The 60,948-nt window shown below is 39.6% G+C and overlaps 4 protein-coding genes and 1 pseudogene across 7 annotated transcripts; 2 read left to right on the top strand and 3 right to left on the bottom strand.

Annotated features, from left to right (window-relative positions):
• Positions 1 to 2,631: 2,631 nt before the first annotated feature.
• On the bottom strand, positions 2,632 to 9,968 carry LOC103451261 (protein CYPRO4-like; annotated as a pseudogene).
• An 890-nt stretch (positions 9,969 to 10,858) lies between these two features.
• Positions 10,859 to 15,802, bottom strand: LOC103450800 (uncharacterized). 2 transcript variants are annotated; one of them, XM_070807095.1, is made up of 7 exons: positions 15,649 to 15,802; positions 12,395 to 12,452; positions 11,904 to 11,969; positions 11,669 to 11,791; positions 11,477 to 11,588; positions 11,304 to 11,396; positions 10,859 to 11,209 (listed from the first exon to the last, which is right to left on the bottom strand). In XM_070807095.1, the coding sequence occupies exons 2-6, from the start codon at positions 12,407 to 12,409 to the stop codon at positions 11,350 to 11,352; spliced, it is 363 nt and encodes a 120-aa protein (XP_070663196.1). In that variant the 5' UTR covers positions 12,410 to 12,452; positions 15,649 to 15,802; the 3' UTR covers positions 10,859 to 11,209; positions 11,304 to 11,349. The 2 variants fall into 2 exon arrangements, 1 of the variants encoding a protein (XP_070663196.1); XR_003776678.2 differs by having other exon boundaries at positions 11,304 to 11,588.
• A 19,347-nt stretch (positions 15,803 to 35,149) lies between these two features.
• On the top strand, positions 35,150 to 38,746 carry LOC103441874 (protein disulfide-isomerase SCO2). Of its 2 annotated transcripts, none has more exons than XM_070806064.1 (3): positions 35,150 to 35,657; positions 35,763 to 35,889; positions 38,442 to 38,746. In XM_070806064.1, the coding sequence occupies exons 1-3, from the start codon at positions 35,298 to 35,300 to the stop codon at positions 38,513 to 38,515; spliced, it is 561 nt and encodes a 186-aa protein (XP_070662165.1). In that variant the 5' UTR covers positions 35,150 to 35,297; the 3' UTR covers positions 38,516 to 38,746. The 2 variants fall into 2 exon arrangements, with proteins under 2 accessions (XP_070662165.1, XP_028965469.1); XM_029109636.2 differs by lacking the exon at positions 38,442 to 38,746 and adding an exon at positions 36,554 to 36,864.
• Positions 35,763 to 39,685, top strand: LOC103441875 (calmodulin-like protein 30). Of its 2 annotated transcripts, none has more exons than XM_070806065.1 (2): positions 35,763 to 35,889; positions 38,812 to 39,685. In XM_070806065.1, the coding sequence occupies exon 2, from the start codon at positions 38,914 to 38,916 to the stop codon at positions 39,469 to 39,471; it is 558 nt and encodes a 185-aa protein (XP_070662166.1). In that variant the 5' UTR covers positions 35,763 to 35,889; positions 38,812 to 38,913; the 3' UTR covers positions 39,472 to 39,685. The 2 variants fall into 2 exon arrangements, with proteins under 2 accessions (XP_070662166.1, XP_028965468.1); XM_029109635.2 differs by lacking the exon at positions 35,763 to 35,889 and adding an exon at positions 38,444 to 38,578.
• Positions 39,686 to 40,266: 581 nt separating this feature from the next.
• LOC103441909 (pentatricopeptide repeat-containing protein At2g15690, mitochondrial) lies at positions 40,267 to 40,641 on the bottom strand. The gene has a single exon (XM_008380624.2). The coding sequence runs from the start codon at positions 40,639 to 40,641 to the stop codon at positions 40,267 to 40,269; it is 375 nt and encodes a 124-aa protein (XP_008378846.1).
• Positions 40,642 to 60,948: the final 20,307 nt, after the last annotated feature.

Raw genomic sequence — 60,948 nt, 5'->3', positions numbered from 1 at the left:
CCTGTCTGCGTACCAAACGGTACCTGAATGCAAGCATGCAAAAAACAAGAAAACGAAAACAAGTAAACTTAAATACCATTTTGAGTTGGTATTCAAATGATTTAGTATTCGGAACCGTAAATAGACATAGACCGAACCGAAAATAGTGTGAATCGAACCATACGGTTTCAATAATAAATTTAAGCGAAAACCGCATTGAACCGTTGATATTTCCTGGTTCTAGTTTTGATTTGAGGGTGAAACTGCACCGAATTACATATTTTTATTTAATTTATCAAAAGAAAAGGAACATATGAAAAAAATAACTATAATAATTTCATATCAAATATTTCTTACTGCACCATTTATGTGTATGTTGTGAGCTTAGTGGTTAGAGGATAAATATTTCGTACGCCACAGCTGGACTTGTCATCAACATCTTCCTCCCCTCTCCCCCCAAACAACCTGTCCATTCTCTAGACTCTACTCTTCTCGGCAAATTTAATAGTATCAATGCCCTCACCTATGACTGTACGAGACATCCACTTCCCCACGGATTAACATCAGCCCGTGAGGATCCTCTATCCATTGAACCTACCAACAACACTCAAGCATCTAAATTCTCGCATTGGTAGCAAGCGATGAAGGAGGAATATGATGCACTTCTCCAGAATCAAACCTTGTTTCTCTTCTCTGCTACTCCTCATATGAATATTGTAGCATGCAAATGGTTATTTCGTGTTAAACGAAAAGCCAATGGCTCTATTGACAGCCACAAAGCTCGTCTCGTCACGAAAGGGTTCAATCAACAAGTTAGGCTTGACTACGACGAAACCCTTAGCCCTACTGTTAAACTAGGTACTATCCTACCATTCTTGCCTTAGTGGTTTCAAAAAATTGGCCATTGCAGTAACTTGACGTCCAGAATGCTTTCCTGAATGGAATTCTTCACGAGAAAGTTTATATGAAACAACCGCCTGGCTTTGTTGATTCCAAACACTCTTAGTATGTTTGTCACCTTCACAAGGCTCATTATGGCCTCAAACAAGCACCCCGCGATTGGTTTCAGTTTTTAGCCCCATTCCTGCACACTCAAGGCTTTTTCCATAGCAAATCGGATGCATCTTTGTTTGTTTACCACTCATCTACATACCTACTATATGTTTTGGTATACGTTGATGATCTCATTGTCACATGTTCAAACAATGATGCTATTCACAGGTTCATTGATATCTTTCATGGAGCATGTCAACTTTAGTGTTGCATTAATCCAAGGGATAAATGTAAATTGTACAACAATAGGGTAGAATGGCCATTAGGGGTCACATGGTAAGTTACATTTGATGAAGGATGTAATGAACAAGTAAAAGGATGATGTGATATGGAATTGTGTGGCTAAATCTTTGATTTTATTATCATATTTTCTAGCGTGTGTAAAATGGCGCTCCTTAACTGGCATAATACAATTCTACTCTGGGCAACGGTGGTTGTTGCTCACCCCTCACCCTTTTATTTTACAAATGAGTTATTTGGCAAGAGAGGTGCTAAATGAGCTGAGGTTGTGTTAGGCGAGGAATGTATGGGTTTTATTTATTTTTGTACACTTGTAAGTTTTTCTGGATTATTGGAATAAGAGAAGTTTGTTTTTCATTATTTTTTTTACTTTTACTCACACGTCGGGCATGGGGTTAATTTTTCCACTGACACGGGGTCCGGGGTGTGACAAAGATGCTCTTAGACCATCTCTAAAGAGATGTCAAATTTTAAATTTTAAAGCTTATGCAGCCTCTGATTTTTTTATTATTTTATTCTCCACTTTAGACTATTATTTACTTTTCATAATTGTAATAAATATCTTTAAAACCAAAAATAGATTTGAAGTTACTGTCAAATTTGACAACAACTATCTTTGCTATCAATTCATATCATGCCACATAGGAATTGGCATTTCAGTTGCAAAACACTAATGCTGTTTTTTTTTACCATTATTGTTGATGTGGACTTTTTGACTCTTTCTTTACAAATGCTCTTAGCTCACTATTTTTTTAATTACATATCTCACAATATTCTACTCTAAGCAGAGGCGTGAAGTGGGCCAAGCCACACTTATGGGTCTACAACAAGGTAGAAAATTCCACACATAATTATACCACATCCACCTCGCCATCTATGAAAGAAAAATATTCTCTCACATTTTAGTCAATACGTGGTTATTTAATAACGTTCATTAAATTTAAGGTTGTTGTAGTTCTAACTTCGTTAGGAGTGTGATTGTGTAAACCTTAGTAGATTATGTGTCGGATTATGTGAGATTTCTTAGATCTTTCTTTGTTGTACTTATATTACTTGGAGAGCAAGATTTCTCTTCCTTATCATTGTAAATAAAGGCCCAAAGGGTTGAGAAATCACACTACAGACCAATCATTAATCTTCAAGAATAAAGGCAAAGCTCAAACCAATCAAGATTCTACTGATCTTGGTATGGGTTGCCATTATGGTTCCAAAGATTATAGGTCCCACATTTGCCCAACTTCTCCTCAAGCCATTGCTGATATCTTTCACGTCGTAAGAAGAGTGAGACAAATTTTGCTTGAGGGGATAACCCCGAAGATACCACCATGGAGATTTCTGACTTCCAAGAGGCATCTGTTCCTATGGAAGATTATTGTCCGTGCCAGCCAAATGTGAGTCCAAAGGGGTGAGCTTCAAAAGCCTGGGGGTCAGTATCTTGTTTCCAGACCAACTGCTAAATCCAATCTTGGTATTTCCATCTTTCTCAGTGAACAGAGTGCAAATTAGTACCAAATACGTGTTAGTGGTGCCTAACACCAACTTCCCATCATAAGTTACATCAATAAGCGTAATGGGAGGACTGAGACCAGGAAAATCATTTTTTGCATGCCTTATGGAGGTCTTGGAATATAACCTTATCTTTCTTTCCAGAGCCCCTAACAACAATGGAGCCATCTCTACTGGTAGAAAATTATTGAAAATTGATCCCTCGAGAAAACTGATGCCATTGGGTCCAATACAGGACTGGGGAATTCACATTAGCAATGTTCTGAACCATTCCAGCACTGTCGCGCATATCACACTGACAAAGCTTGTTATCATCCAAACCCAAAAAGGTCGATTCTGAAAGATCTAATTATGACCCTTTAGTGTCATTAGTGATATCTCTCATTGTAATATATGTTCCATCCTTTTGAAACTTCCATTCTGAGACAGTCTTGCCCGTCTCAATGTCAAGCTATTGAAGCCCATTAGATTGAGGCTTACCTTCCTTTGATGGACACATAAGTAGCTTATTAATCTTAGCCATCATTACAAAGCCTTATTTGGTGTCGATTTCCCCAAACTCGAACCTCCAGTATCGAATTTCCATACACTCCCTTCCCATGAATGTTATGGTTGAAATTCTGGTAGACTTGAACACCATTCTCATTGACCAAAAAGCTATTGTCCAATGTGCGAAAGAGTTAAGCTCTGGACACCTCCACTGGTAGCCTCCTCGAACTCCTCCATCTAGTCGTGGCCGGGCCGCCCCAGCGTGGCTGACTTTGGGCTTTTCTTGTAATCCTCATAGTCCCATGCTGAATCATCAATCGCCTCCAACTTAAACTACCCAAGAAAATCCTTACCATAAACCTTGGCATTGTTTTCATCCATGGCCTCGAGTCTGTACACATTCTCGAACAAGTAGTCCTAAAACTCCATCACGAACCTTTGGTACTGCTCGTCGATGTAAAATTTAATAAGAGCCCAAACGCCATTGGACACAAAGTCGATAGATACCCTAGCTCGGACTTTTAAGCCAACTTTCGGAAACCACTCCTCCTCGCGGTCTATTTTTTTGTCATCGTCGTATTCAGGGTCGTCGTCAACATTAGAGGTCTTGAAAAAGGAGTAGGCAATCTTCTCAGAGACGATCCACTTGGCCTTAAGAGTGGTACCGCCGACGTGGAGGTAAAGCTTGATAGCGTTCAAGCCTTGCGCGATGGAGGCAACTAAAAAGAAGAAGGAAGGAGAGGCGTACTTGAGTTTAAGGGCTTTGAGCCTGGCGTCGACGTCATCGATAGTGGAGTTTAGGATTTTGGATTTGGGTTTCAAAGTAGCAATTTGTTATGGCTTGTAGTCGGCCTTTACGTCGTCGTATTAGTCATCCTCCTTCGATTGATGTTCTTCCTCATCCGACTCATAGTCGTCGATGTGATCCTCATGGCTCTGAGCGGTTCCCATGAATTTTTGGAAATTCAAAATCTGACTGATCGCGGAGAGATGAGTAAGAGTGAATTTTTGGATAATTTGGGAAATAAAAGCAATTGGCAGAGAATTTTAAGAAATGCGAAGTATGAAAGTTGTGAAATGGTAGGAGTGATGACACAGTTGGGTTGTGAATTGGGTTGGTTTTGCCCTTCTGTTATATTTGTTTTTCTTTCCACGTGTAGCGTTGATTTGATGTGGTGGTTGCTTCTTGGCTAAGGAAGTGATTTAGTGTAGTGGGAAAATACTTCTCGCGGTAAAAAAAAAATTGATAGAAGTGTTCTAGTCTTAATTATTTAGTAATGTGATCGTGTAAACTCTTGTCAAAATTTTAAGAAATTGTTATGGAATTCTACTATCTTTTTTGTTTATATTGTCTTATTTAAGTTGTAAAATATTAGGGTAAGGAATTTACCTTCTCACCATCATAAATAAAGGCAAAATGAGATGAGATCAAACATTCCTCAAAATTACGTCAACTCTCTCTTGTCGTCTCTCTTGCCACTACTCCCCTTCTCCTTGCCCTATAATTCCTCAATTAAATAGGCCTACTGTGGATGGAAATCTTCGTCATTTCTTGCCTTGACGAAAATGAATCTGCAAAACAATCAACACCTTTGATCAAAGACCTAAGTCTCATGTGCCCACAAGGTGGGGGGTTAGGCCAATGTTGTGTTCTTTTTTTAGTGCAAATATAAGGATAGTATAATGGCACAAGTAAGGGTGTCGAACCACAGGGACTGATTAGACCTCTACAAATTACTAGCTTTATGTGAACCCTATCTAAACAATGAAACTAACAAATTGAGTTTGGATTTTGATTTGAAGAGTAAAGTAACTTAAAATGCAAGAGAATGTAAATATGAATAATAGAATAATTCAGAAACGATAGGAATGGAACTATGGATACTGATTTCACCATTACAAGTCAAGTCCATGAAAATTAAATCAAAACGCATTCAGCTCTCCAATCTGCAACTAGAGTTCGTTTTACTCATTTATGATCATCCATTTGATGTGTGGTTGTGATCAAGTACTCCTAATCTGCAACCTAGTTGTGATGCTCAACTTAGATTACCAAATAAGAATGCATTAAGAAAAAGAAAACTTCAAAGAACTAGAGAAATCACATGGCAGGATGTGTGCATGGCAGTTTCTTCATTCATTGACTTGTCCACCATGATTAAGTGATGTGAAATATTCTAACACTCAAATTAAACCCTATTGTTGACAATTGTAGTAAAGATGAAGGTAGGGATCATTTTATACTGGGGATTAACTAGGGATGCTAATCTATTAAAAACTGACTTAAAAACACAAAATTAAACTTAAAAACATAAAACTAGACTCTAAGATTCTTAACTAGACTTATATGACTCAAAACAAACTAAACTAACTCAAAACAGCACAAAACAATAAAAAAGACTCAAAACTAACTCTAAAGAGTTATTTGGACGAATTTAAGACTTACTTAACTCAAAACACTGAATTGGACAGATTCAAACACTCTTCTAACTAATCTAACACACTTAATTAAAGGGGGGATTGACTTGGACGAAATTAACTAAAACAAATAACTTGTAGAAACAAAGCAAGGTAAAAACGAATTTAGGTGAATTCAAGGGTGAAAAGCTAGCTAGAGGATTCTTCTCCACACATGAAACATATGCAACATAAATTGATTTCCAGTATTGTTTCTTTAAATCACGAACGACAATGCCCCAAATTAATCATGAAAAGCACAAATTAATTTTCAGATTTTCCTAAGTTCATTGAATTGGATGGAATATGCATCGGCAACCAAATTATTCTTCTCAAGTTCCCTATATGAACAGCATGATAGAGATACAATCAAAGATCATTAAGTTCTATGAAAATCATAAGCATTGACATGACATTTGTAACTATGAACTGCATGATACTCCTGCCATGGATTTACCTAACACGATTGTGACTAGCAACCTCCACTACTTGTAAATATAAGTTCATAACGACTAAGTGAAACTCCCTTATACTTTAGCATTAGATTCATGCATGCAAATTAAGTGTGCACCCCTAAATAAGTTCTCAATCAATCAGATAAGTAAACCACATTCATGTTTTACGAAACAAAAAATGAAGGTAATCAATTCATATCAAACATATGTCCATGGCTTCGAATTCACCTCTAACTAATAAGAAAATTAGTTACACATGTTCATAACAATTGAAAAGCAATATGAAATAAACATGGAAACAAAACAAGGGAAGAAAGAACTCTAGAAACTCCAAAGGATGCAGGTAGGCTTGCGCACACTCCTCCTTTTCCAATGGAAGCCACGACAAGGTCTTGTCCTTTCTCCTCTGCGGCAAAATATGGATTTCTGAATGGGTGGTGGTGTAGAACGAATTATGGTGTGGTGGGTGGTGTTTTTGCGGCTGAAAGGGGTGTAGAATTATATGGGGGGTGGTGGTGCAAATTTATGGCTGAAAACACATATTTATAGCCTAGGGTTTTGACAAATTCTAATGGGAAAAGGCTTAGGATTTTCGGCAAAGGCTTGGGCCTCAATCCAAGGGGGAAAAGAACTAGGGTTTGTGCAGATTTTAGGGTTTCTAGAAGGGTTTGGGGCGCCGCTTTTGTAAGGAATTCTAGAAACAATGTTATGTGGCTGATTTCTAGAAGAACAAGGCCTAAAAACATGCAACACCAATGTAGGAACATATAAGGCCTTCTAGAAAGGTTTCTAGGTGATTTAAATCAGAAATTACCTCCCCCTTGCAGCAGGAATTAAGTTAGGAAAAGATTAGGATAGGATAGGATAAGATAAGGTTAGTTACAGTTTGGATAAGATAAGGCAGTTTGAATAAGGTTTGGATAATGTTCCTTCTTTCTTGCTGATTCCTTATCTTCCAAGTTTTGAAATAATTTCTCTAGATTTGTAGCACATTCCTAGCCTCATTTAAGCACAAAGAATGTCCATCCAACTTGGTCCACATGCATGCAATCCAATTCAGCCCAAAACTACACCAAAATGCACTTTCTTGCCAACTTTGCCATTAGGACCTACAAACACACGAAAATAGCTTAAAACATTATAATAAACACAAACTCGCTTTGAAAATGCAAGAAAACAAGCTAACTAAGTCGCATAAATATGCTCCTATCATTAAGCATGATGTGTGCTATAACCATGATCAAATAATATGTAAGAAACCCTAATGGTGATCAAACATTAAGATTAACAAACAAATTAAACTATAAAATCAATGAATGAAACAAGAATACATATTGGTAATTTGAATACTTTAACTTAATAACAACGAGTAGTTTTGCAAGGTTACATTGAAATCCCCAGCTATGAGCTTAATTACACAACATGATTACATACTATATAAATATCAAGAACAACATGAGTAAAACTAAAGTTCATAGAAGAAACCCCCTTGAAGCAATTTTGATGTTGAACTTCTCCAAGAATAGCACGGTTGCATGGTTTCTTCGGTGGCAGTGGATGGTGGAGGGAAATAGGGTTTTGTTTATGAAAGAAAGGCCAAAGAAAGGGTAGAGAGTAAGCTCTGGGAGACCCCAAGGGGGGGCTTGTGTAAAAGTGATTTGAAACCCTAGTATTTATATGCTAAATGAGGCTGCAAGATATTCCAAAGTGATCCCAGCAACTTAGCCTTTATTTTGCACGTTTTTGCCTTATTTGGCATCTCCAAATCAGGTTAGATATCCCAATTCCTTTCCCATTTTGTTCCTGGTCTTCTAACATGCCAGATTTGTCTTGGATTCTTTATTTGGGCTTCAAAACAAGCCACTAAACTTCTTTCCACCTTTGAATAAGGGTCAACCCCAAAAATGACATGTTTTCATTTCTTTTGCCTTCAAATTGATCCTAAAGTACATGTAACTTCACATTGACACAAAATAAGGTAAAATGCAACCCGTTTAACTCAAAAACATAAGAAAGAGACTAGAAATGGATGGTATAAATGCATGAAATATATGAGTTATCAGCCAAAGATCTTTGATGCCTAAGTTAGTTTCTCCGAAAATAGTATGTGTTTAGGGCTTTTAGGGGTAGCAAAAGCTTACCAAAATTTGGTAGAGATGGAGGTATTTATAGGAGGAGGGGCCGACCATGGTGTTAGGGTTTTACCCTACACATGGCATCATCCTATTGGCTAAGGTTTATGGAAAGAATATTCTCAAGATATTAAATAGGAAATAATATCTTGAGATAATAGTGTAAATATCCCTAATTGATTTAAGTAGGGATTACTTACTTGAACGGAGTCAATTTTCAATTGGGAATGAATTAAAGATAGGATTTGGTAATTAAACCTTATCTTTAATGCCTTGAGTTTTCCTTGTCATGGGCAGGTGAGCAATGACAGTCGTATTCAGCTGCTTGGACCTTCAAAGGTGCTAAGCTGCGTGTGAGAGTATTTGAGAAGCCCACCCATTTAATGAGGGCAATCTTGTCTTTCTTGAACAAAAGTCCATGTGTCACCTCTAGGATTTTTGAGTTTATTTTAGGCTCCACACCTACAACAACACGTTATCAACACGCTCTAGCTTAACGCCAAGGAAACTGACGTTAAGGAACTTAAGGTTCGTGGATAAGTTCTTCTACAAATTCAAAGGCTCAATTTTGTTTTCTGCCAATCAGGTTCACCTAAAATCTATGTTTGATATTTTCAACTACTATGATGCATGAAAACATTCCTCATGATGCAGGCATGAGTGTCTGGGCCTTTCGTACACAGTGTGTAGCCTCAGCCCGCGCCTCGCACTGCCTTCCAAAAGCCAGCTATCATTGGGCTTCTCGCACCTCTGCCCACCCCTCCAGCAAGCCTAATACTTAGGGCTATTTTTCCCTTAGACCCTCAAGCCTAAAGCTTGCACCTGCAAGCTGGATTGCTTTGCAGCCTACCCCAAGCCCAATCCAAGGCTTGCAACTTTGCTGCAGGGTCGTGTACCAGCAACCAACAATTCTATGCTAGGCCACAACCTTTTTTCGACCCAGCGCCAATTTTTGACACCCCCTACTTCTTAGCCACACCCAAATATTTTTTTTTGGGGGGGGGGTCCTAGGCTATATTTTCACAAGTGCTTGACCTGAAGCCAACCAAAGCTAATATTACACAAACGTTATCATTATTTGCTTCCACAATTGACCCTAAATGGTCTCGATCTATTCAATTAATTTAAGTGACTAATAGTCCATTAATTTGACAAAAATTCAAAATTATTGGCCTAAAGTCCATTTTTTGGCATTAATGATTCAATATTTTATTTCTTTTCTTTGAACCGTTGGCATCCTTTCGCAGTCTCAAAGCTACTCACACTTGGGTTCCTGAAGCAAACCCCAAACTCACTACACTTTAGTTGTATATTGTATTATGTGTTCTTGCATGTGCCCCTTTTATGAACCGGAAGTTCATGCTAAACTCGAGCGTGTAGTTTTGAATTTAGTTCCTTTGAAACCCCAAAGTTTTCAATTCAAAATATATACCAGGAAACCTGAAATTTTCATGTTAAAATTAAGACAATATGTGTCCACATAACCCCGAATGTTGTAAAAGTATGTCTATGCCTTTTTTTATATTTTCCATATGACTAACCACATTCTTGCTCTCTCCATTGCAGGGACATGTTGAACTTGAATAAACTCAACTTTACCGCTCTGGAAGTATCCGGAAGAAACCACCTGAACTGGGTTCAAGATGTGAAGCTTCATCTCACCACCAAAAATCTTAAAGTTACCATTGAAGAGGCTGTGAATGTTTCAATTGGTGAAGCTGACAAAGCTACCACCATGATTTCCATCTCTTCCTACTATTAATTAATATGAAATCGTTACATAATATTCAAACTTACGAAATTGACTTTTAGGGCACAACTCCAATGTTCACCCCTTGCCATTCTTTTCTGTTCAATATGGTTTAGAACCCAAAATTGTTAAAATACTCATTTCAAACAAGTAAACACATCACTAAATATCTCTATGTATTATTTGTTTGCCAAAAACAGACGTGGGCACCTCTTTAAATGGTGAGAAAATGTATTGTAATGCGCTACTATTATGATAAAGAATCATAAACTTGGAAGTGTGGCCATCCGTTTTCTGTAGGGATTGGAAGGAGATAATTTCCTTTATGACTAATTTCTCTAATCGGCAACTTTGATAAAAGTTTGAACTTGGCATCAACTTGTTCACTTACGTAATAAATCTAGCGAGTTATCCAATCTAATTTCTCGACACCGAATGATTGTTTCGAAGTTTGATTTCCATGATTAGCAAAGTAAATGAATGAGTAAAAAGTGCAGAGTATTGAGTAAGAAGACATCATACCTTTCAGTGTATAGGGCACATGAAAATCAGGAAACCACAAGTTTCACTAGCTACATAACAAAGAACACAGATGGACTAATTGCTGACATTTGGGGGAGATTAGCTTTGCATCTTATAATTAGCAGTCCGTCGAGCTATAACTGCCATCTGTAGAATAGAACTCGTTCTTGGAAGGATTTTGGGAACTGAACAAGCCTAGACCAAATCATGAGAGGCTTGTGATAACGAATCTTATCGACTCTTTTCAAGTAGAAACGGCACAATGGAGCCATCAGTTGCATAATCACGTCTTTCAAATTTTGGCTTTGCCTATAAGTAATCTACATATTAAAACAGGCAGTTGAATTTGCCCAAACAGAAATAATAAGCTACATTGTTTCTGTTTCCTACACCACCTTACAAACATAGCTTTGCAGTTCGGACCTCAATTCCCAGAACATCAACCTCATTCTAGACAGAGATATAATCTATCAAAGTAGTTGGGCACAAGAAAACTAGGGGGAAAGGGTAGAACATAAACAAGTTTCAACCTGCTCTTCTCACAAGGCATCACGAGAAGCAATCCGGCATGTAATAGCATCATCAAGTGACGATATTCCTAGCTCCACACTTGTTATCTTATAGTGCTGGGGAAAAAAAAAACTTTTTGATCACTAACTAGAAACGCCATCACAAGAGAACTCATTGCCACTATAAAATGAGATCAATATACATGTATACCTTTTGTATTTGGGCTTGATCTGCTCTCCCTGCTAACTCCTCCAAGTCAATCTCTTTCCCATTGACAAGTTTCTCTACTGCTTTTTGTTCTATCTTTTATAACATGAACATGATTAAAGTCGAAAGTGCTAACAATTTTCGGATATACTGAAGCAATGTAACGCTTGATCTACCAGGCATTTCATGAGACAGTGATCTTATCTCATCAAAAGAAGCATTGAAACGAGCGGCAAGCACATAGGTTGAGCTTTCAGAAATCCCACATCTTTTCAAGGACTCTGTGATCTAAGCAACAATCAAAGCTAGGGGTTACATCTTCGCAGCAATAGATAATTGCGCACATTGGTTAATTGGTAGAAACTTACATGCTTGGATCCTGAGTAATTGTAAACAAGCTCAGAATGAAGAGTGCGTGTTGTCAGTGACTCTCGGGACTTGGATACAAGAGTCTTATGTGCAGCTGCAAGTAAAGGGAAAACATCTGGGATCTGATTCCAAGTGAACAAAGGTAGCATTAGCGAAATGCAGCGATAAGCATGTCAGCAGAACACAACATCGAAGGAAAAAAACAAGCAACGGTTAAAGAACACAGAATTATACAAGCGAAGCATTCAGGAATGCGACTTCTGCGTTTAGTGTCCTTGATTGCATCAAATCAAGCAGTCCCTGCAAGATAATCACTCTATTAGGCACTCACATAGCGTCGATAATTTGATATCACATAACGAAATTCAGTTCAAATTGCTGAGTTCACTTTCAATTCTGTTAGAAATTAATACATCTTTCATTATTATGTTCTTCTGGGAATGAAATCAGATTAACATTTCACTAATTAACCGTCACTGATTCCGAAAAAGAAACAATCTTTCCTAATGGAATTGGATAACGAAAGCCCAATTTTACTCTAAAGTTTGACAGGTTTTGGTGGGAAAATCCAGGGGAACAAAATTGGGGTTGGAGAATTTTGCATGAGAGAGCACTACCCAGTTAAGCTAGTTTAGAGAGAGAGAGAGAGAGAGAGAGAGAGAGAGAGAGTACTTGGAGTTGGTGACTTGAGTGAAGAGAGCAAGAGAGAGGGTGTTCCCATTTACCTGAAAGTCCTTCATTGTTGCGTCTTCAAGCTCCGGACTTTCTGCACTGCAATTAGGCCTGGCAAACGGATCGTGTCAGTCGTGTTCGTGTAACACCTGTTATCTTAACGGGTCGTGTCGTGTCACACCCGTTATCTTAACGGGTCCTTAACAGGAAGTGACCCGACCCGTTATGACCCGTTAAGAAAAATATATTTTTTTTCTTAAATTTGAACATACCACACATTGCCACATAAATATTACTTCAAAATATTAAAACACATTTGTCGTTTAAGTACTACATCTACACTCGAAAATAAGAGCCTAATAAAAAAATAATACATACACTACTAATCTATTACAAATTTTAAATGTGTAAGGATATGCAAAATGAAACAGTTTTTGTTTTCAAGGTTGTGAAATCTTTCTCAAAAGTTTAAGCCTCAATTTACAAAATCCTCGATTTACATCGATCATCATGAAATTGGATTGGAACTTTGGCTTGATCTATTGCCTTCAAGAGTTATATTGATGATGTTTTCAGTAAGGTTTTCCACGTCATAACTATCTTCTGCATAAACTAAGCATAGAAAAACCAAACATTAAAAATCATTCAAATTATGAGAAGTTTACCAAAATAATTATGAAAAAAAATAAAACAATAGTACTATACCATACTTTTATTAAGTATAAACATAAGATTTTGTGGTATCCACTAGTGTAAATATTTTAAATTGAAGATCGAATTTAATCATTGTATTCATATAAGGTCAAGGAGTGTAGTTGTAAAAAATCATCAAAATCAGAGTTAAATTAACCGTTAAATCGTGATTTTTCGTTTATAACCGTCGAAAAGTTTTGTCCCGTTACGTGCTCTCTGAATATTTGTTTTTTGCAATTTTTGGTGTATGCGATCTCGAAATATATACAAACATGTTTGATGGTTGGATCATTGAAACTAGTTTCGTAGGATGAGTATCCCATCAAAACAATAGATTCACTAATACTTAAGAGTTTATTCATACTTTTATTAAGTATAACATAAGATTTTGTGGTTTCCACTAGTGTAAATATTTTAAATTGAAGATCGAATTCAATCATTGTATTCATATAGGGTCAAGGAGTGTAGTTGTAAAACATCATCAAAATCGGAGTTAAAATGACCGTTAAATCGTGATTTTTCGTTTATAACCGTCGAAAAGTTTTGTCCCGTTACTTGATCTCTGAATGTTTTTTTTTTGCAATTTTTGGCGTATGCAATCTCAAAGTATATATAAACATGTTTGACGGTTGGATCATTGAAACTAGTTTCGTAGAATGAGTATCCCATCAAAACAATAGATTCACTAATACTTAATAGTTTATTCATACTTTTATTAAGTATAGTATAAGATTTTGTGGTATCCACTAGTGTAAATATTTTAAATTGAAGATCGAATTCAATCATTGTATTCATATAGGGTCAAGGAGTGTGGTTGTAAAAAAATATCAAAATCGGAGTTAAAATGACCGTTAAATCGTGATTTTTCGTTTATAACCGTCGAAAAGTTTTATCCCGTTACGTGCTCTCTGAATGTTTGTTTTTTGTAATTTTTGACGTATGCGATCTTGAAGTATATATAAACATGTTTGACGGTTGGATCTTTGAAACTAGTTTCGTAGAATGAGTATCCCATCAAAACAATAGATTCACTAATACGTAATAGTTTATTCATACTTTTACTAAGTATAATATAAGATTTTGTGGTTTCCACTAGTGTAAATATTTTAAATTGAAGATTGAATTCAATCATTGTATTCATATAAGGTCAAGGAGAGTAGCTGTAAAAAATCATCAAAATCAGAGTTAAAATGACCGTTAAATCGTGATTTTTCTTTTTATAACCGTCGAAAAGTTTTGTCCCGTTAATTGATCTCTGAATGTTTGTTTTTTGTAATTTTTGACGTATGCGATCTCGAATTATATACAAACATGTTTGACGGTTGGATCTTTGAAACTAGTTTCGTAGAATGAGTATCCCATCAAAACAATAGATTCACTAATACTTAATAGTTTATTCATACTTTTATCAAGTATAACATAAGATTTTGTGGTATCCACTAGTGTAAATATTTTAAATTGAAGATCGAATTCATTACTTGTATTCATATAGGGTCAAGGAGTGTAGTTGTAAAAAATCATCAAAATCGGAGTTAAAATAACCGTTAAATCGTGATTTTTCGTTTATAACCGTCGAAAACTTTTGTCCCATTACTTGATCTCTGAATGTTTGTTTTTTGCAATTTTTGGCGTATGCGATCTCGAAGTATATACAAACATGTTTGACGGTTGGATCATTGAAACTAGTTTCGTAGAATGAGTATCCCATCAAAACAATAGATTCACTAATACTTAAGAGTTTATTCATACTTTTATTAAGTATAACATACCACTAGTGTAAATATTTTATATTGAAGATCGAATTCAATCATTGTATTCATATAGGGTCAAGGAGTGTGGTTGTAAAAAATCATCAAAATCGGAGTTAAAATGACCGTTAAATCATGATTTTTCGTTTATAACCATCAAAAAGTTTTGTCCCGTTACTTGCTCTCTGAATGTTTTTTTTTTGCAATTTTTGGCGTATGCGATCTCGAAGTATATACAAACATGTTTGACGGTTGGATCGTTGAAATTAGTTTCGTATAATTCGTATCCCATGAAGTTCAATGGTGTGTGTGTGTATATATATATATATATATTTATTTATTAAGTAGATTTAAATCTATTTATTTTGTATGTATAATTATTATAGTTTTTAGGGGTATAAAATTTAATATATATATATATATATATAATTATTATAATTATTATAGTTAATTTAATATATATATATATATATATATATAATTATTATAGTTTTTAGGGGTATAAAATTGTTAAATTAATATATATATAATTATTATAGTATTTTTTTAGGGTTATAAATTATTAAATTAATATTCTGCTTATCGTGTATCGTGTTACCCACGTGTATACCCGAACAAACCTGTTATCTTAACAGGTGCTTGTCGGGTTACCCGATAACGACCCGTTTCGTTATCGTGTCGACCCGAACACCTGTTAATTTCGTGTCGTGTCGTGTCGGGTTATCGGGTCGTGTCAGGAATTGCCAGGCCTAACTGCAATTCTGCAACAAAACAATTGAAGCTTACAGTTGTTTATGGAATTGAATAAATAATGAAATAGAGAATTAGCAACAAAAAGGAAAGCAGCGCATGGGTTGGCTACTGGCAGGTGATTATTTCTCGGCTGTCGCTCTGCCACTGCCTAGGGTTTTAGGGGCACCAGAAAACTACAAAAAAGCGAACACCATATTGTGAATGCGCGCAAGGAAAGGGTCGACCTTCGACTTTCTGCTTAGGAAATAGACACTCTATCCACTGAGCTACAGGTGCTTTGTTGTCAATAATCCACTAATCTGATTTAATAATGTAAACAAAAATATTATTGACCTGGTCAAACATTTCTTTATTTGTGTTGGCGCCCATTTGTCAATTTCTCCGAGAAGAAAAATACTTTGGCAAACGTTTCAGAAAATAAATTTGTAAACCAAATGATGTGTAATGTAACAACCCATCCTTAAAAATTATGGTTTTTATAATTTTAATACATGAAAGGATGGAAATGCCCTATGGGCAAAGCGTGATTTTTCGAGGACGTGTGTAACTCTCGTATATTTTGTCATGTTTATTGACATATTCGGATAGAGCTCGATCTTACGGATGCGTAGGCACAGGTAGAAGAGGATTTGGAGTTACGGTTAAAGTTTTACGGAACTGTAAACCCAAGAAGTATTTTGGTTTTAGTTAATATTTATTCTTTTATGTATCTATTGATATAAGTTTTTTTTTTTTTTTTTTTTTGAGGAGTATTGTTAGAATATGGGAAAAGAAAAGAAGAAAGCCGGGGAGGAAGAATAGAGGGCAAACAGGATTGGGCAAAGCTGCCGAATCTGGAAGAAGGAAGAGATGGCGAATCAAGAAAAGAGAGAAGGAGAGGACGACCAACCAGAAGAAGGTAAGGAGGGAAAGGAGGGAGAAGGAAAAGGAGGGGAGCAGTCGGGTCCTTCTAACCCGCGCGAAGACCTGGTTCTATAGGGTGTTTTCCCGATGGTTTTCCATCCAAATTTCCATTTTTCTCCAACCTCCCATCACCCTCAAACACCCTCAAGATATCCCAGCATCCAATTCAACCCAAAAATCAACGAATTTTGTTGTGATTTCGCGAAGAACACCCACGCGGGTGCCGTGAGGTCTTTGCTCCAAATCTACCATTTCTGAAACAATTTCTTCCAATTACCACTACCTATACACTTCCCTTGAGCCTAGAAACAATGCCCAATTGTTGGTTGGAGCGGCGGAGTTGAGTAGAGGACGAATTGATCACACCCAAAACTAGGGTTTCCGACGGATTTTGATGAAATTAGAGCCTTTCCAGGCCAAATTGGCCTTGGTCAGATGTATGAAAGTTGTTCTACTCATTGAGATCTTCAAATTTGCAAATTTTGGTAATTTTTAATGATAGTTGATTTTTCCGACGAGTTGGGGCGGCCAACTACCACCCACGGCGGCGCGTGGTAAAAGGGCCGCCAATGCTATTTTTAGGCTATATTTGATGCCTTAAATTCTGTTTTGAGAATTGAATGACGTAGATTGATTGTTGGAACCAAAATTCTACAAGATACGTTAATAGGCCATTATCTGAATCGACGATCCAACTGTTGGATTGTCATCAAATTTTAATAGGTTATTATTCATAATATTTGAAGAATATAGGAACTTAAGGATTGGGAATCCGACGTACGGATTTTCTCAAATTGAATTTGTAAGTTTGTAAAATAAAATGTTAACCGCCACTTGGTTTTGGCAATTGGCGGAGATCCAAACGTTGGATTGTTCCGAAACTTTAGTATGTTATTTTGGAAGTATAATGTGGATCCTTGGAAGTTACGGATCAGAGATTTGATTTGTAGATCTTCTGGACCGAATTATATAGACTCATGTGCGATGTAAGTTATGTATTGTATCGACGAGAATTCTAAGACATGGTTTGATAATTGGTCATAGGCGCCGATCATTTGGGACGCCTCGATGTGCATGCTAGACAATCATAGCGTGGACTCCAGGTGAGTGAGTCTTTTCCTTTCTATCGTATATTATATACATATACATATATATATATATATATATATATATATATATATGATTGACAATTCCACAAACGTTTATAAATTAATTATTGCACATGATTACTGTGAATATTTTGAAATACTAATACGAACTACGAATGGCTTGATCCCTGTTTAGGGTACGTAGGCAGTCTAACAAGACGTTAGATGCAGCCATATAATAAATGAGAATGAATAATCGAGACAATAGTCTAGTTTGGGAAATTGAGTAGTTTGAGGGACATTGGTGGAAAGAGTATAAGATTTGACCTTATGTTTTAGTGGTTATACGGTATTAGCCATGATTGATGAGATATGTGATGAGATATGAATATGTCGTATAGGTCACTAGAGGTGACTCCGACTTATATGCTAGCCATGATTGATGAGATATGTGATGAGATATGAATATGTCGTATAGGTCACTAGAGGTGACTCCAACTTATATGCTAGCCATGATTGATGAGATATGTATTGATGAGATATGTGATGAGATATGAATATGTCGTATAGGTCACTAGAGGTGACTTCGACTTATATGCTAGCCATGATTGATGAGATATGTTATGAGATATCAATATGTCGTATAGGTCACTAGAGGTGACTCTGTCTTATATGCTAGCCATGGTTGATGAGATATGTGATGAGATATGAATATGTCGTATAGGTCACTAGAGGTGACTCCGACTTGCATGCTAGCCATGATTGATGAGATATGTGATGAGATATGAATATGTCGTATAGGTCACTAGAGGTGACTCTGACTTAAATGCTAGCCTATATGTGATGAAATGCTAGCATATATAATGAATATACGTGATGAGCTAGCATATGTGGTGAATACATGAGCTAGTGGACGTGATGAATATGCGATAAGTTAGCATATGATTATAAATATGTGAAGCATGACTTGAACTGATATATATATATATATGTATATTTTTATATTCTAATTCTGGAAATTATATAGGCGTTGTAGCGAAGGGTTATAGAAATTTATATGGTTTCTATTAAAATTTTATCTACTGGGCCACTCACCTTTGTCTTGTTTTCACCCTCCAGGTCTTCTTAGTTGAGCTTTCTTATCGTCGAAGAATTGTGGCGATTCTTAGTATTGGAGATTATTCGAGGGTACGATTCTTAATTCACTCTTTTGTACTTGCTTATGCTCTAACGTCACGTGTGAAGTGGGTTCATTCCCGCTCACCAGTGCACTCTGGTATTTAGGCACTCTTAGGTTTAAATTTATCCACAATATTTCCACATCATCACACTTTATGGCTTCGTCACCTTCTAGATGTTGGCCAGCACAGCTCGATTTGGAGTCCTAGTGGACATTCCGGGTCGGGATGTGTCATGTAACTAGTAAAAAATAAGCACGTTAATAAACACTTAAAGTAATAATTTAATCCTCAACATCTACATAATTTTATGGATTAATTTCAGTTTAGTACTCTAAAATATCTTGATTTTCAACATTTCATACATCAAGTTTTTTTTGTCACAAAAGTGGTACCTAAAGTCATAATTATGGAACAATTTCATACTTCCGTTAAGTTGTCTGTTAAAATAGGCGTTAACTTATGACGTGGTGCCCGCATGGACAGTGACTAGGCGTCACATGAAAATTAAAAAATTGAATAAAATTAAAAAATTATAAAAATATTAAAAATTGAAGTCGCCATTTCTAGCCTGGCAGTCCTCCATCTTTCCTATCCTTTCATCTTCTTTTATTGTTCATGTTTTTCAATAACTAAACTGCAAAAAAATTGTAGAAAATCAACACACCAATTAATTCAGGAACCCACATCCCATAAATCAAACCATGTTTGATATAAACTTAAATTCGTCATAAAAAAAATTGTGGCCAAATTTGTTGACCAGTTGTCGCCTCCATGTCAACCATCTTCGAAATCAGCAATCAGTACCTTAATCGGGCTCTAGCGGAGTTTTCTCTCTCCTCACCCATCAAAACCAACCCTCTTTGTGTCACAACACTTCCAGCCTCAACCGCCACCAAATCTAGTCTCTCTATCCTATCTCCCTCACACAGTCTCACCCTCTCACTCTAAAACTCAAACCACCATAATGGGAGCCTCCCTCACAATCTCAAGGCTCCTCAAAGCCCCTAATTCCCTTGTTTTCTCCACCATCACAACCGCTGCCGCACCAAAAAACATCTCTCTTCTCACCCAAATCCTTCTCCTCCAAAATCTCCTACACTCCCCTCACCCAAAACCTCTCATCCGCTTTTCCATCGCCGCCTTCAAATCAATATCCGCCACCATCGCCGTTTGCGACAAGTGTCCCTAAGCGACCTTCTCCTACCTTGACGGTAAGCGACCCTCTCCTACCTCGATACGAGCTTCATGATCAGCTACGAGGTGTTGCTGCTGTCTGATGGGATCGGGGATTTCAAGAGGGTGATCGGCGACTTCACGGCGGGGCTGTTGTAGGGTTTCAAAGGAAATCTAGGATTGGGTTTTTTTTTTTGGGTGTGGATTCTGCAAAAATAATTTTTAGCTTTTAGGTTTTTAAATTTCAAACTTCTAAATTTTTTCCACATGGCATCTAGTCATTATCCACGTAGGCACCACATCACAAGTTAAAGCCTGTTTTAACAGATAGCTTAACGTTAGTATGAAATTGTTCCCTAATTATGACTTTATGTATCACTTTGGGACGAAAAAAACTTGATGTACGAAATGTTGAAAACCAATAAACTTTAGGGTAGTAAACTGAAATTAACCCTAATTTTATATACAAATTTTGGTTTAGAAATTTAGCTGAAAATAAGAGTAGAATAAAAGCTCAACTGATATTATCTCTCCAAAAAAAGTAGTTGGCACTAGCATTTGTACTCACATATCACAGGTGGTGTTAATGCACCACTCTATTTTCCACATACTTTCCAAAACAAGCAAACTCCTAGTACATGCAAATTGATGTCTCAAAAATGCAGGTTACCGCCTAACACTAGCAAGAAAAACAGTTTGAACGATGACAAAAATTTCATCGCTTAAAGTGTGTTTGCGCAACAAAATAAGGAATCTGTCGCACTCAAACATGTTGCCCACCAAAAATGTTGAAAACTTTATGCGACGAAGGATTTTGTCACCCAACGGATCTTTGTTCGACGAATCCAACCATTCGCCACGCAAAGTTCCACAAGAAACGTGGGTGTGGAGTTTTTTGTCACAAATAAACGCGCGACAAAGAATTTCCAGCATAAGCTTTGAGTTGAAATTAGTAGTTTTAGGATTTTAGTTCTAATTATAATTGTTGAAATTAATAATTTTAAGATTTTAGTTATAATTTATAGTTGAAACAATATTTTTAAATGAAATTAGTAGTTTTAGGATTTTAGTTATAATTTATATTTGGAATTATAATTTTTGTTGAAATTAGTAGTTTTAGGATCTTAGTTATATTTTTTAGTTAAAATTTGTAATTTTAGGGTAATTTATTAATTTCAATTATAATTTTTAGTTGAAATTAGTAATTTTGGTGTTAGTAATTTTTGTTAATGCTTACATTTTTCTATTTAAGATTTAGTTCTCCTTATTAATGTAAGGAGAATTTCTTAATTTTTTACTTGGGATAATTTTTTTGGATATTTAGTTTCTGCAATTTAATGATTTATTTTTATTTATTTTTACATTTGTGTAGATGTCTCTTCTTATTTCTAGTCATAGGAGCGTGACGAGTGCACCTCCGCTGCCTCCCCCACCTGCTACTACTAATGCAACTGCTCCACTGCAGTTGGACCCTACGCCACTTCCTCAGGTTGATCTATTTGATCCCCAAGTTGCCCAGGTGTTGGCGTCATCGACATCTTCAGTGGCTCTTTCCCTTAGCGCGCGACGTACTCATCGGCAACCCCGCACGCGCCAACATGACATCGGCTTCCACATCCAAGGCCGATGGCTTGCAACTAGGTAAAGTAATTAAAAAAAAATAAAAATAAACAAAAAGTTCGTTGATTTCCTTATTTTTTCAGTTGTAAAATATTTTCTATTCAAAAAAATTTGTTGCATGCTCTAATTGCGTGTTTGGTGCCAAATTGTGCGATTCAACTGTTGCAAATGTTGGTTGGATATGAAATATTGTTTATTACTATTTGCAGTGTAAGATTCCAAATCGCCCAGGGGTGAGGATCTTGTAAGCCTTATATGTATATTCTCATCTCTACCTAGCACGATGCCTTTTGGGAGATCACTGGCTTCAGGTTCCATCGGAACTTTGAAGTTAAGCGAGTTTGCGCGAGAGCAATCCCATGATAGGTGACCCATTGGGAAGTTCTCGTGTGAGTTCCCAGAAACAAAACCGTGAAGGCGTGGTTGGGGCCCAAAACGGATAATATCATGCTACGGCAGAGTCAAGCCCAGGATGTGGTGGGGGCCCGGGCCGGATGTGACATGCAGGATTTGGGAAATGTTATAATTATAGTATATGTTTGACATTATTAATTTTTTTTAGCTAAGAAAAACACCCGGGGTCCTTGCTGATAGTTGAAGGCGGCAAAGATCACCCGGGTGACCAACGATCATATCACGATTGGATACGACGAGCAACATCGGGCCGCACTTATGCCAGATCAACCTAGCACATTGTTCCATGATGTTGGGCACATCATTCAGACCTTCTGCACTATGCAGTCGAAATCTTGGCGAGTGATGCTGGAGAAGGTGAAGGCGAAGGTGTGCAATTATTTGTCGGTAAGTATGCAACTACCTTGTATTCGTTTTCATAGTTTTATTAATAAATGTATGTAATATTTAATATTATTTTGATATAATATTTGTTAAATTGTAGACAAACTACAATTTCGACAACATAAACACATCCATGGCCACCTACCTAATCAGGCTTTTCGTTGACCGCTACAACCAGTGGAATAACGACCTCTACAAACATTTTGAGGTGTTTGATTGTCTGTAGGTTGCTCTCCTGGAGGGTTTCCCGTAATAGTTAGAGGAGTGCCCGGAGGATTGGGAAAGGCTTTGCGGCCATTTTCAGGAGGACTCCTATTTGGTACGTATGTTAATACGACTAAATCAATTATAATTTTTTTTAAATTCCTTCATGTTAATTAATTTTTGTTATATTTCTTTAAATATTACAACTACGTTCATTTTGTAAATAACAGAAGAAGGCAAAGGCCACAAGATCAACCGAGACAACAAGACCATTCTCTAACATTCGGATTCAAGGCCCTTCTCATAAAGGATGGAAGTGCGACGACAGATAATAAAGTGTTTAATATTCCAGTATTTAAATGTGACAAATTTTAATTTCTTTTTTTGCGCACTAACATTTTTCTAATCTTTTTCTATTTTAGGAGGGTTCAAAATTCCTCGAGATCGATGTCTATAAGGACGTTTTTGTTCGACCTGGGGATAAGTTGTCTGAGCAGCTGCATGTAAGCATAAATGAATTCTTATTAGTCTCTTATGCTTCCAAGTATTATAAACATTAATTCAATATTAATTATTATTTCCTATCTTATTGTCACAGGCGATGATAGGGGAGAAAAGCCAGTCTATTATTTAGGAGTCTGCCAGCACAGGTATTGATGGTGGAGAAGAGCCAATATGTTCTTCAAAAGTTCGCGTCCCAGCTTTCCCTGGACACCCGAATCGAGGTTGTGGGTCCGCTTGACGATGCGGCATTTCTTATCCTAACAGAGACCTTGGATCAAACTCTTGATCAGAGGCTAGGGAAGTATTGTAAGGGAATGCCCATCAGCAAGACACCAGGGCCTCTTCATCCACGTAGTCAAAGGGTAAGGTCACTGTGGATGCAAATTTCTTCCTCCTCGATCTTGGACGATTTTGCACCTACAAAACAATTAACACCTTAGGTTAAGGCCAAGAGCCTCACGCGCCCACGATGAATGGGGGGGGCTTTGGCCGAAGAACCTCCGATGCCAAAGTTAGAATTTGGAGAGAAAGAGTGTTTAGAGAATTTTGGGATTTTTGCCAAAGTGTTGGAATGAATTTTTGGTGAGAATATGTGTTTATTTGTAGAGTTAGGGTTTGCCCTATTTTGAATAATAGTAGCCAGCCATAGGGTTTTTGTGGGGGTTAATTTCATGTTTAATTTGCCAATTTATTGGCTAATTAAATATGAAAAGAATAAATGGGTGGTTATAAAAATGAATGATTATTTTAATAAGGAAAATGGGAAAGATGAGGATGTGAATAGTGGGGGCCGGTTTTGGGCTATTAATTGGGTGATTTTAGGAGATATGGTAGGTTTATATTATTTAACTAATTGATTAGCTAAATAATGAAATAGAAAATACTAGGTTTTGGGAAATACCTTATAGAAAGGATTTGATGAGAGAGGTTTTTAATTGTTACCTTTTTTGGGCACTTTTGACTTGATTGAAAGATGATTGCCCACTGCTCGCGCGTAGGAATCCTTGTATGCTTCGAGGGTATTTTTGTCCTCTTTTGTCCAAAAGTCCACGTGTCGCCTAGCGAATATTTTTGGCTCCACAAATGCCCCCACACCTGTTGGGCTGCTTGCAGAAAAGGGCAACAGGTGTAGAGATTTTCTCGCTTTAGGCAACTCTGAATTGATTCCTATTTTGTTGTTGATTCTCTCTTTAAATGGAAATTAGATCCTTCTAGGAAAGGGAAATAAATTTCTCTCAAAGCCTATTTAAGTCCACCTTAAGTGGGTTATTAAATCAACTTTGGAGAGCGATTTATTCTACCCAACAAGAGAGAGAAAGTTAGAGGATATTTGTTCCCCCTCCTCTAGCAATCTTCTACGTCTTGCCTGTGCAAAAAACCATCTTTCGTTGATTTCTTCGTCTTTTCCGTGCCGCACCGATGTAAGAAAAATTTAATTTTTCTTGCCTTCTTCTTGGATAGTGCTATTGCAGGGCAGCCATCGGGGTGGTGCCGCACGTCGGCTGGCATAGGCCAGGAGTCGGCTCGGCATGAGCTGAGGAGATGTCGTGGCAGGGACCACTGCTTGGGCAGCTTGGCTTGGCTTGAGCCAAGGGCAGCTTGTGCAGCTGGGGTCGAGGATTGTGGCGCTAGGGCACAGTGTTAGGCGAGCCGCATGGTTCATGTCCTTTGGGCTCTTGGACCTGACTCGGGCCAGGCTGGCGATTGAGAGAAATAAGGAGATTGCGGGTCTCATGGGCTGCTGGAATGTTGGGCATGCAGGCCTTCTGCCTGCTGGAATGCTGGGTTGAGCTCCCCTGCTGAGTACCATGAATGTCGTTGGCTGCTTAGTCTTCTTTGCTGAAAGAAAGGTGGGCTGCTCTAGAAATATGAGGTAAAGAGGATCAAGGCGGATGCATTGGCTCGTCTGATCGCTGTCGTTGAGCTTACTATGAATGAAGATGGAAAGAAGAGATCTTCCCCGCCTGCTCATGAGATGCCTAGTTAAGAAAAAACTGAAGACTTCTTCTGCTGCTCATGAGGGTCCGCTTGCTACCGAGAGGTATGTGATTGACATGACTTCTTCTAATGGGAAGAAAAATAAGGCTGCTAGATCTGAGCATGTGGCGTCTTCCATGTTGAGAATGGCTAGTACAATTGTGGATAAGATTGCTCAGCGTAAAGGTTTTATCATGCCCCCAGTGCCGAAGTCTGTACCAGGACGTTATTTGGGAGCTAAGTCCGGTTCACCTTTGTAGAGACTTGCTATTATGAAGAGTGGTAAGGTGGACTCTGCTGCTAAAGTGGCGCCAAAGCCTGCTCCCTTTGCTGCTGAGATTGATTCGCCTCAGATTCAAGATCTTAAGCTTGCAATTTCTGAGCTTCGTTTCGCTGCTTATGCTAAGAAGGGAGTGGATGAGCTGCAGCGCGTCTGTGTTAGTCTGCTTAAGAAGAATGAGCAGCTGAAGGGTGAGAATGATGAGCTTGAGGTTTTAAGACATTCTCTATTTCTCCGAAAGACTTGCTTGCTTTTACTTTTAAGGCTTCCATTGGTGAAGTAGTTGGAGAAGTTAGTGCCCAGACTGGGGCAGCCGGGGGTGAAGCGTCGGATGATGCTGTTGCTAAGAGTGTTACGGCTGTTGAAGGTGTGGCGACCGAGTAGTCGTGGGATGTCCAAGCTGCTGTAGTGTAGTATTTTAGATAGCCTTTAGGATTTTCTTTGTTTTTCCTTGTAGCTCTTGTTTTGCTTGAACTCCTTCGGCCTTTGCTAGTTGTTTATAAACATGTTTTCCTCCGTTTTTCTTCATCTTCACTTTTTTTGTTCATGCCCTAACCTTTAGACTTGATAGACCAGTGGCAGGCATGCTACTTTTTTATAAGCAGACAAGCTCGCGTAGCCTATGCAGTTGTAGGTGTTGGTGTAGAACTTTGCAAAGTTGTTAGCCATAGGGTTGGCAGCCGGATGCCTTACTTACAGAAGAAGACAAGTCCGCGTAACCACTAGGCTGTTAACCTTGACTTTCTTCAATTCCGTAGGTTGCGTAGCAAGTATCACAACACTTTAGGACTTGGTGTAGGTTGTTCCGCGCTTGGCAGAGGTGAAGCTTATCGACTACGTAGCATGTCGGCAGTGGATAAAACTTCGTATATGCGCGCTAGCTTGTTTAACCTTTCACAAGAATGTGCGGTTGTGTAAGTCTAGCGCGGCTTTACTGCTCGAAGGGCAAGCCGTAGGCAGTCTTCCGGAATCCGTAGGCTACCTTAGTGCACTCGGTAGCAGCTTTAGGATTCCAGGGCATCCGTCCATCGGATGTACTGCGTAATGTGCCCTCTCCGTCTCTAGGGCCCGGTTCCCCACGGATTAGGCCAAGAGACCCAAAATCCTTCAGTTAGCTAAGCCTTGAAAAAGACCATTGCGGCTACTTCTAGGAATCCCGGCGCAAGCCATCGTGCATCTAGTTATACTAGGGCAGCCAGGCTCATCCACGTCTGGATATTCGGAGTGTAAAGTTTATCCTCCCGTCTTGGAGAGCTGACCCATATGGGTGTCGGGGAATTGGTTTACCCTCTCGCACTGGAGAGCAATTAGTTTACCCTCTCGCACTGGAGAGCATGGTTGGTCCATCGGGGGGCGCAATTCCTGCGATGGGTCCCTAAGAAGGGCACAGTCTTCTTTTGAAGTGCTGGAGTGATCACTTGTTGTAAGCATGCAGCCGAGCCAAGTTGTGATTACTTCTGAATTCCTCATTGAAAAATGAGTGAAACGAACGAGAACTTAGCTGTAAGGTAGGAACTGCATAACAACTAGATAATCCTCGACTTGTGAGGTGGTGCCCGTCGAGCTTCTTAAGTCTTCGGGCTTTGATGTAGTCGGAGGTCACACATGGTACTTCTTCAGATTGTAGGCGCTCCACTACTTTTCGATCTTTTTATCGTTTCATGGTAGCGGGGGTATAATTACTCTTACCGCCTATTCTGCTGAGCTTGTACGGACCTTCCCAGATGAGATCCATCTTTTTGGATGTTTCGGCCTGTCTATTGCCTTGAGGATATCTCGGCATGGACATATGCTGCTTGATGCCATATTTTTTTAAGAACTTCGCCAAATCTTTGCCTACGAATTGCAGGCCGTTGTTGGTGACGATGGATTAAGGGATGCCAAATCGGTACATGATGTTCCTCCATATGAAGCGCTATATGTCCGTCTGAATCGTGGTCGTCATGGGCTCTGCTTCCACCTATTTGGTGAAGTAGTCGGTTGCCACGAACCACGGCTACTCGCGAGCCTTTGTAGTTGGATGCGTCGTTGACATGCGAATGCCAGAAATCTTCATTGAGGGAATATGTGCGGCTAAAGTGTGATCGACTGCCTTCGGGGCATCGTTGGGCCGAGTTGTTATGTTCGTCAGAAAACTTTGCATCTGCCAGGGTCTACGCCTTTATCGTCGTCGGTTTGGATTCGGCGGAATAGTGCGTCATGATGATGACTGCAGGTAACTGTAGAATACAGGTAGTTAGGCCCTCAGCTCTTCTCGCATGATGGTAGAGCTTATTGCTACTTTAGATACCGTCAAACATGCGAATAAGTCCTCCGCTGCTACTAGGGAGGTGATGTCGGGTACTTCTTCAAGTCCTTGAATGTGCATTGGCGAACCTCATCCCAAAGTGCATGCTTCTCTGCTAAAGCAAAAGAGTCTGCCAGAGTTAGATCTTCTTTCATGATCAATTTTCCGAATAGCGGGTGGTCTGCTGGAAGTCTTTTTTGGAAGGCTGCTCTAGCTATCGAGTCGTTGCATCCGACTATTTTTGCCTTCTCTACTTTGAACCTCTTCACATAGTCACGAAGCGACTCCTTTGGGTTCTTCTTGACGTCGAACAAATGGTCAGACTTCTTTTTGATCGAGCGATAGGATGAATATTCTTTGGTGAAAACCAAAGAAAGTTCATAGAAATTCCGGATGGATTGTGGCGGCAGGGTGTAGAACCAATCTTGCACCTCGCCTTGTAGAGTGGTGGCGAATATCTTGCACATGAGATCATCGTTGTTTCGATAAAGGATCATTGCACTTTGGTAACGTTTTAAGTGTCTCTCCGGGTCTTCATCCCATTTGAAAGATGTGAAATATGGCATGCTGAACTCGCGTGGAGGCTCTGCCTGCTCAATCTCCTCCGTGAAGGGTGACCTGTTTATGTTGGTTATGTTCCGTCGTAGTGCCTCGTCGGTGACCTCGTTGCGTTGGAAATCATGCAATCGCTTGGTCAAAAGTCTCTCTACTTCTTCCTGAATTTGCCTTTGTTGGGGTAGCGGAGCTCTCGGCTGCCCCCAGTCATGACTTGCTGGTCTAGGCTGCTTTTCCATGTGTTTGGCCCGTCTATGCCGCGGATGCAGTGCATGTGATGTGTTTCTAGTAGGCGAGCGAGTTCTTCGCATGCTGCTGGTTGAACTTGAGCTGGATTGAGTGACTGCTTCTCTCCGTCCGTCGTGCTGCCTACTCTGATGTGAAGTGGAGGACGCTCCTTGTGGGCTTAGCTGCGAATAGACACTTTGCCCGGAAGGTTGTTCATGTTGACTATCAGAGTATAACCCCAACCGTGAATGTATGCTCCTCCGTGGGCCTAGTCGAGAGTGCATGCTCCTTCGCGTTCTAAGACGGGAATGTACACTGCCCAAACGTTCGGCTTGTGGCTGCTTGCCGGGACGCTGCTGGAAATGTCCGTCTGCCCTTGTCCTACTTCGGGATACCTCGTCCGGGGCACGTTGGATCCCAATGTGTTACAAAAGTTGATTCACCAAGGTTGTCTGTTGTGCAAGGGCGCTCGTCAACTCTATGACTTGTCGAGACAAGTGTTGTTCGCCATTTGGATTGGAAGAGCTTGGAAGGAATGCGCCTCCTTGGGCAGTGAAAGGGTGGTAGACTTCGGGCATGAGATTTGAGTTGGGAAATGTCAAACCCGCGAAAAAATGTGGTGAGAATGCCCCCGGTTCGATGGTAGGTCCGGATGGTTGAGATAGTCTTGGGCCGACTTGGGCTGCTTGGAAAGCCACTGGAGCAGGATAGGCAGTGAGAGTGGGCTGCTCGTCGGGAGCAGGCTGGGTCATGAAAGCAGGCTGTTTGGCAGGAGCAGGCTGGGCCACGGGAATGGGCTGCTCGACGGAAGCAGGTTGGGCCATGGGAGTCGGCTGCTTGACGAAAGCAGGCTGGACCACGAGAGTAGGCTGCTCGTTGGGAGCAGGTTGGGTCACGAGAACAGGCTGCTTGGCAGGAGCAGGCTGGGCCACGGGAGTGGGCTGCTTGATGGAAACAGGCTGGATCACGGGAGTGGACTGCTCGTCGGGAGCAGGCTGGGTCACGAGAGCAAGTTGCTTGGCAGGAGCAGGCTGGGTTGCGAGAGCAAGTTGCTTGGCGGGAGCAGGCTAGGCCGCGAGAGCAAGTTGCTTGGCGGGAGCAGGCTGGGCCACGGGATTGGGCTGCTCGACGGAAGCAGGCTGGACCACGAGAGTGGGCTGCTCGTCGGGAGCAGGCTGGACCACGAGAGTGGGCTGCTCGTCGGGAGCAGGCTGGGTCACAAGAGCAGGCTGGGCCACGGGAGTGGGCTGCTCAACGAAAGCAGGCTGCTCAATGCGCGGTGCATGTGAATGCGAGGCTTGGGCTTGGGTCCACGTAAACTTGGATGGCACGGCTTGGATTGTGGTCTTGGTACTGTGAGCCTTGGATGGCACGGCTCGGGCCGTGGTGAAGGCTCCATGGACCTCGCCACGAGTGGCTACCGAAGTAGCCACCGCGGTGGTTCCCATGGTGGTCGTGGTGAAGGCACCATGGACCTCGCCGTGGGTGGCTACCGAGGTAGCCACCGCGGTGGTTCCCATGGTGGAAACTCGTGGTGGTGATGCCGCTCCCCTTATTGTCGCATTTTGCCTCACGGATCTCTGGGCCGTGGTGAAGGCTCCATGGACCTCGCCACGAGTGGCTACCGAAGTAGCCACCACGGTGGTTCCCATGGTGGCCGTGGTGAAGGCACCATAGACCTCGCCGCGGGTGGCTACCGAGGTAGCCACCACGGTGGTTCCCATGGTGGAAGCTCGTGATGATGATGCCGCTCCCCTTATTGTCGCATTTAGCCTCACGGATCTCCGCAATCCCATTTCTTGAACATTAGAATTTTCACTTGTGGAATTTTCTAAATTTCTAGCCATTATATTTTGCTTATACGTTTTATCAAAGAACCTTTGCAAGTAAAAAATTCTAATAATAAGAACGTATGAAAAATATTCAAATGGACTAGAAAATAAAGAAAAAAAAAACCTTTTTGTGCGAGAGTCTTCTACGAGTATGGATTTCAACTCTCAATGAAAGCACCAATTTGTGGATGCAAATTTCTTCCTCCTCGATCTTGGACGATTTTGCACCTACAAAACAATTAACACCTTAGGTTAAGGCCAAGAGCCTCACGCGCCCACGATGAATGGGGGGGGGGGCTTTGGCCGAAGAACCTCCGATGCCAAAGTTAGAATTTGGAGAGAAAGAGTGTTTAGAGAATTTTGGGATTTTTGCCAAAGTGTTGGAATGAAATTTTGGTGAGAATATGTGTTTATTTATAGAGTTAGGGTTTGCCCTATTTTGAATAATAGTAGCCAGCCATAGGGTTTTTGTGGGGGTTAATTTCATGTTTAATTTGCCAATTTATTGGCTAATTAAATATGAAAAGAATAAATAGGTGGTTATAAAAATGAATGATTATTTTAATAAGGAAAATGGGAAAGATGAGGATGTGAATAGTGGGGGCCGGTTTTGGGCTATTAATTGGGTGATTTTAGGAGATATGGTAGGTTTATATTATTTAACTAATTGATTAGCTAAATAATGAAATAGAAAATACTAGGTTTTGGGAAATACCTTATAGAAAGGATTTGATGAGAGAGGTTTTTAATTGTTACCTTTTTTGGGCACTTTTGACTTGATTGAAAGATGATTGCCCACTGCTTGCGCGTAGGAATCCTTGTATGCTTCGAGGGTATTTTTGTCCTCTTTTGTCCAAAAGTCCACGTGTCGCCTAGCGAATATTTTTGGCTCCACAGTCACGACATTGACACAAGAAGTGGCTAATTTGAGGAGTAAGTTCGCATCCACGTAGAGTCAGATGTCGTTGGCTGTATAGGCCCTCACCTCGTCTGGCCTCCGTCTCCTACTAGGTTTTGATGCTCTATCGACCTCCAAGCTTATCCATTTGGAACAAACCTAGCACCCCGGTCCGTCGACTAGACGCAAGACATCCAACACCTCACCAACGCTGACCAAATAGACTTTTAGTCCCTTTTTGTTTAGATTTTTTTTTCAGCTTACTTTTAAAAATTTCAGCTTGTTCGTACATTTTCCTTTATATTATAAAATTTTCTTATTAATTATTGTTAAAATTTAATTTTTTAAATTAAATTATTCTTTTGAAAATTTCGTTCCTTCCTTCGCTGCCTCACACTAAGCACGAGGGAAATGTTGTTATGTGTGCTGTGACTTCCTTCTCTCTTCATGTTGGAGAGGGATGCCTGGTCAAATGAGAGTGTACGAATGATGGAAACCAGCTTGGCAAAGCTGAAGGGAGTAGGAATAAATGTCTTTTTCTCACATACGGTGCCAAATGTTGATGCACAAAATCGGTGAATACTTTGGAACAACGTAAAGTGTCAAGTTTGTGACATTCGCTCGGTTGTTCTGGTAACCTGGTGAGGATAATATGTAAATAGATAGAGATAGGGAAGCAAACACAAGATGTACGTGGTTCACCCTAAGTTTGGCTACGTCCACGGAGTAGAGGAGTTCTCATTAATAGTGAAGGGTTTACACAAATACATAAGTTTAAGCATAATCACCATTAGTGGGTTCTAATGACTGGTTTAAGTACAATGATGACATTAGGGGATTAATTGTAGGAGAATGGTTTCCTTTTATAGTTGAGGAATGTCTTTAGCTTTTGTCTGCGGTCTATGTGGGACTCTATGAGCTTTATTCTGACGTTGACATGTGTCACACTGTGATTGGCCTCTTGGTTGGAGAGAAACTCTTGTGCTTTGGTAGGGGTGTCTCAGCATGAACCCCTCAATGGGTCCTTGAAGGTATGACGTTGACCGGTGCTTGGTAGTTTTGAGATTGGTCAAGTATGCTACAAACATAACCAAAACCAAAAAAATTAAACTTTGTGTGACGAAAGGTTTCATCGCATAAGATTAAATGCAACCAAATATTTCGTAGCATAAACATTTGTACGACAAACGTTTGACAATTAAATAATGTTAAAATTGCTTCAATTTTGTTGCATGAATGCTTAATGGATGAAACGTTTCATCGCTACATCGCGACGACATACTTTTGTACCCTAGTCCGTCCTACAAGGAAGGTCTTCGTTCCGATACATTAACTGCGACAAAAGCTCATTTGGTCGTGCATCTGCTTGTTATGCGACGAAGTTCATAATTTCATCGTGAAAGGTCTTTTTTCATGACCTTTGCGCGACGAAGATTTCGTCACGTTATTATTTATGCGCCGAAATTTCTCTTTGCGTGACCAAATGTTATTCATCATGAAAACTGTTAAATGTAGTAGTGTAAATGTGAAGCTGGGCAACATCTGAGAACGTTATAGTAGGGAACCTAAACTACACAATGGATAAGGGCTTCATATCTGTAGGAAACAGTAGCACCATCAAGCAGGAAGACCTTGTCCCCATCCTGCCATATTGCGCTACTTCACCAACAAGTCCGCACTTAAGTACTGCTACTCCATCCCAACAATTTCAAAGTAAAATATATTGCAAAACCTAATTTGCTAATTTTAAGTAACAATTGACCTTGTAAATATATACAAGATTAGTTGTTAATTATTTAATTTGTTAAGTAAGTTACTATTTCTGTTTGAGATGCATTTTTCATACGTGGCATAACAAATTTAGCATTGCTAAATACTTAGGGAAATTTGAAAAAATAGTCGAATTTTAGACCCCATATAGAATTATAGCCATTATTTTAACTTTATGATAAGTATAACCAAAACATGATATAAAAGTACTAAAATACTCTTAATATTAGGATTTCTCACAACAACCGAAACACAACCTTTAAACTACCTTTAAACTACCTTTAAATGAAAAATTAATCTCCATCACTTTTTTTGTTTTCATTTTTCTCTACAACTTTTGAACTACTTTGCAACCTCCAGAAAGAAGGAAAGCATGAATAAAAAAAGCAAAGTTTCGCTTGATTCGAACCATCTCTGTCAAGCCACTTCTCACAACCTTCCATCATGGTGCACCAAGGGCAGGGAATCACGGTTGGGTTTAGAGAGAGTGTGACAATCAATTACATTGAATCATTCAAAAATGATGGGCAAGGAAAGTTAGAGCTAAATTCTGAAGATAGTCATGGTTGGCTTTTATAGTAATCATAGAATGAACACTGTGAACTATCTGCTTCAAAAAAATAGTTGTAAGATTGAAAGTTCAACCTCGACCAGAATACAGATGAAATCACTAACATCCTTTTTTGACCTATGTTTTTGCAAGCATTAGAGATTTTGAGGGCCAAACAAAATTTGACTCCACAAGCAGGGACACGGGGAGTATATTCACTTTGCATAAGCAGCATGGCAGCAATGTTTGACTCTCTATTCTATCTATTGTACAATAAATTCATGGGAAGCTGTTCTTCCTTGTCTCTAGTTTTGGTTGTCTGTTACGGTACCTTAGACTTTATAGAGTAAGTTTTTTAGCTCCTCGTAGTTTTTCCTTTAACACTAATGGTATTTAGGAATCGAACAGTCTAATAACGTTCTAAACCTAATTGAGGTGCCATCGAGGTGCCAAATGACTCCGTCGATAAGGGCTCTTGGGAGTTATCAACATGTTATCCCCCGCGTACCTTTTATCTATCTCGGCGTTTTTGTGCAATAAACCCCTCCGACGAAGACCAGTGGTAGGTGGTCATGCAAAGCTTTTGGAGAAGGGTAACCTAGTGTGTAAGCACATCAATGAACCGCGACGAACCCTCAGACAACCTATCTAAGATTCCAATTTTGGTTTAAAGGTTGCAGACATCTAAAGAAAAAATGATCGAGATTAATTTCTCAAATTGGCGCCAATTAGCCAAAAAGAATTTGGGAATTTAGAAAACGCTCTCCACTTATATTCAAATATGCAATCTTATAGGTTGTGTTTTGATTGTTGTGAGGAACCCTAGTAGTAAGGTTATATTAGTACTTTTGCATCAAGTTTTGATTCTAATTACCATAAAATTAAGGGATTTTTTTTTGAAATGTCGTATGAACTTATATGCTTTTATCAATTTATCATATGAACAAAAATTTTAAGCGATTTGTCATACCAAATTTCCAAAATCATTGATTTGTCATCTAACCCTAACTCTATTAAGTTTTCCATCCAAAATAAATCAAGTGCTTTGCACATAATTTTTTTCATAGTTATTTAAGACATTTTAACATAAGAATATAATCCAACTTTACCATATATTAGAGGGCCCCAGTAACTATCTATATATTAAGTCATATTCACTTCAAAACACAAAAAAGCAAGTGCACGTCGTTCCCTTTAACCGAACGGCAAACTCTCAAATACTCGATCGGAGTAACCTTTTTTTTGTATTTTTGAGAAACCTTAGAATTATTTTTGTCGAAGACAACTTATTAAAAGGGGAGAGAGAGGTTGAAATGTTTGAAATAACTCTAAACATGAGTCATGTGCCTTGCGCACGACTATTTTGGATGGAAAACTTAAGGGAGTTAAAATGAGATGATAAATTAATAATTTAGAAAAGTTGTTATGACAAATCATTTAAAATTTAGTCCATATGATAAATTGAAAAGGATGTATAAATTCGTATGACATTTTGAAAATATTCCCAAAATTAAAATAAGGCTATAATTCTATATGTGGTCTAAAATTTGATTATTTTTAGGATGAGATGACAAATTAATAATTTCGAAACGTTGGCATGATAAATCACTTAAAATTTTAGTTCATAGGATAAATTAAAAAAGATGTATAAGTTCGTATAATATTTCAAAAATATTCCTAAAATTAAAATAATGACTATAATTGTATAGGTGGTCTAAAATATAATTATTTTTTCAAATTTCCCAATTTCCCAAATGCTAACTGGTGAAACTTCCACTTGATAAACGAACAGGGACCGCAAGTTAGTGTGCCTTGCTGTTACCGCGCGCGCGGCATTGGTAATCTATATAAACAAACCTCCCTCCAACTCATAGCCTTTCTTTCTCTCTCTGTCACTCCTCACCATTTCTTGGAATGTTGGCTACAAACCCTAGCCTCTTCTTCCCCACCAAACCCTCACCCTTCCGCTGCCGCGCTGCCACCGGCGACCTCCCTCGGGGCCCCACATTCCCCCGCCTAATCCAATTCCCCTCCGCCGCTGCCGACGCGTCTTCTGTCGGCGTCCGAATTGGCCAAGATTCTGACCTCGAGGGCGGTAGCAGCGGGAGTTCTGGTGTTAAGGTGAACGCCAAGGAGAGGAAATGGTCGCGCGATAGAGAGAGCTATTTGTTCGACAACGGCGACGCCCTCCCTCTCCCGATGACTTATCCCAATTCGTCGCCTGTCTCGGCGGAGGAGATTGACCGCAGGCTCCGATGCGATCCTGTAGTTGAGGTCAGGATCGGAATTTCAGTTTTGATTTGGTTGAAATTTGCAAAATTACCTGTGGAAAATCCATTAACAATTTTTTTTTTTAAAAAAAATTGGAAATTGTTGTAGGATTGCAAGGAAGTTGTGTATGAATGGACAGGAAAGTGCAATAGTTGCCAAGGCTCAGGATTTGTAAGTTATTTCAACAAAAGAGGAAAGGAGACAGTCTGCAAATGCATACCCTGCCAAGGAATCGGTATGATTATAAATTTTTTTAATTTTTGGGGTTTTCTGAGCTGATTTTGTGCTTTGTATGTTGGAGGCTTGTGAAAGCTGGGTTCTACTCGATTACATGTTAAATTTTGTGCTTTCTCGTTTTGGGTTGTGATTGGAATTGTTCATTACATATGTGTTTGTTCATACTGTTTACTGGTTTAAACACTCACATGAATCATAGGTAAATAGGCTTTAGCTCTTAAACAATAGATTTTGAGACCCTCATGTTGAACATTCTCTTGTGATACTCTGTTCAAGGTGTAGAAGTGTATTTCGATTTTTAACATAGACTAGTACAAATACCGGTAGGCTTGTTGGATATGTCAAAGTTCTCCCTTTCTAAACAATATAAGCCTTATATAATTCGACTGGTACGCTTGACAGCCTAACTGAACAGGAATAGAGCGTAATCAAAGTTATTGTTCGAATTCTCTGATGTGGACAAGTTGGGGACAAATGGAATTTTGTACTTTGGAATAATTCTTTGAAATATATTATTGGGGTATCTGGCAGTGTTCCTTGGTTTCTTTATGCCTCTAGAAAATTTTATGTTGTCGTTTTTCCATTTGGTTTCTCTGAACTCTTGTATACAAAAATTATGTCAAGAGTTTATAGAGTTCTCTATCATGTCTCTTGTTTCTCAGTTACTGAGGCCAACAGGCAGTAGCTCAGCTGAACCATTTTCCGGTGGCATAAACATTGTCCTCCGTCTACGTGTGTGTGTGGTGAGACAGAGAGAGTAATATAAAAAGTTACCTCGGAGGAGCTATGATAGTACATTAACAACTAATTTATGTAATTATATGTATTTTGGTACTATCCAGTCTAGTGTGACATAAACGATCTAAGTATGTGAAACTTGAAACTACATAGGTAGTTATTGACAGTTATGCCGAGTACCTTAAACTTACTGGTTAATGTGGGACAAAGCATCCATCTGGTTTTAACTTTTGAACTCTCGAGTTTAAATAATATGCTCTCCTTTCATCTTATTTCATCTTAATAGATACAACCTTTTTCTTTTCTGTTGGACGCAATCCTTCCAGCTCTCATGTGTGACTATGTTTGATAGGATTTGTAGTGACAGTTAGAAGCAAGAAACCAGGATATTTGAATTTCTTACAATGGTTCCTGGCGGCTAAGTTGAGGCTTTCCTTTAATATCATGACTTGTATTGCCTGGGGCCTTTTAACATATATGTTAACATGTCAGATTGCTGCATCTCCCCTATTATTGTCCATTATCCATTTCAGCCACCCATATAAATCTCACGGTAAATCAGTGTTTTAAAAAACTCGCCTCGGGGCTCGCCTAGGCGGCCTTGAAGGCTGGGTGGCTGGATTTTTGCCTCTGTTTTGTGGGGGTGGGCGTAGGGCGGCGTCAGGGTGTGCCTAGGTGGCTGAGGCGCGCCCAGGTGTTCAACATGGGCGTTTTTTCCCTTCAAAATTCATGTTTGTTTCTAAAATGCAGGAGACTGTTTTAGTTTAAACGAAGAAGGAGAGTTTCTCTCTCCAAATGACAAAGTCTAACTCCAACTCACTCTTCCTTTATTTTCTTTTAAATTCCCTATAATAATTGCTCCACTAAGCCTTTATTTCCTTTTAAATTCCCTATAATTTCTCCACTTAGCCTTTATTTCATTTAAATTCCCTATAATTTCTCCACTCAACCTTTATTTCCTTTTGAATTTCCCTATAATTGTGACATTCAGCCTTTATTTTCCTTGAAATTCCCTATAATTGTGGCCACTTATCCTTATTTCTCTTAAAGTTCTCTATAATTGCTTACAATAAAATAAATAATTACAACATTTTAAGACTTTATGAAATAGTTTCCAAGTACAACTAGACTTAGTAATGAAGATGTTATTATCTTTAATTTAGATTAGTTATAATTATATTTGTTTTACAAAGTATTATATCTATAAAATATAATTATATATGTAATATATATTAAAATTTTAGGTACTGTGAGGCTTCGCCGCACACCTAGACGGGGCTATCCATGGGACGCCTCGCCTACGCCTTCGCCTTTTAATACATTGCGGTAGATACATGTTTTCGAGTCCAGTCCTCAAATAAGGTTTAAGTTCTCAACTTAGGTAATGAAATTATATATCATGTGAAGATGTATGGAATTTAAGATAAGCGTGTCTCTACTGTTTTTCAATTCTTTTGCTTTAACTCCAATACTGCCTAGGTCTGCCAACTTTCTTCTATTGGTTGGAGGTTTAGTGCCAGAAATAGGAGCAATGGAAATATTTGGCAAGCTGTTGGGCACTATTCCTTGTTGTAGAGGGGAGGTATATGAGAATATTTGATGATGCGGAAGACAACTTTAATATTTACGTTATGAAAGAACCCTACGGGTAGGATGCTTAAAGTTAATGGGCATCAAAGCTTGTGCAAAGCTCGAATGGAAACTTTACTGATTCACTTGGGTCATCATTTATGAACGCAAATCTTTTTTTGGAACCCTTGTGTTTTTTATTTACAACCCTAGAGTTCTTACTCAAGATATTCAACATTGTAGGATACGTACAGAAGATAACAGCTCGCAAGGACATTGAAGTGATGGTGGATTTGGATAATGGAAAACCGCCATGAGCTAAACATAGTTATTTCTTATAAATTTTTTTGTATATCGGGAAATATTTTACGATTAGTTCGGTGAGTTCTGTTATAACTCCCCTTCAGTACTTATTTATAAATTTGAAATAAAAAATAAAACCAATCTTCAAAAGGAGATTTTTGGGGAGGAGAAAGGAGATTGTAGTTGCTTAGCTTTTGTAAAGAATGTATTCTTTCTTATCTATTCTTATTAGCTTTTTTCTGCCATTTATTAAGAATCTATTCTTCTTGAATTGCCTCAACTTTTTATGGAATGAAATTGTTGTATACAGTATATAAGGATCGGAGACGCCCAGTTTCTGCAACCTCGTATTGACGGTTACCTGGACCGTTATATAAAAGTCTGATTTTGGTTTTTGCTCTGATCGCCTGAGATGGATATGTCGAATGTCAACTCCCTCGACTTCCAGTACAGCCTCTCAAAGCGGAAGTTTCTGTGCAAACCATCTCGGATATTTTCCTTCCAAGACAGGAAAAACTCCGGCTTAGCACTTACTTTTGAGCCAAATCACAATGAGATGAAGAAAGTCTTTGACAAGTTCGACTCCAACAAAGACGGGAAGATATCTCCGGCGGAGTACAAGGCCATATTGAGAGCACTGGGAAAGGGAAGTAAGGTTGGAGAAGTGCAGAAGATTTTCAAGATTGTTGATCTGGATCGGGATGGCTTTATCAATTTCAAGGAGTTCTTGGATGTACACAACGGAGGGATTCGGACGATAGACATCCAGAACGCTTTTCAGATGTTTGATTTGAATGGCGACGGAAAAATAAGCGCAGAAGAAGTTATGGAAGTGCTAACGGGATTGGAGGAGAGTTGCAACCTTGACGACTGCCGGCGGATAGTGAGAGCGGTAGACACTGATGGGGATGGTATGGTTGACTTAAATGATTTCATGACCATGATGACTAGTTCCATGAGACGTGCATAGAACAGTAGAGATCCAATTTGCATTTGTGTTTGTGTGTGTTGATGTAAATCCATGTGAAGACAAATGCCTCTTTTCTTCGAGATAATCTGCTTTGTAACCAGCTGTATGTGTCCTTATGTTTATCTCCCTGATCACATGCTCAAGACACAAGGGGATATACAACCAGAGAGAACTAAGAATCTCTTCGAAACAAGGTTTATTAACTTCATCCAAATTGGAAGCTGGCCATCTATCATGCTATCCATCGTATTTTTCCTGTTTTCATCAACGAGGATGGAAAATTTGAACTTGGGGACTCGAGAAAGTAACTCACTAGATCATGAGCTAATTGGTAATAACTAATAACTTCAATGCATGCGCTATACTACCCAAAAAGTCCACGTCAATTTGTTAACTAAATACCCAAAAAGTCCATGTTTTGAAAGTATGTTATTTTTTGGTCAAAGAAAGTATGTTTGAATAGCTTCAAGACATCATGAACCAAAATACAGTTATTTCCAACAGTATCTCATAGGAAGAGAGCAATCGGAATGCCGCAAAAGGATAAGAAAATATTATTTTGATTTTTGACAGATAATAATTGATTCGACATCGAAACAAACAGATAATGCAATGCATATATAGTTCAGCATATATGTCAAAACAAGCATTGGATGGTTGATCTCCTACTAACTAGTAGCACTGGTGCTCATCTGCACAGGATCCCCGTATAGCTCGGCATAGTTTGAACTTTCTTTACACACCAAACTGCAACTGGGAAGAACTCTTAGACAAGTCTGAGGTGATATCTGCTCTTCACCAATAATCCCCACAAGAGCATTTTCCGTCCTTGAAATGATGGAAACGTTTGTCCCTGACGATCAATTCCCTTCCAACAATCTTTGACATGATCTTAATTGCATTGTGGCAGTCATCGCAGACGCGGAGGTTCTTGATGATCCTAAGAGTTTGCCTTGGCGGAGTACTAATGAGACCATACGCAATTGCCAAACGCTCACTGTGATAAAGCAAGGCCTGTTCCTTGGCCTCCTGATCAATGTCACGAAGGACATATCTTGTGTCTGGCACATAACCTCCTCCTTTTATCGCAGCAAGAGCCTTTAACTTCTCATCATCCTTGTAGAGTGTTGGATTTTTAAACTCACTGATTCTGTTCTTGCCATCAAGCATGCTAATGGTAGTGTTTGGACCCAAAAAATATTGTTTTGGGCCGAGTTAGATTTTTTTCGGCCCAGTGTTGGATAGGCCGAGTTTAGATTCATTCTCGGTCCAGAAGTCGTGAACAGGTGTCATTGGGAGATATTCAGCCTATGGGCCGTGCGGTCGAAGTTGGCCATATCCTATCGGAAATTGGGAATGTGGACGAATCCTGTTATGAGAAGGAGTTTCAACGGGATCAGGATGCTAAGATTGAATACGGTCTGATAACGAGTTATGTTTGAAGTCCTAGTAGGAATATGATTGGTCGAGATAAAGTTGGATCATGAGAAGGAGTTCTAATCCAGAAGTGATTGGGATTCGATACAAGTTGGCTGTTATAAATAGGGAGGGAAGACATCGAAACAACCCCCCTCCAATTCAACACACAAATTGCCCTGCGCATTTTCTCGCTCTACGCGAAACCTCTCAACAACCTTGAGATTTTTGTTTTCCCCTTTTCACCGACACACCTTCAGTTTGGATAAATAGCACTGTGGAGGCAATCGGTAAACATCTTCAGTTTGGATAAACAACACTGTTGTCGTAGAATCAGCTGACCGTGGAGCATCTTCAGTTTGGATAAACAACACTGCGACATGGCCGACTGGTTACCTATCAAAGTCTCGGTCGAGAATGATTTTTTGAATCCTTATCGGCAGAGGTCATCTCGTTAACCTTCTCGGCGAAGCGAGGTGTTACAAGTTCTTGTACTCGGCACATTAATCGCCGAGTCATTTATGATTGGTTATTTGCAAGTAGGATTTAGAGTTCGACATTCTGACGGCTGAACCACTTTCACAATCAAGACGTATATTCGTTTTGAATACTTGTGTCCTTGTACTCTGGTGTCAATTCGGCATGCTTATACTCTTACGAATATAATCACAGTAACTGAATCCGGCGCTGACAATTTGTGAACTTCGCAGAACTAATAGCCTTATCTTTAGGTTCTAGAACCTGAAGGCCGAGAGTGTTCCTTCATCGGCCGTAGTCGCACGATCGAGAAGTCAGCAGCGCACCCAACGCAACATCAACAAATTTTACTCCTTGGCAGAGCTCGATCGACGAGTTGGTATGCCCGTATATAACCGAAGGACGTAGTTAGCTCATTAGTTACTCGGCCTGCGCCACGTAGGCTTAGTAGCTTTTAGGGTCAACATTTTGGCACGCCCGGTGGGACCCAGTGCTAAGACTACGAAGTTCATGACCATCGAGACACGATCAGTAAAAAAGAAAAGAACTATGGGAAAATCAGTGACCGATCTGCTGGTTCAAAGTCATGGCCAAAAGGTATCACATGCGCAAAATCTTATCGTCGTCGTAACCCCTGAGGTTACAAGTGCAACACATCGAGAAAAGGAAGTATGCCTCGGTGGCCAACCTCGAAATACAGAAGTACTCAACCAAACTGTAGGCTTTTTCATTGAAGGAATAGTGGAGGACTGCAATGAAGATGGTGGTGAAGGCTCTGATCCTCCGACTAGGTCATTTCTTCGAAGACGACTTGACGAGCAATCCTGACAAGTGGAACAGACAGTGGGCCATAAAATAAACCGTTTGCTTGAAGCAATACAAATCACTGGAGAGACCCAAACCTAATTGCTCGAACTAATAGTTAGTAAAGTCTTCGAAGAAAAACCTGTTGATCAGGCTCAGCATCTTCCACTTAAAAGTAATTCCCTACAGGGCGAAGTGGTGTTTATTCGGCCTAAGACAATTGACTTAGAGAAAAGGGGAGGATCGAGTAGTAGGTCAGATGGATCCGACTAGAGAGTGGAAACAACACCTGTCGATATGACTGAGGTCTAGCAGATGATCGATTCGGCCATGAAAAAAGGGCCGAAGTTCCCTAAATTCATCCATCTGTATTCAGCTTATGTGGAAAAGTTCGAATATCCTAAATGTTTCAAAATTCCAGATTTTAGCCTTTTCGCTGGAGAATCGTCCTTATCCTCGTTAGAACATGTGGCTCGTTTCACCGCGCAATGCGGAGAAGTTAACAATGATTTTCACAAGCTGCGGCTGTTCAATTTTTTGTTGACAGGCTCAGCATTTTCCTGGTATATCAACCTCCCACCTAATTCTATCCAAAGCTGGGAGGAGTTGGTTGAGAAATTTCACGAGCAGTTTTATCGGCTAGGGATGGAAATGTCAGTTTCTTCATTGGCGAGGATGGTTCAAGCATCTGATGAGTCACCAATGGATTATCTTACCAGATTTAAATCGGCTAGGAATTGGTGTCGTGTACCTCTCCCCGAAGTTGAATTTGTTAGGCTTGCTTTGAACGGACTCAACGTAGAATACAAAAATAAATTCTTGGGGGCAAACTTTCGGGATATGTATGAATTAGCTCAGCATATCGAGCAATATGATTATTTGCTCCGAGAAGAGAAGATCTTGAAATTCCCATCCCGAAGGACAATTTATAAAAAATCCCACGGTTAACTACACATCGATCGAAGGTGAGGATTCTCAATACGTTATTATCGATGTAGCCGAGATAGTAATAGATAAACCATACATTTACAAGGCATTGACTCAAATTAATTCCAAAGATGCCAAACCCTGCTCGGCCACTGAAGAGACAGCGAAAACATCGAATGTCTACACTTTTGATATCACAAAGGCCGAAGCAATTTTCGATTAATTGTTATTAGCAAAGATCATCAAACTTTGGCCAGGGCATCACATTCCCAAGGCCGAAGAACTTAAAGGAAAGATATATTGCAAATATCATAACTCGACCAAGCATGCCACAAACAATTGTGTCATATTTCGTGATGATATCTAGAGCTGGATTGACAAAGGCAAGTTAAAATTTCCTGAAAAACGCATGACGGTTGATATTGATCCATTCCATTCAACAATAGTTGGCATGGCAGACGCCCGTTTACCTAAGAGCAAAGGGAAAGAGATGGTCGGGTTTACCCCAGTACAACACATCCTAAAGAAAGGTTCCCAGCCTCGACTCAAGGTCGACCTATTTTCCAATGCGCCACCTACTGAACTTTCAGGACCAGCCATAGTTGAATCCATGTCAGACTCCAGCGAAGAAGAAAATGGCAGGCCGATAGTTTTGTGCAACAATTGTATGGCACGCGTTGTATTAACCGAGCCTAAGGAGAAACTGCCTCAGACGCAGACGCCGACGTCACGGTAACAATCGGCAACCACGAAGGCACCTTCAATGGAACCTAATGAAGGCCAGCACCAGAAAGTATTCGATAGGCTCGGCCCTAAGAAACAGACAGATGGCCTTGATACGAAAAATTACTTAACGCACAAATTAAACCCTCTTGTATCAATTGTAGTAAAGAATGTAAATAGGGATCGTTCTGGACTAGGGATTATGAGTGCTTACTAATAACCTCTAAATTGACTTAAAAACATAAAATTAAGTTTAAAACACCAAACTAGACTCAAAAGATGCAATACAAACTAAAAAGACTCAAAACTAGTTTAAAAGACTCAAAACAGCTTAAAACAATGAATTAGACTCTAAACTGACTCTAGGGATGGTTTTGGACGAAATTAGGTTCTAACTTGACTCAAGACACTTAAAAACACAAATCAAAACAGATTTTGACTAATAAAACACTTTAAAGTAAAGAGGGATTTGATTTTGACGAATTTGAAAACAAAACAAATAGATTGTAAACTAAAATAGATTTTGGACGAATTTGGGTAAACTATAAGTATTGACAAGGCATTCGTTACTATGATGAGCATGAAACTCCTGCCAAGAATTCATTTAACGCGATCGTTTATAAGCGACCTCCACTACTTGTGAATATAAGTTTGTAACTATTAGGTGAAACTCCTTTATACTCTTGCATCATATTCATGCATGCAAACTAAGTGTGCACTCTTAATAAACATACACGAATAAGTTATCAATCAAGCAGTTAAACAAATTGAATTCACGACTGAAGGTAATCAATTCATATTGCAAGTATGTTCATGGATTTGAATTCCCCCCTAGCGAAGGGGGTTTAGTTCCTCATACTCACAAAGCAAAGATAAACAAATTTAGACATTGAAAACAAAAGAATGAAAACATCTAAAAACGCTCCAACAATCCAACTTGAATGGCAAGCACGTCCAAGGGTCCTCCTTCTCTTTGTTACGGCAAAAGGTGTGGTTTGATGGATGCATATGGATATATGGAAGGGAATGGCTGAATGTGTTTAAGTTGGATGGAGGTCATGGCAAGGAAAGGGAAATGAAGGTGCATGGAATTGTGTTTTTGTTGTGGGAATGTGTAGAATGGTTAAGAAGAAAAGACTTTGCCTTACGGCATAATGTGTCTTCCTCCCTTCTCCCTAAACTGTCCCCCTGAATGTGTCTTTCGATGGATATATTTATAGGCTAGGGAGAGGACGTAGTGGGTGGTGGTAATGAGTGGATGTAGTGGTAGGTGAATGGATGTGTTGGGTGAAATGAGTGGATGTAGTGGTAGGTGAATGTGTTGGGTGGTTTTAGTGAGTGGATGTGTTGGGTGAAATGAGTGGATGTAGTGGTAGGTGAATGTGTTGGGTGGTTGTAATGAGTGGATGTGTTGGGTGAAATGAGTGTGCTAAAATAGTTATTTATAGGGAGAGGATGATGTACAAACTTCAAATTTCGTCCATTCCTTTTGCTCCAAGCATATGCTATCCATTCCATGCCAAAAAATGCTCCAAAATGCTCCAAAATGCACTTCTTTGCCACATTAACCCTTTGGACCTACAAACACACGAAAATAGCTTAAAATACTAAAATAACTACGAACTAACAACATAAATGCCAAGAAACAAGCTAACTAAGTCGCATAAATATGCTCCTATCAAATTCCCCCACACTTAGCTTTTGCTAGTCCTCGAGCAAAACAAAACAAACAAAACAAAACAAAACAAAACACAACCTAGACCTTCCAACAATTGCCTCAGGGATTTTTCATGAAACATGACGTGTTAAAAATCATCATTCCCGCAGATTTTGGTCAGCCTTACACTTGAGCATGTACTTAATCACAGTCACCACTTACTAGTTCACAATTAACCAATTAAAACGATGTTTTGAATGTAGTAACATGCCTTAGAGAATTTGCTCAATTCCTTACAAGATACTCTCTATTTTCACACACATTTTCTTACTATACACCCTACACTAGTATATGTGAGAAGATTGATGTAAACACAAAAGATTAGGACTCACATATGTTATAACAAAGAAAGCAATTTTCTGGAGTTATTAATCATGTTTAGATATGATCTCATGAATGAAATGCTACTACTTAGATGCGAGAACCAGTGACACCATATGCTCATACCAATTTCGAACTCCACAAATTGAAACAAACAACACTCAAGATTGAAGTTAAGGGTTGTAACAGGGCTTGGGGGTAATGGCTAACAAAAAAAGGATAGAGATAACAAACGTTCTTAAAGCGATAGCAAACAAAGCAATGAAATACACACTTGGAAATCACTTTAGAATGCAGAATCAACATTTAATTACAAAGGGAAGATTTATGCAACACTTAGGACCGAATTCAATGTTTTGAACCCTTTCTTTAACAAACAACACTTTAGAGCTCTTTTTCATACTTTTTTTTTCAATTCTTTTTTTTTTCTTTTCTACCCGTGCCTTATTAAGGACTTTGGCACACACACACACACATAAGAATCACTTCCCCCACACTTGCTTTCTGCAATACATTGATAAAAAAGGAGTTCATTTTAAGTCATGCTTTACTATGCTTCAAGAACAAGGGTATGGATGGTCCTAACACTAGGCTAGGTAAGGATAGTGTGGGTTAACAAAGAACATAGGCTTAACAAGGCTCAACGAGGTTAAACTTAAACACAGAATGAAATAGGGGCACGGCAATTTGGCTTTGGTGGCTACTACACAACTTCATCTTGAATATGTGTTATGCAAATTAATAGCATGCTTTGAATGAAATAGGCATGAGTTCTAGCATTTGGAACTAAATGATGAAACGCCTTCTAAGTAGCAACCAAGCAAAGAATAATGAGATCATGCAACGACTTTAGAAAACAATGATGCATAGATTATTAACTCTCCAAATAAACGTTTAGGCTCAAGTCTCACAAGGTTGTAGCATTCATTTGAGTTCCTTCTTTCAAGCATGTTACAAAAACTGATTTTTCCTTTATGATTGCATGTGAATTCATAAATTATAGCCACAACCAAGCATACACCAAAGGGTAAATCAAATTTTCATCCATGTTTATAACTCTCTTTAACAGTCATGTAATTAAAAACCAAATCCTCATCATTGTGTTGGAAGGTACCCTAAGACACAAACAAACACACAAAAACAACTTTTTTTGGGTTTTTCAAAACAATTTTTCAATTTTTTATGAGATTTTAGGATTTTTATGTCAAAACACACTAAAACACTCCAAAACAGCATAAAAACACTTAAAACAGCAAGGAACAACACTAGAAGTAATGGGTGATAAACTCCTGCGAATTTCATGCAAAACAACTTGGTTACCCCCCATACTTAAATCGAACATTGTCCTCAATGTTTCAAGCATAAACTCACACAAACAAGCAAACAATCAAACAAACAACGAATAAACATGAAAAGTATGGCAAAGTAAAAACCAGACAGAGTAGAGTTTAAGAATGCAAATCTGGTTTTGGTGATAGATGATCTTGTTGTCTTTCCACAGCTTTGATATTGAACTGGTTCGGAATTCTGAGCGAGAGTTCCTTGGTTTCAAATCAGACTCCTTCTGCTGGGTTGATTTGATTGTGCAGTCTGCATTCTTCTCTGCTTGTTTCTTCTGCACGGCAAGCAGGCACGAGGTAGAGGTGATGGTCTGTTTCTTTCTTCAATCTTTCCAAGTGCCCACCTCTTGCTTTCTTTCTCCTTGTCCCTAGCTGAGGATGAATTAGCACATTGTCTCTACATGCTTCGAGGTATCATTTTCACTTCCCTTATCTGTTCCTCAGGCATATGTGGTAGACGAAGAGGAAACATAAGATGTTGAAGATGAGTACTCGAGAGCAAGGCTAGGTAAGCAATCAGGAAGGGGTTCCAGGCAGTCAGTTCCAGATCGGAAGATTGATACCAATTGCTGGTTGATTGCTCTCTTTCTCTTTGTCCCATAGATGAAAACAACGACAAGGAGAAGGACGGAGAGAAAGCATGATATGAGATACTCTTGCTTTCAACATTCATGATATGAAATACTTTTGTTCTAATAGCATTTGCCTTCGTCTTCTGGGGTTGTACCACATAATGAAGCTCCAAATGATCAACCTTCGATGCCTTCTCCTTCCGGGGCTCCGCCGACTACTGAGACTTCTCCTAAGCAGCCTTTGTGAAGGCTCTCTCTTGTATTTTTCTGCTTAATGTTCCCTTTTTTTTATGAAAATGAATGTAAAATACCTTGCATATCTGTCAATGTTTCAAAAATAAACCCACACCGAAAACAATTAAACAAGCAACAAATAAAAATGACAATAATGGCAAAATAAAACTGCAGAAAAGGGAAGGTTTTTAGGAACGCAAAACCAATCGTGGAGCAATTCAAAAATCTTCCTTATTTGAATACATGGGTTGCCTCCTAAGAAGCGCTTGCTTTAACGTCTTCCAGCCGGACGAAACTTCCTTTTAAACTTGGATAGGGCCCATAGCATGGAATTGATCCTTGAATGGAAGGTGATACTTGACGTGATTCGGCAATGGTTTAAATTCTAGTGTTGGTGCCTGAATCATCAAAATCAGCAAGTTAGTATATAATAAAATCAAAGTTGGAGAATTTGGCTTACTTGTTTGCTCCAACACAAACTCAATTACGAACACCACATCAGGGATATGGGACTTGGCCAGATTTGGTGTTTTGAGAGTTATGACTTTTCCCGTGTCATAAAATCCAACTTCTTTGGGAATTTTCGTCTTAAGTGTATCTTCTTTGATGAATTCTAAACATTCCCCATCCACTTCTTGCTCTTGATTCTTTGGAAAGGTTTCAAAGATGCCTTTCTCACCCTCTTCTTCCTTGGATTGCATGATCCTGCGAGGAATAAGGACATTTGGTGAAACGGGGTCAGGACAAATTGAATTTAGGCTTACCTTGGTTGTAGTGGATGGCATAGAGGGTATATGCGGCTGCGACAAGGGTGGTTCTTCCCTTACCGTGGCCTTGTTATTCTCCTCTTCTTCGAGCAGCAGCTGTTCATCTATGTTTTGGCTTGGTTTGGATGTCTTGGGATCACCTCCAACCTCCATAGCACTTCCCAAAGTGATAGCATCATGGATTTCAAAATCTTCCTTCAAATTTTCAATAGTTGAGTTGGAGAGTTCACTTTGCTCTTGAATTTGTGCCATGAACTTCATAATTTGCCCAATTTGCTTCTCCAATTCACCCGTCTTCTTGGCTTGATTTTGCATCTCTTTGTTTCGATTTTCTACTTTCTGGTTCAAAGAGGTGAGTAACTTATTAAACATATCATTATCCAAAGACGTACCTGAATTGAATTGGGCAGATTGTTGTGGTGGCTGTGATGGTTCATATGGCCAGTGATAGAACTCATCCAATGGCGAAAAATATTCTTCTTATCGTGAGCCCTACGTCACCGAGGTTAGTACATTTCATCATAACTCATAGGCATACTTGAATTTGATTGGAATTGTTGTGGAGGAGGTTGTGGAGGCTGCATAGGTCTTGAATTGAACTCCTCTTCTTGCTGCCAATATCCATCTTGTTGGAATTGTTGAGGTTCTCCCCACATGTAATTTGATTAATCTCTCCAATTCGAATTGTAAGCGTTGGAAAACATGTTGTCCCATGATTGGCTATGGCCTTGATAACCCCAAACATCTTCATTTACAGCGAATTGAGAACATTGATGAGTTGGATATCCTTGCCCACAGGACACACCATATGTAGGGACACTTTGCATTGTGGTCCTTTCGGGATATTGTGACAATTGAGAAGTAAGTTTCACCAATTGAGCTTGAATGGTAGCAAAATCCATATCTTACCTCTCTAGTACCTGAAATCAAGGAAACAAAACTAAATCAAATATCAAAAGTAAAACAAAGAAAAAAAAAAACACAAACAGAAACAAAGTCAGTAACTAAAAACAAAAGACAAGAAAATATACAAAAAGAAATAACAAGGGATTAGCAAAGTTGCTAATCCCCGGCAACGGCGGCAAAAATTTGATGCGAAAATTACTTAACACACAAATTAAACCCTCTTGTATCAATTGTAGTAAAGAATGTAAGTAGGGATCGTTCTGGACCGGGGATTAGGAGGGCTTGCTAATAACCTCTAAACTGACTTAAAAACATAAAATTAAGTTTAAAACACCAAACTAGACTCAAAAGATGCAATACAAACTAAAAAGACTCAAAACAGCTTAAAACAATGAATTAGACTCTAAACTGACTTTAGGTATGGTTTTGGATGAAATTAGGTTCTAACTTGACTCAAGACACTTAAAAACACAAATCAAAACAGATTTTGACTAATAAAACACTTTAAAGTAAAGAGGGATTTTATTTTGACGAATTTGAAAACAAAACAAACAGATTGTAAACTAAAACTGATTTTGGACGAATTTGGGTAAACTATGGATGATGGGCTAGCTAGAGGGTTCTTCTCCACACATGACACACTTGTACATAAACCAATTTTCAGTTGTTCTTTCGATAAATCATGAAACTCAACACCCCAGGTTAATTAAGTCCGCTTAAATTAACCTTCAAGTTCTCCTTAAGTTATTGAATTGGATGGGAAAGCGCATACAACAATTCAAGCATTCTTTAAAAGTCCTTTTCGTGAACAGCACAATAAAGATACAATCAAAGATCATTAAGCATTATGAAAACTATAAGTATTGACGAGGCATTCGTTACTATGATGAGCATGAAACTCCTACCAAGAATTCATTTAACGCGATCGTTTATAAGCGACCTCCACTACTTGTGAATATAAGTTTGTAACTATTAGGTGAAACTCCCTTCTACTCTAGCATCATATTCATGCATGCGAACTAAGTGTGCACTCTTAATAAACATACACGAATAAGTTATCAATCAAGTAGTTAAACAAATTGAATTCACAACTGAAGGTAATCAATTCATATTGCAAGTATGTTCATGGCTTTGAATTCCCCCCTAGCTAAGGGGGGTTTAGTTCCTCATACTTACAAAGCAAAGATAAACAAATTTAGACATTGAAAACAAAAGAATGAAAACACTTAAAACACTCCAACAATCCAACTTGAATGGCAACCACGTCCAAGGGTCCTCATTCTTCTCTTTGTTGCGGCACAAGGTGTGGTTTGATGGATGCAAATGGATATATGGAAGGGAATGGCTGAATGTGTTTAGGTTAGATGGAGGTCACGACAAGGAAAGGGAAATGAAGGTGCATGGAATTGTGTTTTTGTTGTGGGAATGTGTAGAATGGTTAAGAAGAAAAGACTCTGCCTTGTGGTAGAATGTGTCTTCCTTCCTTCTTCCTAAACTGTCCCCCTGAATGTGTCTTTGGATGGATATATTTATAGGCTAGGGAGAGGATGTAGTGGGTGGTGGTAATGAGTGGATGTAGTGGTAGGTGAATGGATGTGTTGGGTGAAGTGAGTGGATGTAGTGGTAGGTGAATGTGTTGGGTGGTTGTAATGAATGGATGTGTTGGATGTGTTGGGTGAAATGAGTGGATGTAGTGGTAGGTGAATGTGTTGGGTGGTTGTAATGAGTGGATGTGTTGGGTGAAATGAGTGAATGTGTTGGGTTAAAGGAGTGGATGTAGTGGTAGGTGAATGTGTTGGGTGGTTGTAATGAGTGGATGTGTTGGGTGAAATGAGTGTGCTAAAATGGTTATTTATAGGGAGAGGATGATGCACAAACTTCAAATTTCGTCCATTCCTTTTGCTCCAAGCATATGCTATCCATTCTATGTCTAAAAATGCTCCAAAATGCACTTCTTTGCCACATTAACCCTTTGGACCTACAAACACACGAAAATAGCTTAAAATACTAAAATAACTACGAACTAACAACATAAATGCCAAGAAACAAGCTAACTAAGTCGCATAAATATGCTCCTATCAGGCCCTACTTCAGTTAGACGGCGCCTCTACTTCAACGCATCGTTTTATAACGAGGATTATTAATCACGTAATTCCAGTAGCTCAGGCTCATCAGTAAATCCAAAAACCTTTAGGCCAGTTGAACCACGTGACCAACGTTGGTATAGCTACAATTCTTCCACTAGCATATATACCGCGCTTTCTAAATCTCAGAAACGTCGGCGTCAGCATATAGATTGCTTGGCTTGACGGCAAGTGACCCAGCCTATTTCGGCCACTAAATGGCAGTCGAAAGAGACGGCAAGGAGCGGAGATGATTGGCCAACCCCAACAATCATGGTTGAGTTACAGAGGCAGAAAAAAACCAATCGCGACTTCGAAACTACCCTTGAAGAGTTCGAGAAACACATCAAACTCCTTTTTCGGCCTAGGGAGATGAAAGCTCGCTTCGAGCAATTTAAGAAAGAGGCCGAAAGCCAACTGTCCCTGATACCTTTGAAAGAACCGTTAATCAGAGTTCGGTAGAATATGCACTCCCCATTCCTCGACGAATCTTTGGAATACATGAAAGAGTTTCACAAGAAATATTCCGCCAACGATTTGTATGGTTTACCCAAGGCATGCTAAGAAGCTTTTTGACCTGGCATTGACTTGCCTCGATGCTGAGTAGATCATCCAAAAAACCACTGATCCAGCGATGAAAGCTAGATTCTAGCATATTTGAGATGCTAAAGTTCTTAGCTTCGAGGTCGACCCATACACGGATATTGACACGGTTGAATTCCCTTTTTCTCTCGAAGACCTTCAACACCTTCGATATCACTTCGAAGTATTTTCGGCCATATCTTTATTCGGTTTAACGATCGATGAGAAAGATTGAGTGATACGTTTGGACGCCTACCTAGATACAAGGAATGCCCGGATCACCTACGAGGAACAAACTCGTAAGATATGGCAGGAACAAAGTTAGACACCAGATGCATGCAAGCCCGACGATGACAGTCAAAAGGACACAGAGTCAGATTATATGGTACAAGTGCAAGAGCATGTTAAGACACACAGTAATCAGGTTGAGAATGCTCTAACACACGATGCTATAGTCCTCACCAACCCGGAAGATGACGACCAGGATCCAATGGGCCCTTTAGTTCTTGAAAATATGGAAATCAGCATGGTCCATGTTCTACCGGTTGAATTCCAGCTGACTACACACCAACCAAGTTCCTTGGATGGCGACATGGTCGCCGAGGAAGCAACATAAGTTGATTTCGTCACTACCACTAAAGATGAGTCCGCAAACGGCGACGATAAACTTAAAACAGCCTTGGACATTTTGTTTCCCCATTCGTCCTCGGCTAATCTTCAACATTTAAAACCGTTGTATGTCACTGCCCATATTGAAGGCTACCCAATCTCCAAAATTTTCATCGATTGCAGAGCAACGGTTAATATCATGCCTGTATCAGTCATGAAAGCATTACGACGATCCAACAACGAACTCATTCCTTCAGGAATAACCATGAGCAGCTTCGTTGGTGACAAGTCTCAAACCAAAGGAGTACTCCCTCTAGAGGTCAACATTGCAGGTCGCAATCACATGACCGCATTTTTTATCGTCGACTCCAAGACCAAATATAATGCTTTGCTCGGTAGGAATTGGATTCATCAAACAAATTGCATTCCTTCTTTTTTATACCAAGTTCTCATTTTTTGGGATGGTAAATTGGTTGTGGTCCACCCAGCCGATACTCAACCATTTGAAACCAACATGATTCAGGCTCGCTATTATGATGATCACGTTGGCTATATTACCCTACAAGGTTTTAATGAAGATAGACGACCCACTTGGATCTCAGTTCAGAAAGCCATCGAGGTTGGTGTCGAGATTGTCCACCAAGATTCGGTGAGACTCGGTTTGGCCAATTTGCTCCCCACCACTGATGATTAACATCAAAAGCAAGAGGCGTCGGGCCGCGATTTCATCCACGATGGAACACCTGCTGGCTTATTGGTATGCTATTTCCAAGCACCCACATTCGGGCATCAACTTGATCAAATTTTTGGTCGAAGAAGATAACGGCCCGGTATTGTCGTTAGATAACGTTCAGGCCGTACCGGTAAAACTCGAAGACAGTCGACCCCAAGTTAGGGATCCTTTAGAGGAAATAAATGTTGGAACAGCCGACGACCCTCAGACGTTATTTATTAGTGCATTATTACCCCATACCATGAAAGTTGAACTCCGTCAATTAATTCACGAGTTTAAAGATTGTTTTGCTTGGAGTTATCATGAGATGCCGGGTCTCGATCGGACCTTTGTTGAACATGAATTACGCATCAAAGCTGGCTGTAACCCTTTCTACCAGCCCCCTCGCCAATTCTCAACTGAAGTACAGCTGCATAAAGGACGAACTAGTTTGACTTTTACAGGCTGAGTTTATTCGAATAGCTCGATACGTCGAGTGGCTAGCCAATATCGTCCCAGTACTCAAGAAAAATGGCGCACTCCGCATCTGCATCGATTTTCGTAACCTGAACCTAGCAACGCCCGAAGACTAGTACCTGATGCCAATCTTCGATTTGTTAATTGACGCGGAGACACATCACAAGATTCTACCCTTCATGGATAGGCATGCCGGTTATAACCAGATTTTCAACGCTGAGGCAGATGTCCACAAGACTGCCTTTCAGTGTCCTGGGGCACTCGACATATACGAATGGGTCGTCATGCCCTTCGGCCTCAAGAACGCCGAGGCTACATACCAACAAGGTATGAATAGTATTTTCCATGATTTAATTGGTACCATCGTCGAAGTCTATATTGACAATGTAGTTGTCAAATCAGCACGACGACGGACTCATTTGGATGACCTACGTCAGGCATTCTTGCTCTTGCGCCAGCACAATCTGAAGATGAATCCCGCCAAGTGTGCTTTTGGCGTATCAACGGGGGATTTTTTAGGATTCCTCGTTGATAAGCTCATATTTATATATATTTTCCATAAAATTCACTTGTCTTTTCTTAGTTAGTTCCTTATATTTTTTAGCTATTTACTATGTTTTTGTGTTTTGTGTGATTTATCAAGCAAAGAAAAGAAAAGTAGCACAAGTGAGATATTAAGTAACAAATTCGTCAAAACTGCCTGTGCAGATTAGCTGACTTTGGAAGCATGGTACGAACAGCTCAGAATGAATGAGAGAATGAGCCTTATATTCTTGGAAAGATACGGATGTCTATTTTCTGGAGCAATTTACGGATTGTTAATATCATTTTTCTAGAAGAAGTTATGGGCATTGTAACACTGAAAGATTCAGAAAAGGGCTAAGCAGATTTGGCTAATAAAATGAGAAAGTAAAGGCACTTGTTTTGTGTTTTGCTTTGTCATCAACACTCAGCAGCAAATGGGGTTATGATTGCACTCATTTGGCTTTGGAGCAAGTGGAAATGCACAACTAGAAAGAGAAGGCACGACACATGCAAAAGAGAAACATGGACAGCTACATCATGCAAACTGCACAGGTTGGAGGGCATACACACACTCTACATGAACAACACACACACAACAAGAAAGGCACGGCATAGAGGGCTTGGCATGGGTAGAAAATGGGTGGATTGTTGGCTGAAATAATGAAGAACATGTGTGTGCAAATGCAAAGGAAAAACACACACACATGGGCAAAGGAAACACACACACATGGGCAAAGGAAAGACACACACATGGGCAAAGGAAAGACACACACATGGGCAGAAAATGTGTTTGTTTTGTGGCTGAAATGATGGAGGTCATGTGTGTGCAAATGTAAAGGGAAACATGGACATCACACACCCATACAAACTGCACATGCAAGGAATTGAAGTGGTCATCTCCTTAGCCTATAAATACATCCACCATTCCCCTTCCTAAGAACAATCTTGATCCATAAAAAAAGAGCTTCATTCACAAACACAAGTCCCTTGCCATGAGCTCCATTCCATTTTATCCATACATTCAAACACATCTCCATACACTTCCATTTTCCATGCCATGAGATCCATTCCATCCATACATCCATAAATCCCACATTTCACAAACACAAATACGTTTTCCTTCCCTTGGTTGAGACATTCACCAATCCTAAATACATTCCTAACCTTTCCATATATCCATACACATCCTAGACACTTGTGCCACAACAAAAAGAAGAAGGAGGAGCCTTGGACGTGCTTGCCATTCAAGTTGGATTGTTGGAGCGTTTTTAGGTGTTTTCATTCTTTTATTTTTAATGTCTAAATTTGTTTATCTTTGCTTTGTGAGTATGAGGAACTAAAGCCCCCTTAGCTAAGGGGGGAATTCAAAGCCATGAACATACTTGCAATATGAATTGATTACCTTCAGTTGTGATTTCATAAGTTGGGAATTCAATTTGTTTAACTGCTTGATTGGTAACTTATTCGTGTATGGTTATTAAGAGTGCACACTTAGTTTGCATGCATGAATATGATGCTAGAGTATAAGGGAGTTTCACCTAATAGTTACAAACTTATATTCACAAGTAGTGGAGGTCGCTTATAAACGATCGCGTTAAATGAATTCTTGGCAGGAGTTTCATGCTCATCATAGTAACGAATGCCTCGTCAATACTTATAGTTTTCATAATGCTTAATGATCTTTGATTGTATCTTTATTGTGCTGTTCATGAAAAGGACTTTTGAAGAATGCTTGAATTGTTGTATGCGCTTTCCCATCCAATTCAATAACTTAAGGAGAACTTGAAGGTTAATTTAAGCGGACTTAATTAACTTGGGGTGTTGAGTTTCATGATTTATCGAAAGAACAACTAAAAATTGGTTTATGTGCAAGTGTGTCATGTGTGGAGAAGAACCCTCTAGCTAGCCCATCATCCATAGTTTACCCAAATTCGTCCAAAATCTGTTTTAGTTTACAATCTGTTTGTTTTGTTTTCAAATTCGTAAACATCAAATCCCCATTTACTTAAAGTGTTTTATTAGTCAAAATCTATTTTGATTTGTGTTTTTAAGTGTCATGAGTCAAGTTAGAACCTAATTTCGTCCAAAACCATCCCTAGAGTCAGTTTAGAGTCTAATTCATTGTTTTAAGCTGTTTTGAGTCTTTTAAACTAGTTTTGAGTCTTTTTAGTTTGTATTGCATCTTTTGAGTCTAGTTTGGTGTTTTAAACTTAATTTTATGTTTTTAAGTCAATTTAGAGGTTATTAGCAAGCCCTCATAATCCCCGGTCCAGAATGATCCCTACTTACATTCTTTACTACAATTGATACAAGAGGGTTTAATTTGTGTGTTAAGTTAATTTTCGCATCACTCGTCCATCACCGTGGGATTGAGGTAGACGACAACAAGGCTCGTGCAATCATGAATGCTCCACCGCCGACGACCAAGAAACAATTACAGTCATTGCTTGGCAAGATCAACTTTCTCCGACGATTCATTGCTAACTCGACCAAGAAAATGAAAGCCTTTTCCACGCTTTTGAAACTCAAGGAATCCGACACCTTCGAATGGTGTGTCAAGCATCAAGAGGCATTCACGCAGATTAAAGTCTCTCTAACGACTCCACCCGTCCTCGTCCTATCACAACGAGGTCAACCTCTTAAGCTATATATCTCGGCGGTTGAAGAATCCATCGGTTGCCTTCTCGCCCAGGATAATGACGCTGGGCGAGAACAAGCCATTTTTTACCTTAGCCGGAACCTCAACCCACCAGAGATTAATTACTCAGCCATCGAGAAGCTCTGCCCAGCTTTATTTTTCACCGCGTCGAAACTACGATACTATATGCTTCCGTTAGTCACACAGGTCATCGCCCAAACCAATGTCATCTGTTACATGCTCACTCGGCCGAATGTCAAGGGCCGAATTGGCAAATGGACGATGGCCTTTTCCGAATTCAGCTTGTAATATGTACCCCAGAAAGCTGTCAAAGGTCAAGCCCTAGACGATTTTTTGGCTCACCACCCTTCCCCGTACGAATTCGGGGGCAATAATGTTGACATCGGCCTGATATAAACACAGGATAATTACTAAACGCTATACTTTGATGGGTCCAGTACGTCAGTCTCAGCTAGCATTGGGATCGTTATTCAATCCCTCACTCATAATCGTTCGTATTTCTCTCTCAAGCTCAATTTCGATTGTACAAATAATCAGGCCGAATACGAAGCCCTTGTTATCGGCCTTGGCGTACTACACGACTTGCGGGCAACTCGTGTATTGGTGCTTGGTGACTCCGAACTTGTCATTAATCAACTCAACAAGACTTTTCATTGCATGAGTTGTACTCTGGCGCCTTACCACATGGTTGTCAACTATTTGGCCGAATCCTTTGACGGAATAACTTTCAAAGATATTTCACGTGTTCATAACACTGAGCCGATGAATTGGTTCAAATAGCCTCCGGAGCCCAACTCATGGGGAGCAAATTAGGCCGAGAAATACCTGTGTTACGACAGGAACATTCATCCTTGATTAATCGGCAAGTTCTCTAACATGATTGCGTGATTTGTACATGAGTCATGTCTTTGCCGTCGTTGTTAGAACGTAAGGATATTATCGAGGTTTGTGCCGTTGAAGCATTACCCGATGATTGGAGAAGGACGATTATGCGATATATTGATAACCCTAACGAAAAACACGACCGACAGACAAGGGTTCATGCCACAAACTACGTATTATACCAGAATGAGTTATATCAAAAAGGTGAGGATGGGTTATTGCTGATGTGCCTCGGCCCGTAAGAAGCTGCTCAAGCAATGGCAGAAGTACACGAAGGAATTTGTGGAGCCCACCAATTTGGATGAAAAATGCGTTGGCTACTTCAACAACATGGCTGTTTCTGCCCGAGTATTCTGAAGGATTGCATTAAGTACACACAAGGTTGTGTACAGTGTCAAATTCATGGGTCGATACAGAGAGTACCGGCCGAATCATTACATTCGGTCACCAAACCATGGTCGTTCCGAGGATGGGCCATGAATGTTATTGGTAAAATCACATCATCTTCTTGTGCAGCCAAACATGCGTGGATACTTGTTGCAACGGACTACTTCACCAAATGGGTTGAAGCCAAGTCATAGGCCGAGCTAACGTCTAAAAAAGTTTGTTGTTTTGTTGAAGAAAACATTGTGACTAGATTCGGCATGCCAGAAACAATCATAACAGATAACGGTACGGTTTTTATATTCGACAGATTTAAGGACTATACGGCACATTTAAAGATTCGACTCAAGCAATCTACGCCATACTACCTACAGGCGAATGGACAGGCCGAAGCAAGTAATAAAGTTCTTATTGGTATTCTCGAAAAGATGATAAAAGAAAGGCCAGGCATGTGGCACTTAAGGATAAACGAAGCATTATGGGCTTATCGAACCGCTCCACGAGCAGCCACCGAAACGACTCCATATGCGTTGAGTTATGGACACGACACAATGTTACATGTCGAGCTAAGTGTAAACTCGTTGCGAATAATTGAACATAGTAGTTTGTTCAGCACCGAATACAATCAAGTCATGAGACAAAAGCTAGAAGATTTAGAATACACCCGACTTGATGCTTATAATTTATTCGTAGCTCAAAAGAAAATCGCCGAGTATGCATATAATCAGCGAGTTAGACAAAAAATGTTTGGCAAATGAGAATTGGTTTGGCAAACTGTACTACCCGTAGGAATTAAAGACCCCAGGTTCGGTAAGTGGTCGCCGAATTGGGAAGGGCCATTCATTATTCATAAAGTCCTCGGCAAGGGGGCATACCGTCTTAGAGATCGAACCGGTATTATTCACAAGTTGCCAATCAATGGAAAGTTTTTAACGAAATACTACCCAGTCACATGGGAGATGCAAGAATAAAAGCTCATTTCATTTCATCAAGTTCATATCATTGATGGGTCGGTTTACAATAAAATGATTCTAGGGTGATGAATGAAGAAGAGTTCCAAAAAGGGCTCTCAGCTCCAACCACCTCACCTCGCCCATTATGACCTCAGCTTGCTGGTTTTTCTTGTCCATTTTCAGCTGCTCGACTAGCTTCACGTTTGCCGCATATTCGGTTAAGCAAGATTTGTCGCCCGACTCAAAGTCCCTCGCAAGTTTAGAAGCAATGGCCAACCTTCGTTTTGCTAGTTTAGCCATTTAACGGTCAAGGTCGGCCAGGGCCTATTTTTTCGCCTTTAGAGCGTCGATCTTCGGACGAAAAGTGTCTTGAACGGCTATTGCAGCTTTTAAGTCATCGTCGGCCCAAAGAGTGTTCTAAAAAATACTAAAGGATTCTCGGGTTCGTTCCAAGGCGGATGATGCCTGCATGATAGCTTCGGCGCTCAATTGACCATCAGCTCTGAGGTTGTTTAGGCATGCACCCAACAAATCAAGACCTTTACGCTCGAGGACTTGAGAAGCTAAGAGAGACAAAACTTCTTGCAACCTAACAAGAGAGCAGCTAATTCGGCAGGTTCAGTCGTAGCTACCGAAGGACCAGCCGCTCCAGAAGTGCTTGAGAAAAGAGCATTAAACTCGACTTCCCATGAAGGCTGCACATGAAAACAGTTTAAGCGTAAAGAAAATCACAAAATAATATCGCAAGAAGGTTTTCGTTTTAAACCTGCCGAGAGGAGACTTCGGCCATGTCTTTGGGTTTATTGCTTGAACCTAAAGAACTTAATGGGCAAGCCTAATGTTGCAGACTGCTTCTTAATTCACGAGGCCGATGAAGGTTATCTACGTTCGATGGCCACTGAGGTGGCCAGAAAATATAGATAACACCTTTCGGCGGATAAAATTTTCAGTGAAATGAATAACCGGACACTTGACATTTAATATTTTCTCAGTTCAGACATGTTATAAAAAATTGATAATAGAAAGTAATCGAGCCTTACAAAATTCGAGATCACTTCTTGAGGAGGGATGCCAAGGTATTGGTCCTGAGGGTGAATTGGAGTTTCTGATGTCTCTTGAGGCTCGACCATAGGCCTCTTTCCGCGATGGGCCGTAAGAGGATCAACCTGGTCGGCTGCCTCAACTACGGGGGGAAGATCAACAGAATGAGCTTAGGTTGGTCGAGAGCGACTCACCAGCGGAGTCTCGTCACTCTCATCATCCTAAAACAAAAAAGTGTTAATCATTTTTTGGTACTTAAAAAGTAAAGGGATTTGACGGCATAATCGTACCTCTTCTAAGATGACCGCCGAATGCTTTGGATTCTT

The sequence above is a fragment of the Malus domestica genome, chromosome 10, assembly GCF_042453785.1.
Source record: "Malus domestica chromosome 10, GDT2T_hap1".
Taxonomy (NCBI): Eukaryota; Viridiplantae; Streptophyta; class Magnoliopsida; order Rosales; family Rosaceae; genus Malus; species Malus domestica.
This window is presented reverse-complemented; position numbering and strand designations above follow the sequence as displayed.

Coding starts and splice junctions, on each gene's coding strand:
- LOC103441874 (XM_070806064.1), top strand. CDS start 35,298: ATGTTGGCTACAAACCCTAGCCTCTTCTTCCCCACCAAACCCTCACCC. Junction 35,658..35,762: donor GATGCGATCCTGTAGTTGAG/GTCAGGATCGGA, acceptor AAATTGTTGTAG/GATTGCAAGGAAGTTGTGTA. Junction 35,890..38,441: donor CATACCCTGCCAAGGAATCG/GTATGATTATAA, acceptor TCAACATTGTAG/GATACGTACAGAAGATAACA.
- LOC103441875 (XM_070806065.1), top strand. CDS start 38,914: ATGGATATGTCGAATGTCAACTCCCTCGACTTCCAGTACAGCCTCTCA.
- LOC103441909 (XM_008380624.2), bottom strand. CDS start 40,641: ATGCTTGATGGCAAGAACAGAATCAGTGAGTTTAAAAATCCAACACTC.
- LOC103450800 (XM_070807095.1), bottom strand. Junction 11,792..11,903: donor CATTCCTGAATGCTTCGCTT/GTATAATTCTGT, acceptor ACTTGGAATCAG/ATCCCAGATGTTTTCCCTTT. Junction 11,397..11,476: donor ACTGTCTCATGAAATGCCTG/GTAGATCAAGCG, acceptor ATGTTATAAAAG/ATAGAACAAAAAGCAGTAGA.